Source organism: Plecotus auritus (genome assembly GCF_963455305.1).
Source record: "Plecotus auritus genome assembly, chromosome: 6".
Classification (NCBI taxonomy): Eukaryota; Metazoa; Chordata; class Mammalia; order Chiroptera; family Vespertilionidae; genus Plecotus; species Plecotus auritus.
Window position 1 is genome coordinate 38271885 of NC_137773.1, and position 72089 is coordinate 38343973.

Here is a 72089-nt window from a genome sequence, read left to right on the forward strand (position 1 = left end):
TAGCAAGTTGCTGTGGGAAGAACAATAAGAACATAAAAATAAACAGCTCTTATATAACCTTATTTATAGTAATATGTAAGAAAATTTAAAAAGTCATTATACATGTGAACTATTCTACACCCACCAATGTGGACCTCATGTTTAATGTGGACATTGTGGCTATGAATCACAGGAAGGAAGGCCCTGTACTGGTAATATATCCTTGAGAAAACTCAGCAAGATGTTTTTTTGTTTGTTTGTTTTTGTTTTTATCAAGGGCCTTCTTCGATCCATGATATCTACAGAGTCCCATAAACAGCTGAAGTGCTCCAGTGTTGTTCTGGAAATATGAATTTCTCTATTAAAAGACTCTATGTCCTATGCACACTTCCCAGAGATATAGCAGGAATGACCCACTTCTCAAAGCACTCTGGCACCTTCGAGTGTTTCTCCCAGGCTCCTTCATGGTCTCAAGTACAAATTTTATCTAATTACACCATCACTTACAAAAATCTTTAGGTCCAACATCCCTGTGCTTCAACCCATGACATAGAACTTTGCTTTAGAACAACACTATAAAATTGATCCCATTGAGATAATTCTGAAGGGAAGCTGTCTTACTCTCCTCAGCCAGATGTAACTGGCAATACCCAATCCCCCCACACAACACTGAAAACTGTCACTTCTCACTTCATGTATAGGGTGTCCTGAACTCAGGGTATGCTGTAACTAATACTACTTCTTTCACTCCATTCAGAATAACCCACATTTACCAGGTACATGTAACGTTTTTGAAATACCAGTATAATCTGGTTTCTTAATTCACAGACTAATGAAAAGTGATACTCTGAAGAACGTTGTGAGAAATTTCATGGCATTACAATTCTCTGCAGTGCTTCTTTGCACAGCCTATGTCCCATTTATGGAGGGAGGAGGCCGTTCCTCCACTTTTCTGAACTTAGTTTTTAACACCCACTTTTCATTTCCCACTTTTGGTTTGGGCATGGGAGCAGCTGCCTCCTTTTCCTCTTTCTTCTGTCTGTAGCTTCGTTCTAGTATACAGCTAAATACAGTAATGAGAAAGTAACTGCATGCTACTCCTCAGTCTACTGATGACAAAATTGGTTGGTTTCCTAGGAGAGTGCCTATTCTGACCCGTATGTGCAGATTTTGAGCACACCATCTCAGAAGTGTACTTAATTATCTCACTCCAACAATTTTATTTGGAAATTCTAGTCCACAATATGCCCAAATACAGGTGGATTTTTAATAATAATAATAAAATAAAGATAGTGACTGGAACTCACTGCCCAATTTTGCTTAGCACAGCCATACTTAGACTAGCACCACTGGTCTTTTGAGAAATATCCTAAAATTTCTGGGCCATAAATCTAAGCAAATGGCCTAAATAGTTTTGCAAGATTTAATCTAACAGTGCAGAGCCCTGAAAATATTGCCGTTAGGACCAAGACCACTTTCCAAATGCCCCTAACTCTTCTGCAACTTTTTCAACATTAAACTATGATTCCCCAGGTATATTTAGTACTACATTAAATGTGCATCCCTCTTACTCTATTTGCAGAAATGGGCTCTTATTGCTAAGGAAAGCCCTGTGAACTTGTGTAGGAACATCTCTCTCCAGCTCCAACAAACAAGCAAGCAAGCAAACAAACATCTAGGAGGTACTCAATCACCATTTTAAAAAATCACAGGATGCTAATGTTTCAACCTAACTTCTACATTGACTACTCAATCTTTAGCTTTTCTATCCAATTCATGTTTTTGTTTTTTTTTTTTCAAATTCTCAGTATTTTTAGCCTTTTCTGCTTCCACTTAATCTAATTGTAATATCAGGAAGACTCTGGAAGGCTCTCCTATCTGCAATCTGCTGACAGAGCTTGGCTGTATTTGGCTTTCGATAACACTGAAAGATCTTTATTCACTTCTCTGTATAAGTTCCATAGGCCATTTCTTACTTTGAGTAAAACTTTTTGCTAATTTCAAAAAAACTAGAAGTCTTTTATCTAATTTTGCTGGATAGTGTAGATATTGGCGTGAATTCTCTTAAATCCTAAGAATTTTTTTTTTTCATGATTTGGACTGAGAACAAGCATAATTTCATATGTTTACTGGCCATTATGTTTTTCTCTAAACAATTATTCAGAGGCTTGGCCTATAATTCTCATGAGCTGTCATATTTCTTATTTTGAATGAGTATTCAATTGTTGGCAAAAGTGTAGAACAGACATACACGGACTGTTAGAGTAAAATTGTCACAGGCACTTTAGAAAGCAATTTGGTCTTACCTTCTAAACTTAAAACACAAGAGTATTCTATGAGCCAGCAATTCTAGTCTTAGAATTTATCTTAAGGAAGAATCTATCCTCATGTTCTTAAGGCAATATATAAAGGATATTCATTGCAGTGGTCTTTGGATAAGACCACTGCAAAAATTTGGAAATTAACTAATTGCCCTTAATGGAAAGTATAGCTAAATAATTTATTTGCTCTACATATAAAGACAAAGATATAATACCTAGAATATATAAAGAACAAGTAATTTATAAATAAATTATTCTCATAAAAAATATCAAAATTCTATACACAAAACTAAATCTCTTTTATTATCACTCCAAATACCAGGTCCTTCCTAAAAGGCAACCACTATTGTCAACTCCCTATATACCATGCTCTAGCCACTTCCCCACTTTTCTACCTTTTGGTCTCCTTTCTTCTTGATGTCTAAAATTTTTATATATAACTAGAGGCCCAGTGCACAAAACACGTGCACGGGTAGGGTCCTTAGGCCTGGCCTGTGATCACAGCCAATCAGGGCCTCTGGCTGCCGGCCAGGACCTTCTTTCACTGGCTGCCAGCTGCTGGCAGGGGCCTTTCTTCCCTGGCTGCCGGCTGCCGGCTGCTGGCTGGGGCCTTCCTTTGTTCCGCGCCACCCCCTGGTTGTCAGCGCACATCATAGCGAGTGATCGAACTCCCAGTCTTCCAGTAAAACTCCCAAGGGGACACTTTGCATATTAGCCTTTTATATATCTAGATTGATACAAATCCAATTTGTGACACATATATTACAATACTTTATCTCAATCTGTTGTTTATTATAACTTTTTATCATAATGAAGTCTCTAATTTTGATATCAGATTTATCAGTTTTTTCTTTATAGTTTTTGGGATTTGTCTAATACAAGTTATGCTAGCCCAAGTCATAAACATAGTCATATATTTTCTACTATAATTTTATAGTTTAGGTTTTTGATAAAAAGTCTTTAACATATTTAGGATTTTTTTGTGTGTGAATAGTATGAATAGGAATATTACTTTATTTCTTCTTCAATGGATAACAAATTTCCTCAAAACTATTTATTGAAGACTTTATATTTTATGCACTGATTTGAAATGCCTACTTTATACTATATTCTCTAAATGTGCTTGGGACATTTCTGATGTTTTATCCTATCACCCTAATCTACTGAATTCACAGAAAAGAAATCAAGATCAAAATAAGCAGCAAATCATTAGCTAGAATCTAAAAATTATTCATGTAGAAAACAATCTTAAATTTTTTGCTAGAATAGTCTCTTAATCCATATCATTCATAGTGGTTCCATCCTCCTGATTGAACCCCAACTGATACATAGTTTTATTTATGGTCTACTTTGTGAGATTAGCCAATTATACAAACAATATATACTGAACTTTATCATGAGATACATATGGAGACGAAACAAGAGAGCATTATTATAAAGAGCAATAGAATAAGGGAGACAAATTAATAAGAGGTGGTTGTTTCTGTTCTACAGATGAGAAAACCGAGGTAAACAGAAGTTATGGAATTTCCCCAAAGTCATATAACAACAAAGTGGCAGAGCATAAATTTGAACATAAGCAGTTATTCCAGATCCCATGTACTTAACCACTACCCAAAGTGACTTCCAGTTGGAATGAGATTAAACATTCGTAGTCCAGAACAGCACTTTAAGTGCTCCTGTAGTGGTTACTCCAAGCATGTCTGTTCACCTACATTTCCCTACTTAGCCTGACAAGAACAATTGCAATTTCTGCATGACTACAATTTTAAATGTCAAAGAACCTTGTTGCCAGGCAGTTAACTATAGCCAGACAAAGATCTTAAGAAAAACTGTTTTGAACTATAACATAATAGTCCTTTCTCATTAATGCATTATTATGTACCACAAATTATTCCAAGACCTAGATAATAGGATACCATATAAAATTATTTTATTTCCAATATCAAGTCAATTCTCTCCTTACAATGATGGCACAATTTATATATAATGATCAGCACCTACCTAATACCTATAGAATAATAACCTTATTCTGGAGTTTTGTTCTGTTCTTTCATATGGGACATGTTTCTTTTCCTCCTAATTTTGGCAGTCTCCTTGTGTTTTTTTCTGTATATTAGGTAGAGCGGCTAAGTCTCCCAGGCTTGGTATAGTAGCCTTATGCAGTGGCACAACCTCCTTTATCACCCAAGCTGGGCACCTTCCTGCTGTAGCTGAGCCTTGATTGCTTGTGACACATACGTGGGAGGGATTTACATTTAGGCTGCAAAGACTGGCTGACCCCTGACCACTGGGGAGGGTTAGCAGTGCAGGGGCCCACACCACAGAGCAGGAATTATTTCAGGGGGGCTTTGGTGCCTGCCGAGTCTGCCATTTGGACGTGTTGCTTGTGGAGTGGCTAGGTGGTGCTTTGACATGGTCTCAAGCTATCCACTGGGTATGCTGGCTTGCTTATGTTCTGCCCAGGGCTCACTGGCATGAGCTACAAAGAGCTCTGCAGATGGTTGCTACTTGTGCTGGGTTCCTTTTTAATAAATTAATTGACCATACATGCGTGGATTTATTTCTGGGCTCTCCATTCTGTTCCATTGATCTGTCTGCTGCATTAAACTTCCTTTAATCATACCTAGCACTGAAATGTCCTCAAGGTTCTAGAACAATTATAGCAAAGAAGAACAGCAGCACCCTAGCTGGTCTGGCTCAGTGGATAGAGCATTGGCCTGCAGACTGAAGAGTTCCGGGTTTGATTCCAGCCAAGGGCACATGCCTGGGTTGTGGGTTCAATCCCCACTAGGGGGCATGCAGAAGGCAGCTGATCAATGATTCCCTCTCATCATTGATGTTTCTAATTCTCTCTCCCTCTCCTTTCCTCTCTGAAACCAATAAAAATACATATAAAAAAAGTAGAACAGCAGCAATAGTATATACAATTAGATTCTATGTGATCTAATTGTAAAAAAAAGATACAAATCTCAGTCAACTATAAACTCCCAAAGGACAAAAAAATGCCACTGAAGGAAGTTCAAAGGATATATAGTTTTAGTATCAGATTGCCTTCTGTAGTCTTTGTTTTAATTTCTATTTATTGTACAGAATTATGGAAGCACTTAAAATATTGCCACTATAATGAGGTTAAATTTGGCTCTTGAAAAAGTAAATAGTTTTCATAGTATTAAAAAACCATTTAATACCCCAAATAAATCTCTCGATTTGCACAAACCAAAATTAGCCTACAATCTCTAGCGAGGTAGGCAATGTTGACTCCACAATGAAGGAATCTGAAGGATAAAATGGCAATTGCTTTATGCACAGTCCTTGAGTACTATAATGACTTGGACACAAAGGCCATCAGAATTGTCTCTTCAGCACAAGAAAAACTTGTAAAATACGGAATAATGTCGAATAATTTAAAAATCTAACTGAAATTGAAACATTTTAGGTGGTGGGAGCAACCAAAAACTTTTCCACCATGTCAGTGATGCTTCACATGTAAATTCTGTTGATTTCCATGAAGAAGACAAATAGTAATATTCCCATTTTATTAATGGAGTGCTCAAAAGCTCAAATGACCTACTTAAGATTATGCAATGAGTCAGAAATAGAAATAGCTACTATGTCTTCTCAGCAGTATTCCTTAAATGAAAAAACAAAATCATCATCTTGAGTCAATTAAAATTGGAATGCTATAAAAATGAAATTATCAAGAAGCATGATTTTGAAAAAGAAAAAATATATGTTATAGCATATGTATAAGTAATATTGACCTCGTATATATGTATATCTTTTGGCATTTTAACTTGAAGGGATATGGCCTTAATTTAGGTTGGAAAATTTTCTGAAAGCAGCAGCAACAGTTTTCCACCTGGGCAAGTAAATATGCCAGGGAGCCACCATTCATCTCAGTAATTCTTTTCCACAATAAATGGACATGAAAGAAGTGAATAAACATTGAAACAAATCTTGCCATATTCAGCCAACCTCTCCAGGGTCTTATGACTGGATTGAAATAAAGCACTGTCCAGATTCGTGCCATGCTTTAACCAACATAATATAATCAAATGGTAAAAACTCTAGAAATCTAATTATGAAGAGACCTGTAGAAATTAAAGGGGAAATATTTAATAGTAAAGACAGGAATTAACTACAGAGTAAATTACTTCTGAGAACCAGATGAATCTTTCAGATAGCCAGGTGAGTCCATCCTGCCCCAGAAGCACAGACGGAAGTAGACATTTTGTCCTTTGAGGCAGTAGCATTTGTAACTGCAGCACTGCACAATCTGAACGAGAACAAATGCAATTAGAAATAAGTAGATGTGTGAAAATAAAGGACGGAGATTTCGTGCTCAAACCTTGAACTCTGAGGGATTACTGGTATCAGGAAAAGAAATTCTTCCAAATATCTTACCAGCCCTGATGACATGCCTGATTGTGACAAACCAAATGACTTGGCTCACAACAATCCCAGCATTACCACATTTGTGCCATTCCACTACCTTCTTGCCATCTCTGATGGATCTAGAGTTTGACTAGAAAGACCTGGGGTCCCATGAGGACTGGGCTGAGTCACAACAAGGGCAGCAGTCCAAAAGAAGCTCCACGAACGCATTACTGAGGTCCCAGACCCACTTCTCAGCCCTGCCTCCCAGAAGCATGATTGCTTAGCTTTTTTGGATTGTGTGTGGCTCCATCCAGTAACTCCACTTTCTGTTTGAGTTACCCAGAGTAAAAAATGACCTTGCTTAATATTGTAACATGTCACAGAACAGTGTGAGATGTGAATGGGCGTGAGTGTCAGGAAAGGAATAAACAAATGAAGCTATACAAACACCACCAAAAAACATACATCAGTCTTATCCACTCCTAATTAAGATATAGTTAGTAATGGACCAATAGACATTTAGAAGATATACCTATATTTGGTCTTTGTTTGTATTTGCACTTAAATTAATGGTTTACATATCACACATGTTATTTTACAGTGTATGTCTAGTTCTTTTCAAATGGTTAACCAGATTAATCCTTCAGTGCTTAGAGAGGCGAGACCTAACAAAATAATGCCCAAACAAGACTTATTGGTATCTGGAGTTTTTAAAGTTATGCAGATAATGTATATGTACAGTAAACCAAGTAAGTTCTAATAAAGATCATAGGGAAAAAACACAATGAAATGAGTTGTTCCTTTATGATGCTTATCTTAAAGACAAGTGATTTGGGGAAGCCACAAGGGCAGTGATTTAGTTGATATATATCTGAAAGGCAGTTTTCTTGGACGTTTGTGCCCCTTCAATGTATATCATGCTAGCAAAATACATTTTATAGGACAACTAAGTTTTTAAAGTAAGTTACAAAGATATTAACCATCCTGGGAATTTGTGTGTTCCCATAACTTTTAAGGAAAGCTGACTGTTTTATTGTACTGCTCAGGATAAAAGTATAATCAGATACTTGAAATCCATTGAAAAAATAGTCTCAGCCCTGTGAAACTGAAACACATCCACATTCATCTTTAAGGAACTACTGGGCTTATTCTTTAATTGGATCCTCCTTGTATTTGTTTTCAAGTGATCTTTAGAATATAATTGCTGGTGAACTATAGAGGCTTGCCACTTCTCTATGGTTTATATTTTGTAACCTAATTACAGTAAAAGTAAATGTCTTGAGTCCAAATTTCATTTAACATATATGCATTCTGAATTTTTGACACTGTGAAGTGCAATATTATTCAATTGCTAGAACTTAATTATGTTTTATTATGATAAAGCTTTAGTAATGATTCTTCATATTCTTGATAAGACCAGAAAAGAATAGAAGACATCTGTCATTGTTTAATTCTACCAAAATGGAGATATAATATTGTTTATTGCTCAAATGTGACTTCTTTCAAAATGAGAAATTAAAAATTATTTTTACTTTGCAAATTGTTTAGTGAAATTAACTAATTTTAAAGTTTATTTAAAAACCCACATAACACTATAGGACAACATTACAAAGCCATACTTCTAAAAGTCCAAATAGTTAAATACTCTTTGAAATGTTGGATATAAGTATATATTCTATTTTATGAATGCATCAATGAAAATAACAGGCATAGCTATTGTTCAAAGATAAATGGAGAAAGTTAAAAATTAAGCCCCACCCATTTCTTCTGAGACTTTAATGTAAAAAGAGCAAAGCCTGGCCAGTGATGCTTTGTGGTTGAGCATTGACCTATGAAATGGGAAGTCACAGCTTGATTCCCAGTCAGGGCAAATGCCTGGGTTGTGGGGGGCGTGCAGGAGGCAGCCCATCAGTGATTCTTCTCATCATTAATGTTTCTATCTCTCTCTCCCTCTTCTTTCCTCTCTGAAATCAATAAAAATATATTTAATAGCAGAAACACAATTGAGGCACTAATGTACCATCCTACACTCAAAGATATTATGGTTATAATTTATGACATTTTAACCAATAAATTGGAAATTTAATAGTTTACATAATAATATTGAAATTTTTTTCTCAAAGAAGTTTCACATATGTCATCTCCTATTTAATAACAAATAAACCATGAATTCCTGCAAGTATTATTCTCAATTTAAAATGAGACATTTGAAGTTTAAATTGTTTGATGTTCTTACTTAAGACTGTTCACAGCTGGGATTCATACCCTAGTTTTTTGGTTCTAAATTCTGGGTCTCCCCCACCCCCCACACTTGTCATAATAGAACACCTAATGTTGCCTCTCCTTAAACCATTAAACACACACACACAACTATCCTTCTGAAATTTCCTTCATAATCAATTTATGAGCCATGAAAGAAAATTAACTCATGACAATATACCAAAGATCTCTAAGATTTTTCTGAGAAGTAACTATTCCCCCTTACCCCCCAAAGCCTTGAGATTATAGAAATGGGTAAATTATTGATGACAGAAAAATTCCACGGTCACAGAGAAAGGTAGCTCTTTTTTTTTTTTTCATCCAGTCATCTAGTAAGTAATTTAATGAGTATTTATTGTTTTGCCTACTTTGTACAAAACGCTGCATATAGTGATGACAATTAGTAGAGAACAGACAAACATTATTTCACTGAGCTTACAACGAGTGCAATGGCAAATAAGAACAAAAATAAGCAATTAAAATAAAATGTGATAAGTAATCTGATAGACATGATACTGTTTCTAGAATATTGGAAGGTCTTTCAAACTATGGAAAGAATAAGTGTGCTATAATTCCCACCATATATAGTGCAAAAAGAGAGTAGAGAGTCTAAGCATATAGATTTTGAAGTTACATTCCTTGGACTTCAAAATCTTTATTCTTAGCTCAGTGACTTTGGAGTTTGAAGTTGATTCATTTTATAAAAACTCAGTGTCTTCTCATAAAAACAGAAATACCTCAAAAGTGTAACCAGGGAGAGAATGCTTTGGGAGGAGATTAACGCATTCAGAAAATTCCACAAGATTCTCTCTGTGGGAAGTCAGGAAGAACCCAGAGCATAGAGTTGACTAGTCCTCCAGCCATCCTAGAGTGTCACTGCTTAGCCTACAACAGGTGGGAGTGGAAGTTTTGTTCTTTCTACAGGAAGATGATGCAGTTACAGAGGAATGAGAAAAAGGGAAAACAAGAAAGGCGGGGGGTGGGGGGGAGAGGAGGGACCCACAACATACTGGCTTCACATATGACTGTTTATTATTATCTTTCCTTTTGAAAACTGATTACATAATGGGTTTCTGCAAAGGTAATTATACGGAAATGTAACTTTCTGGTGATTTACCTTATCACTGAGATACAGTTTGGGAATAATTTGGCCAATGAGCCTAAACCAGTCCTACGGAATCAGAATTCCATGGGTGAAGTCCCAGGATTACGTATTTTAAAAGTTCTCAAAGTGACTCTAACAATCAGACATTATCAGTGAGATTGCTAGTTGCTTTCCCGCCCCCCACTTCTCCCCCCTGCCCCCCCGCCCCCCCCCCCCCATGTATTCCCTCCTTTGCCCTTTTAGGACAAAAAAAAACCTTGATTTCCACTGCCTCCTGGCTACCCAGAATAAGAACCACACTCTCCAGCCTCTTGTTCTGTTGAGTGTCACCATGGACTACTTTTTATGCAATAGACTTGATAGAAACTGACCCCTCTGGATTTGTCCTTTCAGAAGAGGCCATGTCACTTCTTTATCCTCCCCTTCCCCGATGCTTGACTGATGGTATAAAGCCTGGAGTTCTGTCATTTACCATGAGGACAGGAACCACAACCAGGGAAATCAGAGAGAAATAAAGGGCAGAGGTTGGTCTCTGGATAATCTCATGGAAACAAGTATCCCTACCAGCCCTGGACTGTCTGCCTCCTGACTATTACTGCGAGAGACAAATAAGCTTCTACCATGTTTAACTGACAATTATTTGGCTAGTCACTAATTAATAAAGACAACTCTCAGAGTTATTTTTTAAATCAATAATATAAAGTACAAATTGAATTCTTGTTTTTGCTTTAATAGTTTATATGCAAATTTTAACATGCATCAATCTTGCTCTTTTAAATTTAATTTATATATTTTATTTTTTCCTCACTGGAGGATATAATTTTCATTGATTTTAGAGAGAGAGAGAGAGAGAAAAGGAGAGAGAGAGACATCGATGTGAGAGAGAAACATTTATCAATGGCCTCCTGTATGCACCCTGACTGGGAATCAAACGTACAACCTATGTATGTGCCCTGACCAGGATTCGAACCCACAACCTTTCAGTGCACGGGACAATGCCCAACCAACTGAGCCACACTGGCCAGGGCTCAATCTTGCTTTGTAAGGGCATTCTTCGAATGTGAAAGTATTTCCACATTATCTACGTATAGAAGATGCTTCTCTTTTGGTCTGCCAGAGCAGCTAGTAGGTATTTTTCTCTGAAATCTATACCAAACCTTAGAAAAAGGAATGCTTGGAATCATCATTGACAGTCTCTTAAATAAAAGAATATCCTCTATCAGAAGGTTCTTACTGTCCTTTTGAATCCTTGTAGCATATTTTTCTGAAGGTTGTGAAAGTATATTAAAAGGTTCAGATTAAGGCCAAAATGAGGTGATTTGATTTCAGATTATTTTTATTGAACCAAATTGTGTCAAAATAAAAAAAGGCAACAACTGTCAAGAGGAATTTTAAATCATATTTGAGTAGTTTACTATTCAATGAAGAGTAGTTTAAAACTAAAAATCTCTCTCAGTGTACTAGACTAAGTAAGCATCATTCCTACAATTCATAAAGAAGAAAGCCAACACTTATGGAACATGTATAAAAGGGAATTTGGAAAATCCTGCCTCACCAGCCTAGGAGACTTTTTGATTATTTTCCACAGAATATCAGGAAAATGAATGGATTGAAAAGAACACGGTGCCTCAAAACATGGTCATTCCATTTCCAAGAGGTAATTTATATTAGTTATATGTGAAGGGGGAAAATTGGGGTTATTTTTCAAAGTTCTTTAAGTGCTGAGAAATTTGATACACTTGCTACTTTCTAGTACTTCTGTGGAAAAAGAGATATCTAATATTAGAAATTAAAATGTTGTTGGATGTCACTACTGTCAATTATTTTAGGTATAAATGAGAGAGGCCAGATAGCAGTGACAAATGAGGGGTTTTATGTAGATGACCTCAAGCTGTTCCTTTCTAGCTCTAACTTTCATGATTCTATGACTCATGTGTGTATAATGAATGTATAAATTTTGCATGTTTCTTTTAAACCCCAAACAAAGTAGCCTTGTGACACCACACCAGACATTACCAAGTGAAATCTTGCATGTGGGAAGCCCAGGGAGTTGTTGAGCGTACAGGCCTGTCTCCACAAAAGTAGGTGACCATTTTTAACTTTTTGAGGAAATGCCGTACTGTTTTCCACAGTGGCTGCACCAGTCTGCATTCCTACCAGCAGTGCACAAGGATTCCTTTTTCTCCACATCCTCCCCAGCACCTGTTGTTTGTTGATGTGTTGATGATAGCCATTCTGCCAGGTGTAAGATGGTAGGTACCTCATTGTTGTTTTGGAACTCCCATTTGACCCAGTGATCCCACTTCTAGGACTATATCCCAAGAAATCAGAAACACCAATCAGAAAGGATATATGCACCTCTATGTTCATAGCAGCACAATTTATAATAGCTAAGATTTGGAAACAGCCTAAGTGCCCATCAGCAGATTAGTGGATTAAAAAATGGTGGTACATCTACACAATGGAATACTATGCTGCTATAAAAAAGAAGGAACATTTACCATTTGCAACAGCATGGATGGACTTGGAAAGCATTATTGCTTAGTGAAATAAGCCAGTCAGTGAAAGAAAAATATCATATGATCTCACTTATATGTGGGATATAATGAACAACATAAAATGATGAACAAAAATAGATCCAGAGACATAGAAACACTAAACAGACCCTCCTACCTCAGAGGAAAGGCAGGGGAGAGTGCGGAAGTGGGGGGTGGGAGTGACTGGGGAGGGGTCAATCGGGGATAAAGGAGACATATGTAATACTTTAAACAATTAAAAAAGGTAGGTGAACACGTGGGCAGAATTCTGTGCAGTTCCTTCATAGGACAAAAATTGGGCCTCTCCAGCTTGAAGGAGGCCAGGTACACAGCACACACATAGTGCCTAGGAAGACTTTTGCATTCACAATGAAAACCAACTTAATTTTCAAGCTTCATGGCAGTGCCCACTTATATTATCTTTAGTCTGATGCCATCTAATCTAGGAACCTGAAAAATTTTATGAATTGCTTTTTAAAATAAATTTACAAGGACATTATTTCATCCCAAATATCAAAGATGTGTATGTGATATAGTTCACGTACCTAAGAAAAGCATAGTCAATAACCCTCGCAAGGGACTTTCCTTTTTCTTTTATACTAAAACTAGAGGCCTGGTGCATGAAAATTCATGCACTGGAGGGGGGGGTCCCTCAGCCCGACCTGCCCCCTCTCACAGTCTGGGAGCCTTCAGGGGCAGGAGGCCATACAGCAATCAGGGGAAGGTGACACCTTTGCTGCTGCCATTACTGGCAGTGCAAGCCTCGGCCAGCCCTGGTTACCTGAGCCTTGGGCAGCCCTGGGCGGCTGGGCAGCTGCCATCTGAGGATTGCCTGTGCCTCAGGCATTGGCTGGGCAGCCACCATCTGAGGCTTGCCTGTGCCTCCGGTTGGCCCTGGGCGGCTGGGGGGCTGAGGGGACTGGGGGACTCTGCAGGCAGGTGTGCAGAGCGGCCGCGTGCCTGCCACCCTGGTGGGGCTGAGGCAACTGGGTGCCATCATCTTGTGGCTGTGGGTGCTGCCATCTTTGAGGGCGTGGCAGTCAATTAGCATATTCTATCCTTATTGGCTGTAGGTGCCGTAATCTTTGTGAGGGTGTGACAGTCAATTAGCATATTCCCTCTTTATTAGATAGAATTCTAACTTTATGGATGCCCCAAAGCCTCATTTAATAGTTTTGGTTTAATTTCTTTTTGGCAGTTCAAGGCATTTTGGAAGTTAGAAACGAAAGAATCTATGTTTAGAGTGGCTATTAAATACTTAAATAGCTAACAAATTGGAAGGGGGAGCGGGGAGGGAGGTGAAATGAAAAAGAGAGCCTAGTTCCAGGGAATCTGCTACGTAAGTTCTCCACATCCAGAATAAGGACAAAATAGCAAATGTGTTTGAAATTGCCTCTCAAGTTTCAGAAAATGTGCAAATTTAGCATAACTCTAGTACTTACTCAGAACAAGTCAAATAATGGTTTTCTGATTCATTTGTAATTTGAAAAATCATTACAAATCATTTACCACTAATCCCACTATAGAGAACATTTATTCTTTCCCTGAAACACTGTCAATAACTCAGGCATTGGTGGCATACATTGTGCAAAACCCCCACTAAAAGACAAAACAAAACAGTTTTGCAACAGAACACATGTAAAGCTGAACCCAGGGCTACTGGAACAACTGGGGTTCACAGGAAAGACCCCATACTCGACTCCAACAACTCATTATAGAGCAGTTGCCCAGCTGATTATTTGACCCACTTCTCTAAAACCTGTTCATTATTTCTCAGATTCACTTTCCATCCCTATTTTCTCACAGTGTCCAGCTTCAGCATTTCCAGGCTTGAAGTAGATTATTAACTACTAGTGACCCGGTGCACAAAATTTGTGCACATTAAAAGGGGATTAATTAGAGGAAATAATTTAATATTGCTATTTGCCCTTTCTCTATAATAGAAGTGTCAGAGATGAAAGAAAATTAGTAAAATGTATCTGAAAACCTTCCTCCTGTCAGAGTCTGGGGTTCACCATGGGACCCAGAGCCAAGTCCCTGCCCACCCACATGCACCTCAAAATTGCGTGAGACCCAGCCAAAACCGGTTTGGCTCAGTGGATAGAGCGTCAGCCTGCGGACTGAGGGGTCCCGGGTTCGATTCCGGTCAAGGGCACGTAACTTGGTTGCGGGCACAATCCCCAGTAGGAGGTGTGCAGGAGGCAGCTGATCGATGTTTCTCTCTCATCGATGTTTCTGACTATCTATCACTCTTCCTTCCTCTCTGTAAAAAATCAATAAAACATATTAAAAAAAAAAATCACGTGAGACCCAGACCCAGCCGCCCCCCCACATTGGGCTAGATCCAGACCTGGCCAGTCCCACCCTTGTCAAGCCCTGCCAGGCAGGGGGCATAGCCTTAGGTCCCCTGGCCTGGCGCCAGGATGGGGGGTGTGGCCTGAAGTCCGCCAGCCCAGACTGGGGCCAGGGGCATGCCTTTAGGTCCTCCGTCAAGCCCTGCCAGGTGGGGGACATGGCCTGAGATCCCCTATCAAGCCCCGCTGGGTGGGGGGCGCGGCCTGAAGTCCACTGTCAAGCCCCACCTGGTGGGGGGTGTGGCCTGCAGTCCCCTGGCCTGGCACTGGGGCGGGGGGAGCAGCCTGAGGTCCCCTAGCCCAGCACCAGGATGGGAAGGGAACCTTGAGGTCCCCTGTCAAGCCCTGCCGGGTAGGGGAGGGCGTAGCCTCAGGTCCCTGCTGATTGCTTGTTAAGGCTCCTTATGGGAACTTGGCCTCAGCTGTGGGTGCAGCCATCTTTGTGATGGAGTGATGGTCAATTAGCATATTCCCTCTTTCTTAGATAGGATTCATTGTGACCTCTTGTTAAAAGAGTCAAGTTAGTTCAGGTGGTTTTGACAAACTTAATTCCTATGAACAACTAGAAGCAAACTGAATTACTTTACTGTGCTGGATCTATAATGCCTAGACAAGATAGCTAAGCCAGAACTTGATGTTTTGTTAGTGAAATGTTACTTCAGGCACAATTAGACACAGAGTTTGGAGCACTGACACAAGATTCAAGAAAAAGGGATTCTAGGCTGATCCAACCACTCCTTCATTATTCATTGAGAAAAGCATTTAATCTTTTTGAGTTTAAGCATCTTTCATTGTCCATAGAGGAACACTCTGAATTTTTCTTGTCAGAAAACTTGGTTTAAAGATACATTCATGGTGCACAGAAAACACACACACACACACACACACACACACACACACACATACACATACACACACACTCAAAAAAAGAAAGAATGCAGGAAATCTGAAGTCACATGGTTCAAAGCCCCAGGGAACCTTCAATAAACCAATGCATTCCATGACCAGATTTCATGGTCTAAAGAGGGGAAAATGCACAGGATCTAAAACCTCTTGAAATCAACGTTTCCATTTCAAGGTCACTTGTATAATGGAGAAACATCTCTCTGAAATAGTGAAAGAGAAAAGTTGGGATTTAGCATGTAGGGTGTGTGGAATAGCAGTAGCTAGAGACACTGCCTTCCAAAAATTAAAAAGAGGAGCATAAAACATGCATGAAAGTTTCAGCCTCATAAAACTGCAACGACGCAGCTGGTCTGTGATGCAGATGTAGCTACTAGGTTCTTCATTACAATTGAATGATGACTCCTCTGTATTTTTTAGTTCCCTTTAGAAAAAACTGTCTTTAACTTTGGACTCCGAAGAGCTGCTACTATTCCTTAATTTTTTAACCCATGACCAATAGCGACAACTGCACTTATCTATAGTGCTAGGCAGCCAGTCACTGACAGAGGTGTATAAAGGTTCAGACACACAGAAAAACAGATCTAAACCAAAGAAGCCTTCAAATAAAAACCAGGAGAGGGACACTCTCACAAGCATTCTTTCTACCATGAATGGATTTCACGTTTATTGATGACTACAGTCAGTATGGCTCTCATTTGTGGAGAGCTCTAGATCTGCTGTCCTGGCTTATCTATTGATAGTGTCCCCTATTACTCTCAAAAGAGCCTCTGTATAATGTCTTAACTATAATGTTACCTTAGAAATTATCTTAATTACATATAATTGCCTTAATATATATGTATATATATAATATAATATCCAGAGAGGAATATGAATGTATTAACCCAATGTTCCCATGTACAAACCTTCTCTAAAAACAAATTCAAAACCAGGTAGAACCTGTCCTACAAAGCCCTGGTAAGTCAATGGCATTTTAACTTATTTCAGTGAGAACTTCAGCAAGAACTGACCCTGTTAAAGCCTGCCAAGAGCTTCTGGTTCAATATTACAATTTATTTGTCTTATGAATTTTGTTAGTTTAGTTCCTCCTGGATTATGGTAGCTGTAGAGCACAGGAAGTAGGTCATGCTGTTCAGAAGCTTTCATAAAGTGCCATTTATAACGTTTATTTATTGCCCAGGAATGCTTCTCAAGCCAGTCTCATAAAGGCCAACAATTACATTGACTTGTTAGTGTGTTAGTGACTCAGAGGAAACAAACATGATTTATTTTTATTTTTTTTTGTTTTCTCTTTTGAAGTTGGATTCGACATGTCAGAATTTATTGTTTTGAATATTATCATTATAATTCTTGTTACTGTTTGTTATTTTCTTAAGATTTGAAGGAAAATAAATATTAGAGAGTATAAAAAAAAAAGAACAGAAGCCTCCTTATGGCAGAATAATAAAAATGGCTAATATTGTTGAGATCTTATTAAATGCCAGGAACTTTTCTAAGCCATTTATGCATTAAAATTTACCCTCAGAAGAATCTTAGGAGGTAAAAGCAATATAAATTTCCCCACTTTACAGATGGGTAGGCTGAAGCATGAGGAGTTCAAATTACTTGTCCAAGTTCTGTCATATAGCTACTGAGTGGCACAATCAGGATTTTATTCCAAATTTGAATCCAAAGCCTGCATCTTAGCACCTTCATACACTGCCTATCTAGACTGTGACCACATACCCAATTCAGCAAACACATGGGCACTAGGCTCTCCCAGACATGGTGAAATAGATTAGAGAGTCAGAGAATGCTGCATTGAACTTCAAGTTGGCCTAGAAGGCTAGATGAGGTTTGACTAGGTGGAAGAGAGCACAAAACAGGAAAAAGAATGAAGGCAGGGATTAGCTTGATCATAGGTGGAGGCAAGAATAGGATAAAGCATATGTGTTCTGGAGTACAGACGCTCCGGGGAATAGACTCCAGCAAGCACTGCCAGTCTCATCTGGCTCACAGCTGCTTTTGGTAATCAGACAGGATTATCTCCTGCCAGAGCAAATGAGTAGTTGAGCTCAATGGCTCAAACTCTGAATCTGGGATCTACCACTAAATGGCACCTCAATCCGAGAGAACCCTCAAACTTACTTAGTGTCCACCATCCTCCCTCCATATAATCCACATCATACCTCCTAGAAAAGTTCTGGAAGAAATTGATTTGTATTAAAAAAAACCAGAACAGATTTCTTAGTATATTCCAATTACTTCTCATCCCCTGTACTAAGCATCTCTGTTCCCTTGGCAGTTCCAATACCTGGTCGAACCCAAGACCCAAAAGTCATTCCCAAGAAGCTTTAGGTATTGTGAAACAGGTTGGTCCTGGTTTTTCAACCACACACCATAAGTTAAAACTTTATTTTATTCCCTGTCACAAAGTGAAATGAAGCAATGCATACAGTATTTCTAAATTTTTAAATGGTAGGTCATAAAAACTATTGGAAATAGTTTACAAAAAAGGGTTAGATTCACACCCTATTTACTAAGTAATAAATTCTCCCACCTACCACTACTTCCCACATTACTAAATTCATATGAATACAGCATCTTCCCAGAGGACACAGAGGCTTATTCATAATAAAATAAAACATAGGAAAGAACATTGAAAAAGTCCTGAGTACTATTTGTGGTTCTGCCACAAACTGCTTGTATTAATTACCGTGAGCACGTCTTTCTAACGTCTCTGGGCCCCACGTTTCTTGTCTATAACATGTGAGGAAGAGATAAAAACATCTAGGGTCACTTTCAGCTCTGAAATGCCTAGATTCCTGGATCTAGATTAATTCCCTGAAAACATGCATGAGTCAACTTGCAACACAAAATAGTTTCAAGGACCATAGGAAGTCATTAGGTAAGTTGTTACTAGGCTGATAATATGCTATTAATTTAAGGCTTGTTTTTCACTAAATCTCCATTTTAATTTTTCATTAATTTTAGGCCCTACCTGTCATAAAATAGTGAAAAAGCCATATTCTTGGTAGCTAATCTCCAAACATGGCCCCTAATGAACCACACCTCCCATTGTTCACATCTGTATAGAGTCCCTTCCCCTCTCTTCCTATTTAACCAATAGAATGCAGCTGAAGTGATGCTGAGGGACTTCCAAGGCCAGGACAAAGAAGCCTTGCAACCTACTTCTTGGAACAATTGCTGGGGGGATGGGGAGGAAGCCAGCCATCAAGTATAAAAGTTTGACTACCCTGAGACCACCATACTGTAAGGAAGCTCAAGCTAGCCATGTAGAGAGGCTGTTAGACCATATAAACCAAGTCAGTAAAATTGCAGAATATAAAATCAGCAAAGAAAGTCAGGTATGTTTCTATACACTAATAGTGATCTATGTAAAAGAGAAAGAAAACAATCCCATTTACAATAGCATAAAAACAATAAAATACTTAGGAATAAATTTAACCAAGGAGGTGAATGAGCTATACACTGAAACCTGTACAACATTGATGAGAGAAACTGAAGAAGATACAAATAAATTGAAAGATGTACAGATTAGCTATATGAAATTTATAATAATATGTGTATACATCCTTTATATCTTTAAACTTTATAATGAATGTATACAGATATATGTATGCATACATACATTTATTTTGCAAAGTATTAATTATAGCTTATTTAATTGGTAACTATTTTCATAGATATCTGAAAATATTTAGAATGTTATGCTTATCTCTTTTTTTGAGATAAGAAATCAGATCTGGCAAATAACTATAAATCAAATTCTATGCTGGCAAAATAACTGTAGAATTCCACTGTACTTTAACCTTATTTTAGGTTTTTCTATTGTCTGTGAAATTAATGTGACCTGCAACAAAAATAAGCAAATTAAACTAAAGTTATTAGAGAGTAATTTAAACTCAAAAGGAAAAAGGAAAGTATTGTATTTGGGAAAGTGCATAAAGAAATAAAGGTTAGTTGTTGCATTGTGTTTCTATTTAACCAAGGAAGAGCTGAGGAAAAAGAGAGCCAAAGATTCTGCCAGCATGTCAAAGGAAGAAATTGCTGGGTGGATCAGAAAACTGGAGCACAGAAATGAAATTGAACTGAAAGTTATGAAAGGACTGTAAAGGTTCTCAAGTTATGAAGAAGAGACTAGAAAGAGAGGCATCCCATAAATTCCCTTAAGAGCATTTGGCCCCTGAAGCAATAATGTGCTGAGGTTTAGGGCTGAGCAAACCATGAAGGTAGTGTCAGAATGCAGTCAGTGCCCATAAATCGGTGATGATGCATGCTCTGATGACGTGCTACTTAAGAGCCCATGCCTCAACTAGAACCTTACATATACTATTCCCACGGAGAGCCAACTTGCAACACTGTCACCCTACATCTGCATTTCAAAATATCCAGCTAAAACAAGTTCTCACTAGAGCTTAAATTAAATAGCCCAAGCATGATAAAAAAAAAAAAAAAGAAGCAGGCCTTCAATTTTTCCTTGCACAAGAGGGATTTAATTTTCCTTTTAAATGAGAGAGTTATGATCAGTGTAATGGGCTCTTGTGGTGCTCCACCCAGATCCCCTGGGATCCCTTCTGCCATTTCTGCACAGCCTTTCTCAGGTCTGGTCTGCTTTTGCCTCAAACAGCCTATACTGTACGCAGAAATATCTTCCTCTGGGGGCTCTTGAGTTCTGGCACAGCTGGGCAGCAGGAGCAGAGAGCAAGTGTGCCTGCAAGTTCACATCTGCACGCCCCTCTCCCTTCCCCAGCCAGTGACTGGCAGGGAAATATAAAAGCCCAGCCCTTCTCCTCAGGACAAAGTGACTCTGAGGTGTGGCCTACACTTAACAATTCCCCTGCAGGACTTAAAACCCTCCCCAGTACTTGATCTGAGGCTAGCCCTTGGCTTGGTTTCTGCCTCTCCCAAACCCTTACCAATTTCTCCTGAAAACACTTTCCAGTGAGTCACTTGCACAGACAATCCTTGTCCCAGACAATCAGTGAAAGATGAATCTACAGTTTTATTCATTTGGCCTTTAGGGTTCTGTCCAAACAATAGATGTAAAACAAGCTAAAACAAACAAATCCGAGCTGTTATAATGAGCCCCTGATTCCTCTTCAAAGTCATAAACAGTGAGTTAGAGGCATATCAACTCCATTAAGCCATCAGCCACAGTGATATCATAGATGTTATCACCAGTGATCAGAGTTTAAGGTGGAAAGCACTATGGTGTTCCAGGTAGAGAACAGACTTCAGAGCCAAATAGACTTAGATGTAATGATGGCATAACAAATTTCAAGTCCTATACTCATTGAGCCCTTAGATTCTGAATCTATAAAATGGCAATACTGATTTTAAAGAGTGTAAAAATTGTTTAAATTGATGAGAGAGAGAGAGAGAGAGAGAGAGAGAGAGAGAGAGAGAGAGAGAGATTTGTATCATAAATTTGTTCTGCCCATTTATGGATTCTTGTATATGCCCTGATCAGAGATCAAATCCATAACCTTTGTGTATTGGGATGATGCTCCAATCAACTGAGCTACACAGCTAGCCTGACTTTAAAAAGTAAATGAGTACATGTTTAAAGCACCTGATATATAAATATAAATTACTGTATTTTGCTTTCTAAAGGGAATGATTTTGCCAAAAGAAAAAGAGCTGATTGAAGCATCTGTTTCTCTACAGTGAAAGGCCTTGGGACAGAGCCCTAATTAATTTCTGTCTTTAGCCACCAGTTTACACTTGGGAGAGAGGGACATGGCAATTATTACTGTTTACTAGTAACCTTAAGGTTCTCTTGAATTATTGAGGCTAATTTCACCATTCATTAACACATGTTTGAGTAGTTATATCCCAGGCACTGAGATATTCAGAAATAGAATAAACTGATTCAATGCCAATACACAAGTAAAGTAATTAGAGCCCTGGCCAGTGTGGCTAAATGGATAGAGTGGCAACCACACACTTGATGGTCACAGGTTCAATGCCTGATCAAGGGAGTGTGCCTGTGTTGCGGGTTCCATCCACAGCCCTGGTCAGGGGTGGAGGCATGCGGGAGGCAACCCATAGATATGTCTCTCTCTACATCAATGTTTCTCTCTCCACCTCTCTCTCTCCCTTCCACTCTCTCTAAAAATCAATGGAAAAAATATCCTCTGGTGAGGATTAACAGATTTAAAAAAAATAGAGATGGTGATAAATGCCATGAGAGAAATTAACAGGATGATGGCACAAAGTAACTCCATCAGGGGAGAGGAGCAACATTAGGACAGCAAAGAAACACCTCTCTGAGGGACGGGTATTTGAGCTGAGTCCTGGGGAAAGACAGGAGCCACTCTTGTGAAAGGCCAGGAAAGAACATTTCAGGCATAAGGAACAGCAAGTCTTAGGGTGAGAGAGACTTTGTGCCCAGTGGAACATAAAGTGATCAGAATTCAGGAGGAAATGAAGCCAGAGAAGTGGTCAGGAGTAAGAGCATGCAGTTCCTCGTGGGTGTCTGAATGATCTGACACAAGGGAGTACAAGCATGAAGAGTTTTTTGTTTTAATCTCCAATTTTAAATATATTTTATCAAATGCCCCTTTCCTTCCCCTTAATGATATTTCAGGCAGAACTTATAGCTTTACAGCCAACTTCAGGCATAAAACAAGCCAGTCAGTAAAATTAAAAACAATCTAAAACTTAACTCACAAATGCAGTTTAACACTCCGTGCCTCCCTGGCTGAGAATGATTGGCACTTGTGAGCTTTTCACTTCTCCACCTCCTTCCCCTTCTTCTATGGGTCTCTCCTTCTCTCCTAGGGTTGTGGACTCTTGGAGAAGATAGGAGGAAAGGGGCAAATGTCTCTGACTTCATTGACGCTGCTGCTATCATTGACTATCAAAGTTCTTGGTTCAGGCCTATTCAAGGACTCACTCTCTCATATGGGTAGTATATGTGGGTTCTTCAAAAAGCTCTGAAGAGGACAGCCAGTTCCTTGATGTAGACAAGCTATTCACTGTGACCTCATCCAATCCACCTTTACTTGAAGATACATTCTGCAACCTCTGGCTGAAGCCTGGTTCCCTTTCCTGTGCCTATCTGGTCCATGGAAGGATCATTATCCTTTATCTACTACACAGTGGAGATGTGGTTTCCCTAAAGCCCAACCTTCTCCCCCCTATTCTTGCTCTTTCCACATCTGTTTTCAAATAGGCACATGGGGAGATTAATAAGCCCACTACATTAATAAACTTCCAGCCTATACTTCAGATGAAACTCACACCTTTTTCAGATACTCCCAATCTTTGTGAGTGGATCTCTTGAAGTGCCCATCCTCCAATAAACCCCTCTCTTCCCTCAAGATATGGAAAAGGAAAATCTACAGCACTCTCCCACAGGCTGATAACTCAGTCATTATCTTTTAGCCTAGATTTAGGTAGACAGATGAGGGACATGCACAGACGTCTGAGAGCTGTGATAATGAATTGATGCCACCTTTTTATATCAAGTCCTAGGGGGATAAATCTGATGCCTTTCTTTACAATGCAGAACTGCTTAGCAGCCCTTTCACTTTGAACACAATCTTTTGTACTGAATACAAAACAAAACTTTTGGCTTTGGATACAATATATATGATGTTCCTATCATTAATAAATGCTTGGTGACTATATAGTAAAGCATAAATGTGTTCATTTATTCATCACAACATATTTATTTATTCATTAGTGTGATTTTTCTTCACTGGAATATGACCACATTCTTAGATTTTCTCCTAATTAATCTTTTAATTACTTGGGCCAACCACTACTGAACAGTTGTGATCTCTAATATGCTCTCTAGCAAGAGATAATCACACTTTTGCTAAGCCCCCCACCTAATCATCTGAAAAATCATCACACTGAAATGTGCATTTTCATATCTCTCTCTCCCAGTTCTCTTTCAGGCGATCTCTTCTAATAAATGCAGACACCTGGGAAGAGGCATGATGGGTTCCTTTCCTTTTCTAATTGAACTTCTAGTTTTTGTGTATAATGAAGGAGAAAATTAGGTAAGCTGGACACCTTCATTTCATACTGCGAAAGGAAAGAAATGAGTAGAGCTGAAAAGCCCTTATTAATTAAGCACAACTAAAGCATACAAGGTTATAATAAGAAAAATTAAATGAAAAATAAAGAATTTTTTATCCTAAAAGTAAAGACAGACATCAGGAATTCATAGAACCATATTAAACCTTTATCTCTGACAGTTAGTGATGACAGATGGTGAAATAAAATCATAAACCCATAAATTGGCACATTGCTCTATAGCTAATGTGCTATATATCATGTACTCAGTACATGAAGCAAACCAGCTCTGAGAAATTTGAGGCTTTCAATGAGTTCTAAAGAGAGCTCAGAAATGGTCTGCATGGCATTATCAGCCTCAGGATATTGGTGCCCAAGTACCCATCCCAGATGCCTGTTTAAGCACAGATCTAAGTAGTAACGCACAGTAGCCTAAGTCAGACAACTATGAGGGCATTCCCTTTCCTCCAGCATGCAAGTCCAGTGTGTTATACGTCTCTTATTCTCAGGGGCTCAACCCTTTGTTTCATTAAAAGTGTGTGATGATTAGCCCTAGCTCAAGCATGTCAAACTCGTGGCCCGCAGGCCGCATGCGGCCCACAACGAACATTTTTGCAGCCCAGCCAATGTAAATGGTATGTAAGAAATGGTTTAATAAAAATTTCATGACTTAATTTTTACAATACTAGTATCCTGTTATACATAATTATTAATAACAAACTACAACGTTCGCTAATGACTGATTACTATATTCGTGTTGCATTCATTTCCCTTACGCGTCTTACGCGCCTTATGCGCAGGCGCACCCTTTCTCTCCACTAATACTAGCAGCGAATATTTTAGCAGCCGATTGCCACGTCATTAGTCTTCTACTGACTTATTTGGTGTGCACAACAGGAAATATTTCGCTTTCGAAGAACAAGAAAAATAGGTTTATTTGCATTACGCTTATTAATTTGTGTAGTTATTCAGTGTTTGGAAAGTTAATGTTCAAGAAAAATATTAACTTTTATCAAAATGTTCTATTATTTTACGTTAATGATTACTCATTTATTTCAGCCCTTCGTATTCAGCTGGTCTCTATCGAAATAAACCAAGGTTTCTATGAAAATTGAAGCTTTTGTTTTTATGCAGCCCACATAAACTTAAACCTTGTTTCTTTGGCCCGTGTTAACCTTTTAGTTTGACATACTTGCTCTAGCTGCTTTGGCTCAGTGGATAGAGTATCGGCCTGCAGACTGAAGGGTCCTGGGTTGGATCCTGGTCAAGGGCATGTACCTCAATTGCAGGCTTGGGTGTGTGGGGGAGGCAACCAATCTATGTGTCTCTCTCACATCAATGTGTCTCTCTTTCTGTCTCTCCCCATCCCTTCCACTCTCTCCAAAAATCAATGGAAAAATATCCTTGGGTGAGGATTGACAACAACAACAACAGCAAAAGTGTGTAATGATTAAAGTCCTTTGAAAACACTGGGCTGTAATCACATAACCTAAAAATCACACTGTGTCATGTAAGTGAATAAGTTCCTCTTCTTACCAGGAAAGAAAAGAAATAGAGAAAAACTTTTGAAATATAAGGTATATTACTATTCCTAGAATATTTTCTATGGAAAATAAGACCTCTAAAACAAAAAAGGAAAGCTATATAAACCTATATTTTATTGATTTGCTTTAATGTTTCTTATTCCTAAATAAAAAAATATGTATAAAGAAAAATAGAGACAGAATAAGAATAGAAGGCAAAGGACAAGTCTCTTCAATAAGCCATCCCCATTGCCACCATCCCCACGACCACCATGGCTGCCACTAAAGCCACTTCAACCGCTGAAGTTTTCTCCATGATCAAAATTGTCATTCCTACCCAAACCACCTCTACAATCACCTCTGAAGTTTCCAGAACCACTTTGACCTTTTTGGCTGGATGAAGTACTGGCCATCTCTTGCTTAGATAGGGCTTCCCTTCATAGTTGTGGCAATTCACACTGTGATATTTCTGAATGACAGTCTTGTCTACAGAGGCATGGTCATCAGTGGTTACAAAAGCAAAACCTCTCTTTTTTTGCCTCAGCCTCAGTCAGTCGTGATTTCAGCCACTTCGCTTTTCCCATACTGTTCAAAATAATCTTTTGGGTGATGTTCTTCAGTGTCTTCTTTAATACCACTGACAAAAGTCTTTTTCACAGTTAAGTGGGCACCATGTCTTTGAGAATCTTCTTTTAAGACAGCCCTCTCTGGTTTCACAGATCTTCCATCCACTTCGTGTGGCCTTGCATTCATGGCTGCATCCACCTCCTCCACAGTGGCACATGTGACAAACCCAGAGCCTCTGGAGTGCTTGGTGTTTGGATAACCCATCACCACATAGTGAGTGTTCTCCCTTGCTCAAAATGGCTCCTCAGACTCTCATCTGTTGTTTCAAAGCTCAAACCTCCAGTAAAGAGCTTCCCCAGCTGTTCCAGCTCTTTGGAAGATTGACTTAGACATGATGACTTTGGGAGGAGAGACTTCAATGTTGCTTACTCGGCGGTATCCACCGGCCTGATGAATGTTAACTAGATTTATTTTGGTGATCATTTTTCAATACATACAAATATCAAATTATTATGTTTTCCACCTGAAACTAACATTATATGTCAATTATACCTCAAAAAAATACTAGTTGGAAAAAAAGGACAAAGATACAACTACAAATGTTAGCCAAATTGTTTTGAAGCTACTTGAGTTAAATTTGGGAAATGTAAAAGGTCTTGTCTATATCAGAGAATAAACTATACACATACACTATTATGGATACTTGGTCAGAAAAAGTGATAAAAAAAATCCACCATCAGAGTATTGGGAATCTATCGTACCTAGGCTATAGTAGAATCAGACAAGGGAACTCACTTTACAGAAAACAATACAAGATTAGGCTAAAGAACAGGGCATAATGTGGGACCTCTATAATCCAATTGCTTCTGAGTCAATTAAAAGGTATACTGGCTTGCTCAAGCAAAAGCTTAGGTTGCTTACTAACAATCTAGATATGAAAGCTTGGACTAAAGCAATCTGTGAAGTGGTAAGATCTGTAAATCATGTATATAGACAGAATGAAAAAAACTATTGAATCAATATTGTAGGCACCTACAGAGATAAAATCAGCACTAAAGAACTTCAGAAATCTAAATTAAAAGGAAAGTAAAAACCACAATCTCTCTCTCTCTCTCTCTCTCTCTCTCTCTCTCTCTCTCTCTCACACACACACACACACACACAAACACACACACTGGGGAAATTATAGCCCCTTCCACTAATAAACCTATTGGGTGACTGAAGGAAAAGGCATAGTGTACCAAATTAAAGAAAATAAGGGAAATTATTTATTTGCCATTGTCTCTTCTTCTTGTCTTGTCATTTCCCCTGACTCCAATATTTTCCTCTCCTCTTGGCCTAAATCCCCATCATTTATGGCGATAACTTAAAAAGTACTGCTTCTATAACGCCATTGTTGAATGCCTGCGTGACAGTTATGTATCTACTAGAGGCCCAGTGCACAAATTCATGCACAGGTGGGATCTGGCCAGCCCAGTCCCAATCAGTGGATTGGGGCCGGGCCTGTAGGGAGGAGGAGATGGTGGGAGGTTGGCTGGCAGACCCACCCCAATCGGGGCTCTGACCAGGGCTGAGCTGGCTGGGGGGAGGGTCCATGGGCAATTGGCCTGGGGGACCCCCAGTTGGGGTGGGGGGGTCAATCAGGGGTGGGGCTGGCCATGGGGAGGGGCTGTGGGCAGTGGGCCAGCTGGTCCCACCCCTGAATGGGGCTGGGGGAGGGGCCATGGGAGGTTGACTGGCAAGCCCCATCCCTGATTGGTGTAAGGGGGTTCGATCAGGGATGGAGCTGGCTGGGGGGAGGGGCCATGACCAATGGGATGGTGGGGGCCCATTTGGGGCGGGGCTGGCTGGGGAAAGGGCTGCATGAGGTTGGCTGGCTGGCTCTACCCCCTATTGGGGTAAGGGGGGGGGCAAACCAGGGAAGGGGCTGGCCAAGGGGAGGGGCGGCAGCCTGATTGGGGTGGTGGGGGCACATCTGGGGTGGGGCCAGCTGGGGGGGAGGAGCTGCAGGAGGTTGGCTGGCTGGCCCCACCCCCTATTGGGGTAGGGGGTGTGATCAGGGGTGGGGTTGGCCCTCCGGCCCTGCCCTTTATTGGGGTGGGACAGGCCAATCAAGGGTGGGGCCAGCTGGGGGGAGGGGCCACAGGAGGTTGGCCCGCTGGCCCCATCCCCCAATCAGGCCAGTTAGCTGGCCCCAGTGGACGTCATAGCGACTGGTTGTTCAGGCATTCCGGTCGCTGGCTTTTTATATTATTTTTATAGATTGTAGCTCAGCTCTAAACCCACTCTTCAATTTTTTTTATAACATGCTTGAGCTGGGACTGCAAATTACACTTTCCAGACTTCTTCACCAGCTGGCTCATATTATATTCTGTCAATAGGAGGTGAAATAGGGAGGTTGGAAGGCAGAAGGAGTGGAGAGGAGCCTTTATTCTGTTTGTTTGCTGTTCCTGTCTGTGTTGCCACAGTAGTGGCAATTCATTTCAGCAGCAGCAATTGGCTTTAGATACCAACAACCTGTGCAAGTTTTATATTTTACCAATGGAATGGAGAGTTGCTCCTCCAACCTGGCAAGTCCTCTAATATTTTGCATTCTCCCTACTTGTTTTAACCTCTTGTATAAACCATCCAATCAAAGTTTGTCTGTTTCTATGGTATCTTGACTAATGTAGCCAATAGCAGCTAATGCAAGGTACAAACATTTGGATTTCTAACCCTTGCCTCTACTACCAGTTTATTAGATCCATTATCTGTGCCTATCCGTTTTACCAGTTGTTTCACCACTGTATAACATTGACATCCTACTTCCATTTTCTTCACAGCCCACCACCAGGCCCCCAAGCTAATCCTGTTTCTTAGTTTTATTGTTCAGCAGCACCCTACTCCCTGAAAACCAATTTACATCTCAATCAGGGTAGGATAAGTTGTGCTATGATAACAAACAAACCAAATGTCTCAGTGTCTTAAAACAACAGAGGTATATTTCTTACTCACACTATATGTAGATCATGAATCACCAATAATAGTCATCACTTAAGGTTCTAATGATCAAGGGCCACCATTTCAAATATGACAGGTTACAGTAATGGCTGTAAGAGCCCTGGAAGGTCTTCTATCAGCGCTTAAATGCTTTAGTTAAAAGTGACAGAGTTCATTGCAGATTGTGAATCCCTCAAAGATTTCATATAAAACTTTCTACACTTACAGAATCAACCTCAGAAATACTAGTAGCAGCCAGATGTGCCTGCTCCTCAAAGATCTGATACCCAATTCTGTAGGGGCCCCTCATCCAATTCTTTTTCTACTAGACTATGAACTCCAGTGGAAACTATGTCTGTCTTCCACACTGTGTCAACAGGCTAAATTAGCACAATGCCTGGCACATGACAGGTAGCAATTAAATGTTTGCTGCATAAATGAATGTATGAATAAATGAATAAAAATAAATGAAGGAGGAAATATAGCTGCTATGGAAACACATGGTTAACAAGGCAATTCGGAGACAATGTCCCAGGAACAAAGAGGAGAAGTGTTCTGGCCTAGGGAATTTCCTGTGAGGAAGAAAGGAAGAGGTATAAAAACTCGTATTCCACCACACACTCCATGCACCAGATATTTTTCTCTTCCACAAAATACATCATGCTTGTTAATAATTCTGCATTCTTTGGGGGCGTAAAAAATGCTATTTTTCCATGTCTCCATTTGTAAAAATTCAACTTCTCAGCCAGTCCAAGATCACTCTATCATAAAATACTTCCTAATACTCCTCATGTCAAATGAATTGCTTCTTCATCTGTTTTCTATTATATTTGCTACTATGCCCGCTCACTATTGGGCTTGCTGTGCTTAAGTGCACCTGCCACCCCACCTAGATTTGGGTGCCCTTGGAGGCAGAACTCACTTATTTAGCTTTGTACTACACCAAACACTGGCAGAAAAAAATATTTTTTCTGTCTATCAAATTGAATTGAAACAAAACCCAAGAACTGCCACAGCAGGAGTTATAAATTAAAGTACCTTTTATTTGGTCTTCACACCAAGCTCACTTCCAAAGTTCTGTTTATTTTTCTGGGTTGCTTTTTTTCAATTGCAATCATAATTCCTACCAACTATTTTACTAATATTTCAATAATCAGTAAAGTAATATTATCCCACAATTTTAAGATAAGTTGTAGAAATTGTACTATCTTCCTCTTTACTGGTATATTGTTAGCTTCAGTAGGAGACTGGTTAATACAGTATCTGGTTCTTTCATCTGCCTCTCCATCTGCCTCCCCTGTTTCCTTTCCAATTCCCAATCTCTCTCCCCCAAATAGAGATACTCTTTTGTGATATTCTTTGTACATCAAAGTGAAAATCTATATTGTTGTTAAATAATATACTAATTAAGCATCCTGAATATAATTAATTTAACAAAACTAGGAATATACTCTCTATCACTAGATTTTCTGATGTTTTTAAAAATATTTCTTTAAGATATTATATATGTGTTCTCATCCCCCCATTACCCCCCCTCAAACCCTCCCACTCATGCCCTCACCCCCCTGTTGTCTGTGTCCATTGGTTAGGCTTATACGCATGCATATAAGTCCTTTGGTTGATATCTCCCCCTTACCCCACCCTCCCCTACCTTCCCTCTGAGGTTTGACAGTCTGATCAATGCTTCTCTGTCTCTGGATCTGTTTTTGTTCATCAGTGTATGTTGTTCATTATATTCCGTAAATGAGTGAGATCATGTGATATTTATCTTTCTCTGACTGGCTTATTTCACTTAGCATAATGCTTTCCAGTTCCATCCATGCTGTTGCAAATGGTAAGAATTCCTTCTTTTTTACCGCAGCATAGTATTCCATTGTGTAGCTGTACCACAGTTTTTTAATCCACTCATCTGCTGATGGGCACTTAGGCTGTTTCCAAATCTTAGCTATGGTGAATTGTGCTGCTATGAACATAGGGGTGCAAATATCCTTTCTGATTGATGTTTCTAGCTTCTTGGGATATATTCCTAGAAGTGGGATCACTGGGTCAAATGGGAGTTCCATTTTCAGTTTTTTGAGGAAACTCCATATTGTTCTCCACAGTGGCTGCACCAGTCTGCATTCCCACCAGCAGTGCATAAGGGTTCCTTAGAGTACTTTTTTAAATCACCTTTTAACTTTAGGAAAATAGTATTAGCAATAAAGTGCTTGCACTAAAAAACTGAGAGACCTGACTGAAAGTAAAGTTACCCAAGGAACCAAGTGGGAGTGCAGTGTTCTAAGCAGATAGAGCTATGCACGTGAAGGTCCTGATTCAGGGAAAAACTTAGTGTCCTCAAGAAACCTTAAGAAAGGCAGGTGGCTGGAACTGCGTAACAGGATATGAGTGAAGCAAGATGAATTCTGCAAGGTAAGCTGGGGTCAGATAATTCAGTGCTTTGTGGGCCTGGTTAAAGCTTTCATTTTAATTCCAAGTTATCAGGGAAATCTTTGAGTTTGAATTTTAAAATATCGTTGTGGCTGTTAGGTGGGGAATGAATTGCTAGAGAATTTGACCTAGGAATAATATAAATAAAAATAGATTAATTCTTTCATCCAACATATATTTATAAAGCAATCAAAAACCATCTCTTCACAGAATATTCTCAAGAATAGGTAATAATATGCTGATTCTTAACAAAAGAAGACAGAAATCACATCTAGTATCTTTTCCAACCACAATGGTATAAAATGAGAAATCAACAACAGGAGGAAACTGAAAAATTCACCAACATGTGAAATTAAACAACACATTCCTGAACAATCATTGGATCAAAGAAGAAATAAAAAAGGAAATCAGAGAGTATCTTGAGACAAATGAAAACACACACACACACACACACACACACACACACTATATAAATATATATATATATATATATATATATATATATATATATACCAAAACTTATGAGGTACAGCAAAAACAGTGTTAAGAGGGAAGTCTATAGTGATAAATGACTACACTAAGAACAAAAGAAAGAGTTAAAAAAACAACCTAACCTTATACCTCAGAAAATTAGAAGAAGAAACTAGACACAAAGTTACCAGAAGGAAGAATATAATAAAGATCTGATCAGAAATAAAATAAAATAATGGTGAGAAAAACAATAGGAAAAAAAGAAAAGAAACCAAAGGTTAGTTTTGTGAAAAGATAAACAAAAATTGATAAACCGTTAGCTAGATTAACCAAGAAAGAAAAGAGAGGCCAGTAAGAAACAAAATTATAAATAAGAGAGAATACATTACAACTGACACCACAGAAATACAAAGAATTGTAAGAGGCTGCTCTAAAAAATAATATACCAACCAATTGGATAACCTGGAAGACACAGATACTTCCTAGAAACATACAGCCTGCCAAGATTAAATCATGAAGAAATAAAAAGTCTGAATAGACCAATAGCAAGTAAGGAGATTGAAGCAGTAATGAAAAGCCTCCCAACAAAGAAAACCTCTAGATCAGATGGTTTTACTGGTAATTCTACCAAACTTTTAAAGAAGAACTAATGTTAATCCTTCTCAAACTTCAAAAAAAAAAAAAATGAAGAGGAGGGAATACTCCCAAACTCATTTTATGAAGCCAGCATTATCCTAATACCAAAGCCAGATAAGGACACTACAAGAAAAGAAAACTCTAGGTCAACATCCCTGATGTGTATAGATACAAAAATTTTCAACAAAATTCTAGCAAACAAAATTCAATAACACATTGACAGGCTCATACATGATGACCAAGTGAGATTCATCTCTGGAATGCAAGGATGATTCAATATACACAAATCAATAAATGTGATATACCACATTAACAGAATAAAGGATAAAAAGCAATACCGAGAAAGGCAACAGAGCTGGAGGAATCACATTCCCTGATGTCAAACTATTATACTACAAAGCTATAGTCATCAAAACAGCATGGTACTGGCATAAAAACAGACACAGAGACACAGAGACCAATGTAACAGACTTGAGTGTCCAGAAATCAACCCATACGATTAAGGCCAACTAATATTTAACAGGGAGCCAAGAATACTCAGTGGAATAAAAAACAGTCTCTTAAAAATGGTGCCATGAAAACCTATTTTCACATGCAAAAATGAAATTGCATCCCTATCTTATACCACTAACAAAAATTAACTCAAAATGGATTGAAGACAAATGTAAAAGACCTGAAACTGTAACATTGCTAGAAGAAAACAGGAAAAAAGCACCTGGATATTGTCCTTGCGATAATTTCTTACATATGACACCAAAAATGCAGACAACAAAAGCCAAAATAAACAAGTAGGACTATATCAAATTTAAAAAGCTCTGCATAGCAAAATAAACAATCAACAAAATGAAGAGGCAATATCAGATAAAGAATTAATATACAAAACATATAAATAACTCATATAACTCAATAGGAAAATCATACTAAAAATTTGACTTAAAAATAGGCACAGAACCTGAATAGGTGTTTTTCCAAAGAAGATATGCAGAAGGCCAACTGACACATGAAAAGATGCTCAACATGACTAATCATCAGAAAAATGTAAATCGATTCAGAAGCAGACCTGCAGTAATATGAACACAATAGACTTTTAACAAAGGTGCTAATAGAATTCAATAGAAAAATTGCAGTCCTTTCAACAAACGATGCTGGAACTTTTAAGAAAGGTGCTAATAGAATTCAATAGAAAAATTACAGTCCTTTCAACAAACCATGCTGGAACAACTGTACATCCATATAAAGAAAAAATTAAACCTTAACCTAGAACTCACATATGTTCAATAAATAACCAAAAACGAATTGTAGATGCCAAATGTAAAACACAAAACTATAAAACATTTAGAAAATAATATAGAAGAAAAGTTTCTTGACCTTGGATTAAGCAAACAGTTCTTAGATTTGACATCAAAAGCATGATTCATTAAAAAAAAAAAAAGACAAATTGGACTTATTCAAAATTAAAAACATTTTTTTCTATGCAAAAGACAATGTTTATAGAATGAAAGAACAAGCTAAAGATTAGGAGAAAGACAAACATCCAGATATAGCCTTACATAAATGTTTAAAAACACAGAACTCACCATGACCAGTTTTTTCCAGTGGTTAGAGCATCAGCATGCAGACTGAAGGGTCATGGATTTGATTCCTGATCAAGGGCGTGTACCTAGGTTGCATGTTGCCTAGTCTCAGTAGGGTCATGTGCGGGAGGCAACCAATCGATGTGCCTCTCTCTCTCTGTCTCTCCCCCTCCTCCCTCCCTTCCACTCTCTCTAGAAATGAATGGAAAAAATATCCTCAGATGAGGATTAAAAACAAACCAACAAAACAAAAAAAACCCCACAGAACTCATATAACCAGAAATATCAACACCCCAAATGCACCTCAATTGACTACTTTATTACTGAAATGGAAACCAGTTAATCATGGTACATAAAACAAGACAAAGGCTTGGAAAAGAAAATAGGGGGTGGGCAAAAGTAGGTGTACAATTGTGAATACCAAAACAGTTTATTCTTGTATTGTTATTTATTAATTATTGTATTATTTTCCATAGGAACAACAGTGAACCCACTTTTACCCACCCCTGTATATTAAAGACAAAGCAATGATTTGGAGTGTCCTACTTAAAATCTAACTACATTCACAGTCAAACTTTACCATGTCTATAATTTAGCTCTTTTAATTTTAGAGGTGAGAAAAACTTAAGGATATGCAGAGATAATTAATACAGGTGTATCTTGTACATGCATCTAGAAATAATATAATTGAAAATCACCAGGAATATCCTGGATAAGGTAAGAAAGAGAGTCATACACCATTCCTATTTCAAGGACATTCCACTTAGAGTTCACAGAAAAAGAAAATTAACTGCCAAGCAGCATGCAGTCTCTAACAACCACCTTCAGAAGCAAACTATTGTGACTCTATCCAAAAACCAAGCCCAATGCAAAAGATTTAGAGGAAGGATTTGAAAAGTAACTGAATGAGGCTCATCATATGGTTAGGGTAAGATAGCTAAACTGTCTTAGGGAAGACAGATCCAAGCGTATCGTTGCCAAATTGTCCTTATCTATAATAATAAAAGCATAATATGCTAATTAGACTGGACATCCTTTCGGACGGACGACCTTCTAGACAAAGCCATGGCGGCAGGGCTGAGGCCAAGGCCGAGGTGGCAACCGTGGTGGCGGGGGCTGAGCCCCTTGCACGAATTTCGTGCATCAGGCCTTTAGTAAATTATAAACTCGCATAAGGAAATCTAGCTTATCTACTCCCATAAGCATTGCTACTAAATGAGTAAGTGATCTATGGAAGCTCTGCTCTGAAAGTCACATCAGAATAATTTAGAAAATGACAGCAGATGATTACTTTCCCCAAGCTAGTTGCCTTCTCCTATCTACAGAAAAGCCATCTGATAAATATAAGAAAAACATGCTACCCCCCAATAAAATCTTTTGCCTCAACTTTTGTGCTAATCAGTTACTTCAGAGACAAAGTGATGTATGTGTAATTTTTAATATGTTATCACCACAGAATATTATAGAATTTTATGATCTTTTAAAAATGAAATCATTAATGAAATCAAATAGTGTGCCAATCAATTCATTACAAATACTTCTTATGTAGTTCATAATTTATTTTGCTTCCCATGGCAATGTATTATATGGGTTTCATCTTGGCAGGCAGTGTAGTCCAACCATTTCACACAGAGGGGACATTGCTATAACTCTCTAAGTAATGTAACATAAACTGTACACTGACTTATTTGGCACTGCACTGTGTGACTAAAAGCCAAGAATTTAATGGCAACAAACAAGGAAGAATGTCAGACACGGACATAAAGTGATAAAGGCATTCCACACTAAATAATAGAAAACATCCTGCAATTGTTTCTTTGATTTTGCTGATGAATAAAACTGATGTTAATGTTCTTGTACTGAATGAGATGCAACTGAGATTCCTTTATCTATGGTCCTCGATTTGAGGGAAGCAGTGAATTAGACTCTATAATTAAGAAAAACAATAGCTCTCTTTAAAATTATTTTCCCCCAATTTCAGAGCATTCTGTTTTAATTGATGTTCACTGGATATCGCCTAAGCAATTAACAGAGTGTGTTTATCTATTTTTTTGCTTATTTGACTTAAAATGCTTTACTGGCAACTCAAAGCCTACCACTGAGACACACACACACACACACACACACACACACACACACACACACACACACACACACACACCTCAGCTACCTAAAAGCATGGCCAAACAGTCAGAGAATATTTATTAATTGAGCCAATTTAACTTAAACACAAGATTTTCTATCCTTTTTTCCTTTCACTTTATAGTCTTAAAACTTTATGGCAAGTAAGACCTTAGGATTAGGGGATTTCTTCTTTTGTGAGAAGTAGATGCTGCAAACGTCTTTTCTTCAGCACTGTGCTATTTATTCACATGACAGAGTTTTAACTGCTACTGAATTATTCCTTCAAAAGCTATGACTGAAGCTGTCAGTAGGCTTGTTGAGATAGACTGATAGCCAAGAGAGAATTTTTGACAGTCGACAATAGCTAAGGATGGCCTTCTAGGACAGAGCATGGGACCTATCCCTAACTAAGGATACTAAGTAAGGGGAGATAAAGATATATGTGCTCTCAAAAGTGTAATTGATAAAAACATGGTTAGTTGATACAAACTTATTGATAAAAACAGCAATCCCAAATTTAGAATTTAGGTTTTACTCCAGTTATTTATTTATTTGGACACACATTTCCACATAGAAACAATGTTATAGGTGATGTTTGAGATTCAAATTTTAGATCATAAAATTATTTTCAACACATAAAATAAAAATTCAAACAGTTCATTTTATTTAAACATATGGTATTAGCTAGGACCATTCAGTTGTCAGTAGCAGAAATGAACTTAAGCACCGAGGAAAGTTTATTATAAGGATATATGGCTGTTATGAAACCCCAAGACATGGGAATACAGCTGAGTCCTGTGAAGAACTGGAGAGCCAACTTTGCTCTCTCTCCAAGTCCAGTCCCTACTTATCCCATTGAATCTATTTTATTCTTTTCTCTTTTGCTGCAAATGTTTTTTTGTAAATAACATTCAAGCTACTGCATGGAGCACAGAAAATAGTGGTGCAAAAATGGAAACCAAGCAGACTAGAGCTCTGGCCTTTAATCCTCTTGTTCTCTGAGAGGACAACATTCACAGATGATAACAGATTCAGAGGAGGCAGGACTGACAGCAGGTATGGGAATAATACAAGGAAGTAAGAGAAAACTGTAAGAAGTAAAAACAGATAAGGGGAAGGAAATTGGGAATGATAGAAATAATGGAGGTAATAGTAGAAAAGGAAAGAAGAGTATGATACATAGGGACTCTCCTAATTCATCTAAACAAAGGAGTTACCTACATTTAGACATTATTTACCAAGCAGAAGCATGCAGTGAGAAAATTCCTGGTTAGGATCCAGGAGTCCAGGTTTCTTGGGCAATCTATACCCTAGATACTTGAGCTCCATTTGGGTAGGAACTAAAGATCCCACTTTCATCCTGGAAGTCAATCCAATTACCATTACTGATGCTCTGAAGACTTCAGAATGAAGTCCATGACTAGAAAATCTCCCTACCTCATCAGGAAATATAGAGAGCCAAACAGAAAACAAAATTCTATCCTGATGGAAACTCATAAAGAATTCACACCAGAAGTGCCGTGTGACTCTCTGATTAGTGAGCCTCAAAACAAACATAATGGAGCTGGAGAAGGTCTAAAGACACAAAATTAAAAAGATAAAAGATACCAGTTTGAAACCAGACTAAAATAATTAAGGGTCTCCCTTATAAACAGATTAAGGAGCTAGGGAGATAAATATAACAAAGATTGAAAGTGATTATCTCTGAAATGTGGGAACCACAGGTGGGGAGAGCTCAGCAGGACAGTTCTTTTTCCTCTTAAGCTCTTTTAGAGTTATTTGACTTTTAAACTTTTTATATATGTAACTTGATAAAAATAAAATGGAAAAATGGAGAATAGGATAAACTTCAGAGAGAAAAGGGAATTGGAAATTGCTTTTCTACATTTATCTGGGGTTGAAATAGGAGAATGCTTCACTTAGATTTTTATTGGCTTTGGAAGGATTTCACTTTCTCCCTAAAACTTTCTGATACATTTGAAAACATGTATTTCTAATCCTACATAATACAAGGCTAATATGCAAATTGACTGAATGGCAGAATGACCAGTCGCTATGACGTGCACTGACCACCAGGGGGCAGACGCTCAATGCAGGAGCTGCCCCCTGGTGGTCAGTGCACCAGAAGCCGGGCTCACGGCTGGCGAGTGCAGTGGCAGTGGCGGCAGCGCTAAGGATGTCCAACTGATGGCTTAGGCCCACTCTCCACACTGCCTAAGCCGTCAGCTGGACATCCCCCGAGGGCTCCTGGACTGCTAAAGGACGCAAGCCAGACTGAAGAACCCCCCTCCCCCCAGAGCACTAATGTCGTGCACCAGGCCTCTAGTCTATATATATAAAAGCCGAAGCTACCAGTCAACCAATTGACCAGTTGCTATGATGCGCACTGACCACCAGGGGGCAGACGCTCAATGCAGGAGCTGCCCTCTGGTGGTCAGTGAGCTCCCACAGCAGGAGCACCCGTCAGCAAGCTTACCAAGCGGCAGCGGCAGGTGCAGCAGGGCCAGGATGAGTAGGAGCAGTGGGCGCCCGGCCTGGACTTGGGCTCCTCCTCGGCCACCTGCCGCTTCATGTACTACCACATCCCTCCGGGAATGTTGGACTGCCAGTTTCGGCCTGATCCCCGGCAGTCCGACATCCCCCGAGGGGTCCCAGATTGCGAGAGGGTGCAGGCCAGGCTGAGGGACCCCACCGGTGCACAAATCTGTACACCAGGCCTCTAGTTTCTAATAATAATGAATAAAATATCGACTATTCACTTCTCAGCTCCAATGTCACCTCCTCTCAAAGGTCTTCCCAGGCCTCCATCTAAGGACGCTTCACTCCATTGTTACCATCAAATCTCCTTCCTTTATTTCCCTCATAGCTCTGACCATTATATAACACTTCGTTTCCTACTTGTTTACTTGTCTGCTAACATCGGCCTCCTTTCTCTGAATGTAACAAGGCTTGTCTGCCTTGTCCACTGATCTATCCCCAGCATCTGTAAGAGTGCTAACGCTTAGTAGGACCCTATTAATATTTAATTAGATATCCATATATTATTATGCGTAGTTCCTTTCCCACCTCCTTTCCCAATTATTTGTAAAACAACATCATTGGAAAATGTATTCATTTAAAACATACCTCAGAGATCAAACCACATTTAATAGGTAAAACTTGGGATTAGAAATTCCATTACCTGGCTTGGAATTCCAGTTCCTTCGATTTTTAGCTGTGTAGAATGATGGTTAATCTCTTTTCTAGAACTTGGTTACCTCAGCTGTAAAAGGATTTCCTGAGGATTTTTCACTTCTTTATTAATGTAAGAGAAAAGATGAGTTACTCCTTCCCTCTCATCCTTCACACCATTCTGAGGAATGGTCAAGTTCACACAGTTAAGAATGCTAAGCTATTTCAAGGGAACAGAAATAGCCACAGCATATCTTTTAAAAATTGTTTGAAGATCAGAAAAAACTTTTTTCTAGTCAACCACATAATCTAGGTAAAATATGGTCCAGGAAGAATTTCTCAATCAAATGGATCTTAAAAAAGAGCTCAGGTGAGAAGTGGGTCAACTTGACCTGAGAGTTTATGCAAAGTATAACTCTTAAAAGGAAAAATCCAAAGGGAAAAAAGAAAAACAAAAGAGCCTAAAAAAGGGAATACCATATCAGAATAGAAATAGTGAGCCTAAAAGATAATCAACACAAGACATGTAAACAAGAAATACCAGCATTGCCCTAGCCCAGTGGTCGGCAAACTGTGGCTTGTGAGCCACATGCAGCTTTTTGGCCCCTTGAGTGTGGCTCTTCCACAAAATACCACGTGTGGGCGCGCATGTACAGTGCGATTGAAACTTCGTGGCCCATGCACAGAAGTCGGTTTTCGGCTCTCAAAAGAAATTTCAATCGTTGTACTGTTGATATTTGGCTCTGTTGACTAATGAGTTTGCCAACCACTGCCCTAACCGGTTTGGCTCAGTGTACAGAGCATCAGCCTGTGGACTCAAGGCTCCCAGGTTTGAATCTGGTCAAGGACACATGCCTGGGTTGTGGGCTCGGTCCCCAGTAGGGGGCGTGCAGGATGCAGCCAATCAATGATTCCCTCTCACCATTGATGTTTTTCTCTTTTCCTCTCCCTTCCTCTCTGAAATCAATAAATATATATTAAAAAAAGAAATACCAGCAAAGAAATAATAATAGAGACTTACAAAAAGGCAAGATGACTATTAATAATCTGATCTGAAAGATATTATAAAGACCAAAGAAGACAAATGGTCTAAGTTGTTCTAAATAAAGCCATGATAAGTTGTAGCATGTCACTGTCAGGCAAAGAGCGTAACATAAGAACAAGGGAAGGTTTACCTGGCTCTTAACTGCCACCCCCATGGCATGACTTGCTGTTGAGGATAAAATACAGAGAGGGTTGACTCTGATTTAAAAAAATGCCCTGGGAATTTCCATAATATCCCATGGCAGATGCAAAAGAATGCTTTGAAGTAGGAAACAAATAGCTAGAGCCAATGAATTTTCTCTGAAGTAAAGTATCTAATTTCCTGCAAATATCTCCAGAGTCTGAGGCAAGGGAAGGACAGCATTCTGTGCTCTTCCTATGATACATTGTCACAAATAACTGAATAATTCCCACCACCACAGCGCAAGCTACAGATGTGTTTTTAAATTTATATTGTTGTTTTATTATTAAGTTTTCCGAGTTCTTTATATATTATAAATACAAATCCTTTACCAGAAATGTGGTTTTTATCGAAGTACAATTGATATACAATATTATATTAGTTTCAGGTGTACATCATAATGATTTGGTATTTGTATACACTGTAAAATGATCACCACAACAAGTCTTGTTATCATCTGTCCTCATACGAAGTTACAATTTTTTTCTTGTGTTGAGAACATTTAAGATTTATTTACTTAGTAACTTTCAAATTTGCAGTATTTTAGTATTGACTATAGTCACCATGCTGTACATTACATCCCCCTGATTTATTTATTTTATATCTGTAAGTCTGTACCTCTTGGTTCCCTTCACCCATTTTGACCACCTCAATTCTCTTCCCCCCGGCAACCACCATACAGATGTGTGTTTTAAGAAGACAACAGGGTTGAGATATTTTCAGCAATGTAATATACCATAGGCTCTGGGATTCCCTGAAGGTGATTGTTTAGCTAGTATGAAATTACTTTTCATTTGTTTGTAGCTCACAGGCCAAAGTACATGAAAAAAAATACTGAGTGTTACTTGAGTTGGTTCTGTTTCACCAGAAAAAAATTACATTTGTTCTGCCATCAATAGAGTGACTGGGACTTTAATGAGTTTTTAAACGTTAGGCTCTTATTCAGCGTCTACCGGGGTTTGCTGCTATTAAAATAAGACTACTGTGATGAACACTTTATTAGAGCAGCTATCTTCACAAATAAGTATGAAGCAGGAGGACACGAGATGTTTTCGGGAGCTCAGCATTCACTCATGATGTACACACCTTTGGAACATTTGCCTTTTGTAGGGTGCTATGTAATATCCTGGGGGATTAACAGTAAGAAACAAAAAAACTTTCCTTCATGGCACATCCAATTCAGTGGGGAAAACAGACAAGTAAGCAGACAGAGTTAGAAAGTCCTAAAGGGAGGTTAGTGCCAGGTTCTAATGAGGTATCTGTTTATATGACCTTTGCCGAAGAGGCCCGATGACTCCTTCTAGGTCACACCAGCTGAGCACACAACACAGGGGCAAAAGAGCTCAGCAACTCCGATGAGACAGTAGCCCAGTAGAAAAATAACTCAAAATATATCTCCTACAGATATTGGCTCAAGACTATCAGCATTGAATATTAAATAAATACATTATGACAGTATTAGAAATTAGTAAGACAGTACCATGGATTGAGTCCTTTTCAGATACAAAGGGACAGCCAATAACAAACAGTGAGTACTGCACAGAAGGGAGGACAGCAGGCTGATGACGGCCTCTTCCTCCCAGCACCTCCCCCAGTCTCCTATACCAATAATTTCTATGGTGTCACAGAAGATCAAAGGGAAATCCTTACTCTAAAGAAGGGATGTTTACATGCTATAACTCTCTCCTTGACACATTGCAAGATGTAGACTGGGTTAACTAGAAGTAAATTGTACTGCCATGTTGTTTTTATTTGAAAATTTCTTGTTTGGTTATTACTTATGTCCTTTGTTCTATATAGCATTTCATTTCTCTGTGTTTTGCAGACATACATGACTGTACAATGTGACAAATTTTAAAGGTTTGAGATGATGGAAAAGGAGATTTCTAGGCCTAGGTCTATGGACAATTCTGATAAGGCTAGTCATAAATAAATATAATCTACAGAGTCATTTTACTCCTCTGGAGCAATAAAAGGCATGCACCAAAAAAAAAAAAAAAAATCCATCGTTGTAACAAAAGCTAGTTAGCATTGGCTTTGACATGGGCTAATAATCTAAGTTGCTCTTCTGTTGCATGTGATCTGGGGCAAAGAGCTTTCAACTGCTGTTATAGCTCCAGCAAAATTGAAAAAAACACTGAACCACAAATTACAGCCATTTAACAAGATGCTAATTATTTTAAATGGCAATTAGGATCCCCAAACAGAGTAAAGCTTTTAGTAAAAAGGCTCAGGAAGCAACTTATTTCATAACAGAACTTATTTTCTTAAAAAGGAAAAGTCACACAGATAATAAGACCAACATGCAAAATTATAGTAAGTAAAATGTTACAGCAAGATACAGTATGAAAAATTGGAAAGGTTCCACTCTCAAACAGTACAAGCTGATCACTATTGGTGATATACCACATGAGGCAAGAGGTTTCATGTAACACATTAAAAAGCAACTGCATCTCTGTCCAGGTTGATGAATCAATATATTTCACTAATAAATTCATGCTGCAACATTTGTAATATTTGTATAAAATTCAAGAAAACATTACTTGCTGCAAAATGCTGTCCTGGGGGTGAAAAAATGTTCTGGTACTAGATAATGGTGTTGTTGTATAACCATATGAATATTCTGAAAATCACTGAAGTATACAATTAAAATGGCAGGTCTTATGGCATGTTAATTATACCTCAATTAAAATAGAAGCTTCCTCAAAAAAGCAAAGTCCAAGATAAATGATGAAAAAATTTAAGACACAACTAAAATGTCTTCCTCCATCCCTCACCCTGAACTCTCCTAGCACTCCTTTTCTCTATTATGACCCTTTCAAAGTGGTCCTGTGTTATAGTGTGTTTGACATTCTCCAGCTAGATTTTAATGTACTCAAGGAGGAGGTAGAAAAGGATAGGGGGTCAAATATATGGTGACGAAAGGAACTTGACTTTGGGTGGTAACACACAATGCAATATACAGATGATGGATTATAGAATTGTACACTTAAACTCTGTATGATTTTATTAACTAATGTCACCCCAATAAATTCAATAAAAAATTAAAAAGCTTAAAAAAAAAGACATGTGAGATTCCTTACTATCTCTTTCTGTAGAATTTTTTTGGTTTCCTCTTTTACTAGGGGTCACTTTTTAGGAATCTTCATTTTTCCGAGAGTTTTTGATAAATCCTCAGCTCTCTCTGTCCATATCCCTGATCTAGTAAAATTAAAGCTTCAGGACACCAGAAATCTGCAGATGTGCTCAGGGCAGCTGCTGGCTTCAGTGCTGACCGACTGTGCGAACTTATATTTATCATTTTGAACTGGAAATTTTTTTACACCCTTGTCAACCCACCTATGCACGTGAAGAGATGAATGTGCATGTATGAGAGTTTGTGTGTTATACACATACGAAGCATTTTGGTGTTTATAAACTGTCCAGTCTATACTATTGCTGGAAATGGAAGTTCCCCCTCACTGGACTTTATCTTGTAGGCCGAGACAGAACCCTTTGATAAACATAGCCATGGAAAGTACTTTTCTCCTCCTCCATTCCTGACCATGCCTTACTGTGAGCCCTAGAAAAAATTACCAGAATATTCATCTCTGGTACCATTTTCTCTTCCATTTTTCCCAACTCCTGGTATCTTCCTTTCTTGCCCCTCTGCTCTCTCCTCTCTCTAAGCCCATAGGTCCCTATGCTTTTCTTCCTTACAGCGTACCCTGCCTTAATCCAGAAGTAATTTTTACTCCCCCTTTTCTCATCAAAACTCTGCTTCTCCTCAAGTCTTCTTGCTATTGTCCAACTTCATTAATCATTGGGTTGTTAGCCACAACAGTGCTCCAAAAGCACTTTCTATATAAAGAGTCTATTTTCTACTTATATCCTGCCTCCCAGTTGACAGAATTCCTAGTAGTTTTTAAAAGGGAAGATAATGCTGAAGGGGATGCCATTGTGGGCCAGGGATTTCTCTCCTGTGTTCCCTAAGTCACCCAGATAGGAATCCGTCTCCCACATCAGGCCAGCCACAGGCTTACAGTTGGAAGGAGTCTTTAAGACTCAATGTTGAAACTAGAAAAATGTCAAGAAGAGTTTAAAAAAAACGGAAAGTTACAGAAAAGTTGTAACATATGGTGTATTTGCTTAATGTCTTTGTTAATGAACCAAAAATGTAAGCAGCAAAATAATTTCATGTGCCAGTGATACAAAATTAAGATGAGGCACCAGTGGCATGAATACAGAAAAAGAATCAAAGGTTCTAAACTGAAAACACAAACACAAAGAAAAAAATGGGCTTTGCAAACAGTGTAAATGAGCTTCCATATCGTGTCAAACATAGTGATGCTGTCAAAAGGAAATCTGGGAAACCCTGGTAGGGAGAGGCAGATGCTGAGGGGAGAGAGGAGAGACAGTACAGCAGCCGTTTGCAATGTGAATGAAATAGCAACAAAGTGGAGGGGACCAAAAGCCTCTAGCAGTGACATTGCAACATCTATAAACACCAAATCACAAAGGCTGTTATTTTGCACTTTGGAATATTTGAGCAGCAGCAGCAGCAAACTAATTTAGCCGAGAGAGGTCAGAGAAAACCCCGACTTTAGATTTTGATGAAGGTTTATTACTACAAGCACAACTTTTTGTGTGGTTTTATTTTGCTTTATCCTTATCTTAGGAAACACCCAACAAAGAAAGCAGACACCTTTGAGAACTAAGCATTTTGCCTAGAGCTCATGTAGAGAAATTGAAGCCTCCGCTCACCCCAGGAGTACATTCCTGAGCCTACTCAGGCTTTCCCAGGCTAGTGATGACAGATGAGGCAGTGGGAAGAGCAAGTGAAAGCCCTGGCCGCCGCCGCTGCCACCACCACCACCACCACCACCACCACCACCACCACCACGTGGGTCTAAAGGTTTCTCCTCTAACTCACAGAACTGTGTCCTTCTATCTGGTCCACCTGGCCACATCAGAGTCCAGCACAGAGTCTGAGGGACAAGTATGCAGCCCAACTACAATGTTCAAGCACCTTAAAACTGCCTTATGAAACAGATATTTAAATATTTCTTATTTAAATGTTAAGAAGTCCTTGAAAACTGTTGGGGGTTCTAAAGTGTAAGACACAGTGTCTACCTTTGGTAGCATGCCAGTGGGCTGTGGAAAGCACAGTGATACAGAGCAGCGATTTTCAACCTCTGTTATCTCATGGCACACACAAACTAATTACAAAATTTATCTTTTTTGCTGAATTGACAAAAAAGAAAAGATATAATTTTGATTTATTCACATCAGACAGCTATTGTTGTGCTGGGTGTTACCATTTTTTTTTTTTTTATTCAACAACCTAAGAGAAAAGAGATCAGTGCCTTGACTAAATAGTCAGGCATTGCATGTTTTAAAAATTCTTGTGGCACACCATTTGAAAAGGCTGGTGTAGAGGAAAGACCATGGACTTGGGATTCAGCCAGACCTATTCTTATTTTTTATTTTCATTTGAAGATATGTTTTTATTGATATGCATGTACCCTAACTGGGAATCAAACCTGCAGCCTTTTGGTGTACAGGAGGATGCACCGAACAACTGAGCCACCTGGCCAAGGCAGCCACGCCTATTCTAAACCCACAGCTTTGTCTCTGAACACTTCCTGTAATTTTACAAGATTTTGTTTCCTCATTCAAATAAAGAGAGAAAATATTAATGCTATCTTACTGGCTTGTTTTGAATAAGAGATGAAATAGCATGTATACACAGAAGAAACTGTGTTGTACATAACAATAAATACTGGTTCCATTCTACTTAGAGAAACAAGATGTGCCCAACTGAGAGAGGTAAGCCACAGTGCAAAAGCAATTACTGATAAGTGCCCAGTGACAAATGATGTGGGCAGCAAATACTGTTATTCTAAGTACTATTATTGATCTAGGAAGTGAGTTCTATTATTGATAAGAACCGAATGATAAATGATGTACTCAGTAATACCTTTCAGAGGAATCAAAGGGTAACTCAGTGTGGACTGAACTGAACTTGAAAAGTAGACGTGGGAAAGACAGTAGAATTTAAAGGCTGGGCATTATTATTTTATTCTGATTTTGTTTTACTTTTATTTTTAACTAAAACACAATAAAATTGACTTGTTTGATACATTGTTTTATACATTTTAACTCATGTATAGATTTGTATAACCACCACTACAATCAGGATATGTTCTAAATTTAATAATTTATAACATAAATCATTGATGAAGTTAAGTAAATAAAACACTTAATGGCTTCACAATACTTTATATGTATATGGAGATATCCTGGGGGTATCACCAAACCTGGCTTATGAGTTACTGGAATATATAAAGGAAATAATTAGGAAATGATTTTCTTTAATGATTTGCTATTTTCCATAGGTAGCTTTTGAATAACACTCCTTTTTTAATTCTGTCATTTCTTTGGTAAAGAGAGATTGCATAAAATCAGAATAGAATATTTGTTTTCTGGTGCCACTGGCAAGTCTCATTAAGGTTATACCCAAGGTTTGTAATTTCAAAGGACCAGAAAGGCTTCTGTCTTCTCTCTCCAGGCCTCCCTTCCACATTTTCTGCCTTGGCCCATCATCTGTGATAATGACAGAGCCTTTAATTTCCTTGGGGGTGCAGGTAGGGTTGGCTTGGGTTGTGTTGCTAAGATTTCCAAAAAGTGGTACTTGCCAGCCTCTCTGGACTATTCACTTCAAACAGCCTGGCCATTCATCCACAGCTTTATGAGAGTTGCTTCTGGAAACTGAAATCAGTTCGTTTACAGGACCTTACTTAACCTCAGTAAAGTGTTATAGATTCCAAAACACAAGATGCAGTGAAAAAGGAAGTCATAAAACAATTAACTCATGCAATCTCATTTTCACTCTCAGTGCAAACATTGCAAATGGCAATTCCAGTTGGAATAATGCATCCGTAGAGGAGCTGTTTAAGAGCATGATAGCATTCCAGTCTCCCATGCAGGATGGAGCCTTGGGCCATGGAAGAGCCATTTAGGATGAGCTCAAAGTTTTCAAGTGGATTAAATTGGCATGTAAATATTTATATAAATATTTGCTTAATAAAAACATTTGCTTCTTGGGCAGTGACCCAGTCTTTGGGAAACTGTAAGTGGCAGAGGCCAGCAAATGGGACGAGACAGTTGAGAGTATTGAAGTCAGGGCCTCGTGCTGGGACCTGAGAGCCAGCACTCACTCTAAGAGCACATGGGCAGGCAATATCTGAGAGGTGAGGGGACCGTGTTTTCCTTTAAGGAGCTTTCAATTGTCTAGCGGTTTTCCAAATAAATTTCTGAAGTTTCTATTGCCATTCCCAGAAATGAGAGAGAAGTTGATGATGAGGCATAGAGAGAAACTGAACTCTAATTGCTATTGTCAATTCCATGAAACAATAAAAATTGTCCCCCTAATGGTTTGAAAAAATGAGTACTTGCACAGGGAGAGCATGAAATGTTAGAAAGAACTTGTAGCTTTAGAGTCCAGAAATATGTGGATTCAAATTGTGCCTCCATCCCTCCTAAGACATGTGCTTTTTAGCAAGTTGTTAATTTCTCAGAGGCTAGAATAATATCTCCCTGGCAAGACTCAGATGTATGCTGCCTATCACATAATAGGTACTGAACAAATGGGAATGACCTTGAGTGGTCCTGAATGACTTTTTGTGAATTTCTTTCCCTGTCTGTGCTTAAATTTTCTTATCTTTAGCAAGGGTATATTTATATCCCCATCACTGTATTGTTATGGATAGTGAATTAGACCATCTGAATACAATGGCTAATATGATGATGAGTATATAAAAGTATTACATAAGTATCAATTTCTTTCCCCTGTTAATTCAGTGTTTTCAAAATCGTATTTCTATTAAGTGTAATGAGAATTGGATAAAGAAACTGGAGCTAAAGATAGACCAAAAATAGTCTAGTAGGCAGGCAATTAATCCTTTGACAACTCTGGCAAACCAAGAGAAAGGACCTTAACGTAGCAGATAGTTGATGCTTGGGAGACTAAAGGTTATTCTTCTCCCCACAAAAGTTCTACTTAATGGAAAAGTTACACAAAGAACGGGTAGGCAAACAGGAATCACATATGTATTAATGGCTAAGGCAGCACCTAATATCTACCAATATGCAGGGTGAATTGTCAACTGTGAGGAAGAATAAAGTTTAAGCTTCAGAACAAATGATGTTCCTGACCCTTCCCAAATCTTGATCCAGACTGTGGTGGGAGCAGTCTGTAGGACATACCCACTTAGCCAGCTGCAAGAAAGACAGCAATCGGCCGCATAGGTGACCACCTGCAGAACATAATGGTTAATGAGTTAAACTAAGAGATCAGAAATAAAGAGAAGCCAGAAGCTGAAAGGGCCTACAGAGAGAGTGCCAGTTTCCCTACCATAAGGCATACTTATCCTACTCACCAAAACTGGTTGACCAATTAGTTCCTCCCCTGGTCCTCCCTGGGGAGAAATGAGTACAGAGATAAAGAAGAGCAGAAGTCTCCTCTTTAACACTCCCCACTCCTGGGAAGGGAAAGCATAAGTAGAAGATTCCTAGTACCATATGCAAGAGGAAAAGGGTCCCCTTCTCACCTTTCACCAAGCCAAGCAAAGCAATGCTTTGGGAATTAGGCAGATTGAAGAGGGATTGCAAATAACAGCAGAGCTAGAGGTTGTTGGGAATCCAGTGAGATGTTTAGGCAAGTTGTTGTGCATAATCCAAGGCCAAGAGATTGTAAACAGGCTTTGATAGAAGAGCAGATCAGGGCAGGTTTTCTGCAAAGCCAGGAATCAGCTCCTTGATGGGAGAAAACCAGTGTCTGAGATAGAGCAAATAAAAGTGTGCCAACCAGACTTATGGATACAGAACTGAACAGGGTTGGGGATCTGGGTGACAGCTCCTCCTCCCTACCCTCCCAGCCTTGACCCTCTGAATTAGTCATATCACTCTCTTCTCTGGACATCAGCTCCCTGGCATATAAAAGAAAGTCCTTTCTCTCCAACACTGAGCGGTTTGAGAAAAGGAGATCCAATGTGCTGTGGTTTTGATTGCTGTGATGCTACGAGTCTGCTCTGTGTCATCCAGGTCTGGAAAACATGGGAATTAGTCTTCCCAACAATGACAGTGGAGCATACCTGGACCTGGATATCTGTTTGAATACCACCCAGAAATGCTGGGTGTGTCTCCAAAGGACATAAAAAGTGAATTACAAAATTCCATTTAAACTCCATAAGCAGGCTCACCCTTCTTTCCATACTTTTCTAGGAATTGGTAAAACAAGAGAATGACTCCAAGAACAGGGTCTGTCTTTCAAAATAATGATAGATGACACATTCTGAACAATTATTTATTATTTTCCTTGTGTGCCTGCTTTTTCTCTCTTCCAAGTCCACCCTTACAAATTTCTGCAGAAAAAAAAAAAAGGTTTCTGCTAAAAAAAACTGCTTCAGGAAAGAGAAGACCTGGTTATTATTTTTTCTCAGGCCCTAAACATATGTATTCTAGGAATTGAACCTTGGAAAGGTGGAACAGACTCTCACTTATCCACAAACCTGAAATCTCTGAAAGAGAGCGCATCTGGCAGGATCAAACCATTTCAATGGCCAAACCACTTTTCCTCTCTCTAGGGGAGGAATCAAGGCCTCACCTTTGAGTCTCTAAATTGTACCATTCTGAAAACCCACAAATAGAGAAATGCTTGGGGAAAAAAGTGAACTCCTGTCAATCAACCCTGTAACTTCAAAATTCACTTCCAGCAACCAAAAAAGGTTGACTTCTCAAGAATGGCCCCAACTTGTAGTCAGGGTTGAGCTCTCCTTAAGGGGAGTGTGGCTGGTCTGTGGGAGCCACCCGGTGGCGGTGGTGCAGCTGAGTCCCAGACAAACTCTCCTGTGATAACAAGGATTTCCTTGGGCTCTCAGAAGACTATGACAATGTTTCATGGAGCTACTTACTGTTAAAAGGAACTTTTTTCTCTCTTTATCTAACTATAAAAGGAGGAAATAATGAAAAAGATGGCATGCCTAGGAATCTGTAATTGCTGCGGGCAGCTCTTGTTTTTCCCAGTTGTTTATGTTTTATAATGAGGATTTGAATGACATCCTAAAAGTAGCCCTATCCAAATACATTCTCATTGCTAAAGGATTCTGGAATTGATTACCCGACTTCTTTTCAGATACTTGTAGAACTTTCCAAAAATTAAGAATTTAGCTTGCTGCATTGTGGTTAGGTGAACTGTAAATTTTATTTACAGCTTTTTAATATATACATTTTTAACCTGATCACAAAAACCGATAGGTTTCTGAAGCTTCCCAAAATGTGTCTAGAATGTGCCTTAGCACATGTAATGCTGCCTAAACTTTTAAGAAAACCAGAAATCCTGCCTTCCTTAGAGCCTGTTTGTTGGACAGCATAAATCAGATTCAGCCCTCCCTTCCTTCAGAGGAATCAGAAAAGCCTCAGGCCACCAACGCATGACATCTGGGAATAATTGTTGCAGACCTGGTTTGCCAGTTTGAGGCCTGAGCCCACTATTGTGGTCTCCTCTGCAGAGCTGATCCTGACCACGGGACCCTACCGCAGCCTCGACTTCCTCACCTGGTCCTTCCCTGGGAGAGGTGGGCCATGGGGAGTGCTTCTTCCATTTTCATTCCCCTTGTGTCCTCTGGGTCCTGCTGTACCAGTAAATGGGCTAAACCCCGGAACCCCTTGCCTTTGCCTCTCAGATGCCTGGGGTGCCACAAAACATTGCACTATGGTCATCCTGGCTAACAGAAATAAACTCTCATGGACAAAATTTTCCACTTTGGGCAAGAGGTAAAGCTTTCAGAAATTAGTGCCTTTTGGAAGTTTCATTACTAGGTTTTCCAGATATTTTCACAGGAATTGTAAAGAGTGGCAAAATATGTTGTTTTGAATTAAATTCCTCATCTTGACAAAGTTGTTTCTTGATGAATGAGTGACTGTGAATGTAAAAGCCCAGAGGGAAGCAAGAGGAAAGAAGAATAAGGGAATCTGTGAAACTGACTGCTGAATAATTAAGAAAAGATAGTACAGGCTGATAAAATGGGAAGTCTGAGCACTTCATTTGTTTTTCCTTTGATGAAATTAAGCTTGTGGTCTAATGACAACTCAACAAAAGTGTTGTGAAAATTGAGAATCATATTTTTAATTCCATAGGCTTAAAACTTTTAAACATATAAATAAAAGAATAAAGTTAGCCATTTATTCAGATTTATCAAAGACATCATGCCTACATAATGAACCCCCAAAGAAATTTTGCACGTGATTATATAATAAATTAATCATTGAAATTAAAACGGACATCTTAGCTAGAAAACTAAATATTACATTTCTGTTCCTGTGTCATTAATTTTTTTAACTTTATTTTTATTGTTGACACTACTACAGATGTCCCCACTTTCTTGGGCTGAGTGGAGGTGGGCAAAGCGGGGCAAAATGGGCATAAGTTTTTCATTTAGAATATGTATTTTTGCAGCATAAAAAGGTGAGACTGAGTGTAGTTATTTCAACTGTTATGGATTCCTTTTCCCAGGGCAATGACTACATGGAGATTCATTAATTTATTCTCTCTCTACTTTGTGTATGTTTGAAAATTTATACCATAATTTTTTTTTTTAAAAAAGACACATACTTCTTGTATGACAGATGAATGAGACCTCTTCACTTTCATTTTTTTTTTATTATTGACAGTAATAAAAATATCCCAATTTTTCTCCTTTATGCCCCCCTCCACCCAATTCCCTTTCATTCTTAATAGATACAGCCTTCAATCTCTAAAGACATTCACTTTCCTGGAACATTTGAGCATCATCTTTAAAGAATGCCAAGAGTTCTGAGCTGGTCTCCTCATGTTCTATCTCCTCATCCCCAGCAACAACTCTGCTATCAACTACTGATAGTCGGGGATGGCAAACTCAGCAATCATCAGGACTGTGGTCTAACCTCAACTTTTTACCAGCTCATGATGTGAAATGGATGCTTGCCATATCCAGATGTTAGGAAAGGCCCATCCTGTGCAGCTAGAGCAGAACAAGAGCCAGAGATGATGCTTGCTGGCTCCCAGGAGTTTGAATGGAAGCTCTTTTATCAGCTGAGCTAAACTCTGATCCCACAAAATGAGTCAGGGTTTGCATTAAGGAACTGTCAACCACTTCTTATCTTCTGTGACCTAGAGACTTGCACAAGAGTGTGTTCCAGCCCCAGACCCCTCAGACCCTCAGAATGAATGAGCCCTTTCTTCCCTCTGAGTTCCCATAGCATTTTATCTTACTTTTCATGAATTCATTCCTTTCTACTTCTGTCTAATAAAACATGACATGTATCTATCCAATGTTCAGAGAATTTGAAAGACAGCATCTCAAGTCATTACATAGATACAGCAAATGCCCTCTACACCAAGTAACTCCAACAGCTACTGTCAGATTATCAACTGGCCCAAAGAAGGCCCAAATGAATTTAATGAAGCAAAAAGTCAATATGTAAATTCCTCTGATATACATAAGGCTAGTGAAGATGCTGCCATTACAGAAATCCAATGAAGCACCAGATCTCTGATTGAGAAATATTGGTGTATAACTGGAGTTCAGGTCCATCAAACCTAGTTGATCAAAAATCAACTAGGATCTGCTGAACAAATTTACTCTTCAAAATAAGAGTGTTTTGTGTGTGAAAAGAAACCCAGTTAATTATCAGAGAGACCACTTGGGCTGATGAACTGCTTTGAGTCCTGTTTTATTTGCTGCTGAAAACAGGGATCACTAAGTAGATGGAAAATTTGACTTACCTCAAAAACTACAGCTGCTCAGCAAAAAATGAATTACAGTGTTGCTAATCTCAATTGAGAAAGCCTTTCTGTAAAACCTTCTATAAGATCTTACTTCTGTTGATATTGCCTTTCTGATTTAGTTCTGGGGTTTGGGGAATAGAAAGGGTAACTCTTAAATGTCCCCCAAGAATAGTGTCACATAGCTATTTAAGGAGCTGTGAACCTTTAATGCTATATAAAAACTAAATAAAAAGTACCCAATTATTTTTAAAATTGGAGGGTTGTCAGTGGGATCAGCCCTCTAAAGTGCTCAACATCACTAATTTTTGTCATCTCCTCAAGGACTCAGTTTTAGATCAGGCAGGCAGAAAGAACTAACTGGATTTCTTGACCATGGTAGTGGTTCTCTCTATATATGAAACCATTAATATGCAGAATCATAGGAATGTGTGCTGTTATATTTAGTAGGCTATTATTTGCCTTGTAGGTTAGTGTGGATTTTTAAGTAATAAACTAAATTCCGAACAATGTGAGATTTAATTAGGGAAAGTGAATGCGTTGCAACTCCCACAAATATTACACTGGAATGGTGGTGCTGAACTATTTCTCTGCAAATTGCCTTGCTAGAAGTAACCGCATGCAGAGAATTTACAGAATTGACATTAGCAAATTTAAGAGACTTGTATTTCACTTCCAGCCAAGAGCCCTAAGGACTGAAGCATCATCTGATATTATTTTCTTTTACTAGTTTCAGAACTTCCCATAGAAATGATAGATTAAAACATTTAGAAAGAACATAAGCTAGTCCAATTAGGCTCAATATTTAGGCTCCACCTCATTTATTTGATATAAATACATTAATGAATTTTTTTGGGTTTCTTCTTTTTTATGCAAGTATAATTTATAAAGTTAGAAATATGCTGAACAAAAATAATAGATTTAAGTATGTACTGAAATTTAATATCTGACACCAAAATGGCATTTCAAACTAATGAAGAAAACGAATTTGCTTTTTAAATAGTTATTTCAACCAGCCAGCCAATTAAAAAAACTAGAAAAAAAGTAAAGTTGGAACTACCACTCAACAAATTCCAGTTGAATCAATGAAATATTAAACAATATTTCAAACAATAAACAAAGTACTAGATTAAATATGAAACAATGAAATTTAAAAGGACTAGAAGAAAATATGGAAGGCTTTTCTGAATTTATTTTCACATTAGGGAAGGTGTATCTAAGCAAAGCACAAAAATGAGAAGGAAAAGATTAATAAACTTCACTATTCAATAACTAAGCCCAGAGTGAGTAGAAGGAATGAAATAATAAAGATCAGAGCAGAAATAAATAAAATTGAGTTTTGCAACAGCATGGCTGGAACTGGAAAGCATTATGAAAAGAGAAATAAGCCAGTCAGAGAAAGATAAATATCACATGATCTTACTCATTTGTGGAATATAATGAACAACATAAACTGATGAACAAAAACAGATCCAGAGACAGAGAAGCATCGATCAGACCATCAAACCTCAGAGGTAAGGTAGGGGAGGATGGGGATAAGGGGGAGAGATCAACCAAAGGACTTGTATGCATACATATAAGCCTAACCAATGGACACAGACACCAGGGGGTGGGGGGCAATGAGGGGATAAGGACACACATGTAATACCTTAATCAATAAAGGAAAAAAAAGAAAAAACAATACAAAAGGTAAATGAAATAAAGAACTGATTTGTTGAAAATATAAACAAGATTGATAAACCTTTAACCAGACCCATCAAGAAAAGAGGACCCAAATAAATACAATTAGAAAATAAAGAGAAGTTACAACGGACACCAAAGAAATACAAAGGATTGTAAGAAAATATTACGAATAACTATAAACCAAAAAATTTGGACAATCTAGAAGAAGTGGATAAATTCTTAGAAACATACAACCTTCCAAAACTAAATCAGGAAGAATCAGAGAATCTGAATAGACTTACTACAACTAATGAAATTGAAGCAGTAATCAAAACAATTCAAACAAACAAAATCTGGGACATGATAGCTTTACAGGTGAATTTTACCAAACATTCAAAAAAGAATTAACACCTATTTTTCTCAAATTATCTTGAAAAATTCAAGAGGACAGAAGACTCCCAAGCTTATTTTATGAGGCCACATTATCCTAATTCCAAAACCAGATAAATACACAGCAATAAAAGAAAAGTATAGGCCAATATTTTTGATGAACATAGATGCTAAAATCTTAAACAAAATATTAGCAAACTGAATCCAATAATGCATTAAAAGATCATACACCATGAACAAGTGGGATTTATTCTGGGGATGCAAGGTTGGTACAACATCCACAAAACAATAAACGAAAGCAAATTGAAGGATAAAAATCACATACTCATATCAATAGATGCAGAAAAAGCATTTGACAAAATCTAGCACCCATCCTATCTAATAAAAGAGTAATATGCAAATTAACCATCACTCTGCTACACCCATAAGCCACACCCACAAGCCAATCAGGAGCGAGTATGCAAATTAACCCAACCAAGATGGCTGCGGCCACGGAATGAGCAGGAGGCTTGGGTTTCTCCGGCAATGGAGGAAGCCAAGCTTTCTGCACACCCTGGCCAGCCCAGGCCTCTGCTTAAGGCTACAAAGTTTCAATTATAGAAGATAAATAAATCCCAACCAAAATGGCTGCAGCCACTGAGCAAGCAGGAGGCTTGGCTCCGCTCAAGGCTACAAAGTTTCAATTATAGAAGATAAATAAATCCCAGATACCAGGGCCTCCGCTTGGGTCACTGGGGGGCATGGCCAGCCTGCAAACCACCACAGGCCTCTAGCCCAGGCCACCCCACACCCCAAGGGAAACCCCACCCTGATCTGGGACACCCTCAGGGAAAACCAGCTGGCCCCCACCCATGCACCAGGCCTCTATCCTATCTAATTAAAGAGTAATATGCAAATTGACCATCACTCCAACATACAAGATGGCTGCCCCCATGTGGTTAAAGATGGCTGCCCCTATGTGGACACAAGATGGCCACCACAAGAAAATTGCTGGCTAATAGGGGAGAAACCAAGATGGCGGCATAGGTAAACACGTAAACTGCTGCCTCGCACAACAATTTCAAAACTACAACTAAAAGACAGAACGGACACCATCCAGAACCACAGGAAAGCAGGCTGAGTGAAAATTCTACAACTAGAAGGAAGGAGAAAAGCTCACAGAGAATTGGAGGTACGGCAAAGGGGCTTTGTGCGCGCAGAGAGGAAGGGCGGCTGAGAGCCTGGCTGACTTTCTCTGGCGGAAGGGGGAAGGAAGCCTCCAACCGCACTGAACCCCAGTTCTGACTGCACTGAACCCCAGTTCCGGGTGAACCCCTGGGGACCCACGCTCTTACGGGGGGAGTCTGGACTCTCGGGCGGAGACTCAAGCTGGGAAAGGCAGAAGTCTGAAGGCGCACGCGGGCCAGTGCGCACAAAGGCTGCGGAGGTTGCCATAGGCTTTCCCTAGTGGAAGGGAGTCAGAGGATCCTGACTTCACTGAGCCCCAGTTCTGACTGCAGTGAACCCCGGTTCCAGGCGAGCCCCTGGGGACCCACGCTCTTGTGGGGGGAGTCTGGACTCTCGGGCGGAGACTCGGGAGCCGGGGAAGGCGGAGGACTAAAAGTGCACACGCGCGCGCGCGCGCGCCGGTGCACACAAAGGCTGCGGGGGTTGCCACAGGCTTTCCCTAGTGGAGGGGTGTCAGAGGATTCTGACTGCACTGAGCCCCAGTTCTGACTGCAGTGAACCCCGGTTCCAGGCAAGCCCCTGGGGACCCACGCTCTTGTGGGGGGAGTCTGGACTCTCGGGCAGAGACTCGGGAGCCGGGGAAGGCGGAGGACTGAAAGCGCGCCCGCGCCGGTGCGCACAAGGGCTGCGGAGGTTGCCGCGGGCTTTCCCTGGTGGAGGGGAGTCAGAGGCTCCTGACGGCACTGTGCCCCAGTTCTGACTGCAGTGAACCCCGGTTCCAGGCGAGCCCCTGGGGACCCACGCTCTTGTGGGGGGAGTCTGGACTCTCAGGCAGAGACTCGAGCTGGGGAAGGCGGAGGACTGAAAGCGCACGTGTGCGTAGGGGCGGGGCTGACAGGAAGCCAAGACTGAGGCTCCACCCCATCCAAGCTGAGCACAGAGGCTATTGCAATTTGGCAAGTCTAATCCTATAGGGCTGTCTCCAGCACCGGGCTTCTCCCAGCATAGACACAGCTGATCCTTACAGCCAACTGACCCGGAGGTCAATTCTTCCCAGTGATACCAACAACAATAAAGACTTAATTACAACAAGGCTGTACACACAGTCCACAAAGGGGTGCACCAAGAGTGTCCACCTCAGGTTAACTGGGGAAGCAGACCCACTGGGCCATATTGGAAACCTAGCACAAATATCTACCTTACCAACTCAGGGAATCAGTGAAAATGCGGGGTCAAAGAATCAGATCACAAACGAAAGAAATGGAGGAAAACAAACGACTGGATATAGAATTCAAAACCACGGTTATAAGACTTTTTAAGAATATCCTAGAAAAGGCCGATAAATATAACGAGACCCTCGAAGATATGAAAAAGGACCAACTAGAAATTAAACATACACTGACTGAAATAAAAAATATTATACAGAGACCCAGAAACAGAATAGAGGAACATAAGAATCAAGTCAAAGAATTGAAATACAAAGAAGCAAAAAACACTCAACCGAAAAAGCAAAAAGCAAAAAAAAAAATCCAAAAAGTTGAAGATAATGTAAGAAGACTCTGGGACAACTTCAAGCGTACCAACATCAGAATTATGGGGGTGCCAGAAGAAGAGAGAGAGCAAGATACTGAAAACCTATTTGAAGAAATAATGACCGAAAACTTCCCCCACCTGGTGAAAGAAATAGACTTACAAGTCCAGGAAGCCCACAGAACCCCAAACAAAAGGAATCCAAAGAGGACCACACCAAGACACATCATAATTAAAATGCCAAGAGCAAAAGACAAAGAGAGAATATTAAAAGCAGCAAGAGAAAAACAGTTAATTATTTACAAGGGAGCACCCATACGACTGTCAGCTGACTTCTCAACAGATACTATGCAGGCCAGACGGGAGTGGCAAGAAATTTTCAATGTGATGAATAGCAAGAACCTACAACCAAGATTACTCTACCCAGCAAAGCTATCATTCAGAATTGAAGGGCAGATAAAGAGCTTCACAGATAAGAAAAAGCTGAAGGAGTTCATCACCACCAAACCAGTATTATATGAAATGCTGAAAGGTATTCTTAAAGAAGAGGAAGAAGAAAAAAGTAAAGATAAAAATTATGAACAACAAATACATATCTATCAACAAGTGAACCTAAAAATCAAGTGAATTAAAAACCTGAGGAGCAGAATAATCTGGTGAATATAATAGAATCAGGGGCATAGAAAGGGAGTGGTCTGATAATTCTCAGGGGGGAAAGGGGTATGGGGGGTTCATGAAGAGAATGGACAAAAATCATACACCTATGGATGAGGACAGTGGGGGGGAGGTAAGGGCAGAAGGTGGGGTGGGAAAGGGGTGGAGGGGAGCTATGGGGGGAAAAAGGAGAAATAATTGTAATAATCTGAATAAAGATTTATTTAAAAAAAAAAAAGATGGCCACCACAAGATGTCCAGCAGGGGAGGGCAGTTGGGGGGACCAGGCCTGCAAAGGAGGGCAGTTAGGGGCAGTCAGGCTGGCAGGGGAGCAGTTAGGCATCAATCAAGCTGTCAGGGGAGTGGTTAGGGGGTGATCAGGCTGGCAGGCAGAAGTGGTTAGGGGCAATCAGGAAGGCAGGCAGGAGAGCAGTTGGGAGCCAGCAGTCCTGGATTGTGAGAGGGATGTCCGACTGCCCGTTTAGGCCCGATCCCGTTTGGACACTCCTTGAGGGGTCCAAGATTGGAGAGGATGCAGGCTGGGCTGAGGGACAACCCCCGCCCCCGTGCACAAATTTCGTGCACTGGGCCTCTAGTTTATGATAAAAACTCTCAGCAAAGTGGGAATAGGGAGAACATATTTCAATGTAATAAAGACCATTTATATCAAACCCACAGCCAACTTCATAGTCAATGGGCAAAAACTACAAGCATTCCCCTTAAGATTGGGAAAAAGACAGGGACATGTGCTTTCACTGCTCTTATTCAACATGGTACCAGAAGTCCTAGACACAGCAATCAGACAAAAAGAAGAAAATAAAAGACATCCAAATTGGAAAGGAAGATGTAAAACTGTCATTATTTGCAGTGACATGATATTGTATATAGAGAATCCTAAGATTCCACCAAAACACTACTAGAACTGATAAGTGAATTCAGTAAAATAAAGAAAATGTGGAACATATACACAATGGAACAAACCTCCAGTTTGTTTTCTGTATCTATGCATCAGTTTCTGTTTTGTTTGTTCATTTATTTTGTTTTTTAGATTCCATATATAAGTGAAATCACATGGTATTTGTTTTTCTCTGTCTGACTTATTTTACTTAGCATAATACCCTCTATCTAGGTCCATCTGTGTTGTTGCATGGTTAAGATTTCATTCTTTTTTATGGCCAAGTAATATTGCATTGTATGTATGTTCCATATTTTCTATACAAAATAAATATCCAGAAATAAGTGCATTTTTATACACCAATGTTAGAAAGGGAAACTAGAAAGACAATCCCATTGGCAATTGCTTTAAAAAGACTAAAATACCTACAAACAAATTTAACCAAGGATTTGTAAAAGACCTCAAAAAATTATAAGACACTGAAGAAAAAAACCAAGAAAGATACAAATAAGTGGAAGCATATACTGTGTTCATGGATAAGAAGAATCAACATAATTAAAATGTTCATACTATCCAAAGCAATCTACAGATTCAATAGAAAACAATGCAATTTTTAACATGGGAAAAGGATATGAGCAAATACTTCATACACACATGCCTTGTACACATGCACACACACAAATACAAATATACATATAATTAAAGTCATGAAGTTAAAATAATAGTAAGATACCTTTTTGAACCTATCTAATCAATATTCAAATGTTTCCTTATATACACTGTTGTTGAAGTGTGACTAAATAGCCACTGGTTAGTGTGCAAATTGCTATGACATCCTAGAAGCTTTGTTACTATCAAAATTGTAAATATAAATAATTCTCATTTATTCATGATACTTATAGTCTATGCAGTTACTGCAAACATTGAATTCACAGATACTGATTCATTGCTCCTAGAGGAAATGCAGAATTAGATTTCTGCAAGCCTCAGGCCACAATATTTTCATCTGATCAATACATAATCTTGTTTTATGTGTTTTTCTTCTTAAAGACACCATGTTTAATATAAATTGTTGATTCATTAACATTGAACTCACAGCCAATAGCACCATAACTCATGCCCAAACAAAACTTATTTATCTAATATATTTTATCTGTAAGGCATAGCACAGACTTCATGTGCTTAGCAATACTAGACAGTACTTCAGCACTGGGCTCCCCAACCCCCAATTTGTTCTCTGTATCTATGAGTCTGTTTCTGTTTTGTTTGCTCATTAATTTTGTTTTTTAGATTCTACATATAAGTGAAATCATATGGTATTTGTCTTTCTCTGTCTAACTTATATTGCTTAGCATAATACCCTCTAGGTCCATCCGTGTTGTTGCATAGTTAAGATTTCATTCTTTTTTTTATGGCCGGGTAATATTCCATTGTATAAATGTTCCACATTTTCTTTATCCAATCATCTATCAGTGGATACTTAGTTTGCTTCCATATCTTTACTAAACCACTTTTGATTCCTATTCTGTGAATTGCCTTTTCATATCATGTGCCATTTTCAAATTAGGTTTTGTTTACTTTTTCAATTCATTGTAGAACTTCTTTATCCTGGAAACAGACTTTCTGTTTTCTCGGTCTGTGTCTTGTTGTGACTTCAACACTTTAAAATATAATATAGTCAAAGGTCCAGCTTTCACTTTTGTAACTGTAGTTTGCATACTTATTTTTTAAAATCCTAAAATAACAAAAATATTTTAATTCTGCTTATTTAAGTGTTAAAACTTTGCTTTCTCTCAGTTTGATCTTTAAATAGACTGAATTTATTTTTAACAGATTATTGAGGTATAATTGAAAATATACAATAAATTGTTCACACTTAAGGTGTACAACTCATACTTTTTAATATATGTATAGACCTGGAAAATTATTACTGAATTTAAGATAAAGAACGTATCAGTTCACCCTCAAATATTTCTGCATATTCATTTTAAATCCCACACTCCCTCTCCTCGTTGATGATGACCCCCACGCATCTTTAGGCATCTCCCCAGTGTGGACACAAGAAAGAAGATACCTATTAGAAGGGCTCCTGGTGGCTGAGCTCAAAAAGGAAAAAAAAAAAAAAATAGAACCTAGCAGACATTTCTGTGCAGGGTCCTCTCCTGCAACCCACAGGTCAGGAAGAATCCTGCAATAAGCTGCCTGGCTCCTGCACTAGACTGCCTGCAGCACTGTGTTTCTGTCATCTAAGCTAGCCCTCATAAAGGAGTTCCTGGAATCCTATTTCAACCAACAGGGCAGAGGCTTTCCCTGTCTAATTGGAGCTACACAGCTATACCCCCACCAGCATCTTTACCGACAAATCAAAGGGGCTCTATTTTCATCAATCAGGACAATGCCATTTGGACCAAACTGCATGGATTTGGAGTCCTCATTTGCATGAGTACTAATCAATCAGGGACCAGGGGTGGGACTTCTGTCTACATAAGTCAGCTCCCCTCTGGTTCAAAGAGTGTGCTTTCCCTCTCAATCAAAAGCTGCTGTTTCCCCAGGTGGAGCTGAAACACCTTGGGTGTCTCTTGCAGGAATCTAGTGGAGCAGATCCCCAGTGGACGTCTCTTGCAGGAATCTAGCGGAGCAGACCCCGAGTGCACGTCTCTTGCAGGAATCTAGTGGAGCAGACCCCGAGTGGACTGGAGCAGGTGGAGCAGACTGGCCTAGTGGAAGAGGGGTTTGCCCCAGGGCCTCCTCACAGCTGTGCTGTTTCACAGGTGCTGCTTCATAATTGAGCTATAATGCTATTGAGCTGTTCCACAACCGGGCTGTATCCCAACTGAGCTGCTTGCACTGAATAAAGTTTCCTTCTTCACCAATGTCCCCAAAAAGGAATTCCTGCTGGCACTGAATTGGTGCCAATGACCATTGGTTGGTAGCAGGCATCAGCTCTTTGTCGCTAAAGATTAATTTGCAATTTCTGTAGTTTTACATAAATGAAAGTGCACAATATATATTGTTTTTATCTGTTTTCTTGCAGCATAATTATTTTGAGATGCATCTATGCTGTTACACACATCAACAATTCATTCTTCTTTATTTTAAGGTATTTTTTCATTATATGGATATATCACAATTTGTTTAACCATTCATCTGGTGATGGTATTTTGGGTTGCTTTAGTTCTTAATTATTAAATTAAAGTTCTTATAAACATTCAGGTATAAGTTTTTATATGGACATCTTCCATTTCTCTAGGAGTGAATGACTGAGTCATGTGATAGATGTACATATAACTTTGTAAAAACCTATCGAATCATGCCCTGGCCAGTGTGACTCAGAGGTCAGAGCATCGGCCTGGGCACCAAAGGGTTGTGGATTTTATCCCTGGTCAAGGACATTTACCTGGATTCCATCCCAGTCAGAGCACATGGGCTAGATTCCTGCAAAAGAACCCGAGGTGTTTATTTTTCTAATTTTCTGACATGTATGATAAAAATTCCTTTTTATATTTGGGCATATGTGTTGCATCCTCAGGATTAAACTATGTAATATGTTATGTTGATATACATCTATTTAGCTCTTGCAAACCTTTCAACTTTCTCCAATTTCATGTTAAACTGAAAAGATAAACTTAAGTAACATTTATTTTAACATTTGAAGGGGTCAAGTATACAGATGCTCTCACTTAGTGTGAACTAATGGTGAAGTGAAAACTTAAGGAAAGAAGATAGTATTGCAGAAAAAGCATTATACCCTGCTAGGAAATGTGAATTGCATTTCCAAGTTTTTGATTTCCTGTGACATTAGAGAGTTGTCTGACCTCTTTGGACCCTATCTGGAAATTAAATGAGTATTCTTTTAAAATTGTATTGGCATAAAAACATTTTCTTTATACCTTTACATATACCTTGAAATCAACTTTATTTTACATTTGAAGTTCTTATTACACTGGTTTAGTCAATGTAAACTACAGTATCTATCTTATCCAAATTAGTTTCAATCATTAATTAAGGATACAAATTATGAGGCTTCACTGTTCTAATAATTAATCACTATAAGACATTAATATAGTTCAAAAGCCTACTGTGGAGGGTTATAAAAATATTTCAACTTCTTTGAAAGAATAAGTAGACAGATTTTAAAGGTAAGTGGAAAATATTTTCATTAATATTAATTGCTGCACAAGTTTAAATATTAATCGTTTCATTTTCTTTATATTATTTGAAGCAAGATATATCATGAGATATAACCTTGGGAAGTAATAATATTAAGTAGCTAAAAACTAAGCAGGAGCCAAAATGTTGACAGTATTGCAAACTAGAGAGTGAAGGTGCTCTCTGTGCTCTTGTTTGCAAGTACAGTTGTTACATGTTATATTTGTAAATCAAGTACATAGAACTTTGTAAAAAAAACTACCAATGTTTCTCTGAAACATAGGCAAATCGAAAATAATTTTAAAAACTTAAAACCAATATCTATTGAGGAAAACAATGAAACCAATTGTGCTTTTTTATTATAAATAGACTACTATACTTTAGCATTTCATATTAAATCACAAAATTATAGCTACCTTTATAGAACAGTAACTTACATTTTCATTTTTATATTTCAAAACCTAAATCTGACTATGGGAATTGTTTATGCAAATGTACAGAGATAGTAGTTTATAATTAATGCAGAGAACTGTGAAAGTTTTGAGAATCAGATTGCATGCTATTGTTAGCAGCTTCAGAGTATACTATTATGATACAATTACCCAATTTTTCCTTCATTAGACCTTCTTCTCCCAAAATAGATTTAAAGAATGAAGGTGACAGTGATTTCTTTCAGACGTGAAGAAAAAAGGAGTAAAGGAAAAGGGCCTCTTCCAAGCTTAGTTGGCTTTAAAGAACTTTTTTTCTAAATACCTGCTTACTATTCAATATCTCTTCTTCCTCTATTTGTAAGGAATCTGGGAAATATAGGTTTTAAATGCACTCACATAATAAAAAAATACAAAAAGTTTGCCCTACCCGATTTGGCTCAGTGGACAGAGTGTCGGCCTGCAGACTGAAGGGTACCAGGTTCAATTCTGATCAAAGGCAGGTACCTCAGCTGCAGGCTCCTCCCAGCCTGGGCCCTGCTTGGGGCATGCAGGAGGCAAGCAATCAATGTGTTTCTCTTACATCGATATTTCTCTCTGTCTTTCCCTCTCCTTTCCACTCTCTCTAAAAATCAATGGAAAACTATCCTCGGGTGAGGATTAAAAAAACAAAAAACAAATAGTTCTAACACTCAAGAGGAAGCAGAAGAAATATTTGATTAGCAGCTAGTGGTCTCTGATACAATAAAACAGAAGACCATCAGTAGGGATAATTAATGGAAGATATACTGCATGAAATGTAGTATATTACTGTCTCCAAATTGGAGACCGATGCAAATGTTCTAAGATAAACTCATTTTTTTCTTATCAAGTAAATGGTCTATCAAAAGAAAGTTATTTACTGCCATGTTTAACTTGCCCCAGTCGAAATGTGAATAGAAAAATATTGCTAGTAAAATAATTTAGGTTATATTCTCCCAAACTTACTTTTTGAAAGTTAAATCTGATTATTTTGAGAGATGGAGGACTAAACAGTGATGTCTTCTTCTGTTACCTTCTCTTTGAAATTCCTGTTTGGGATCCAAGACTCATCTGTCCTCTAGCTGTCGCTCTCTCCCCCTCTGTCTCTGAGGCATCAGTAAGAGACAATCAGGACAAAGAAAATGCCTACTAACAAAACCCAGCAGCATATTTGAAAGAGGATTATAATCTACCAAAAACGTGCTGTGTAATTTATGATTTTATAAATGGATATGAATTAATCATGTCTAATTTAATAATTTAAAAATTCTCCTTTGATTATGGCAAGCAATGTGGTAGCCTTTAATAATTTAGTAAAAAAAAAAAATCATTTCATTCCCCAAACCCTTAACTCTGTAACTAAAAATCAGGACAGACTTAGGAGGCTGTCACAAAAAGGTTAAAATTACTTCACTCATTCAAAAAGGAAAACAAAATGGTTAGGAAATGACAAACATGATAATACTTTATATAAAATATGGCATGCAGACAAGTTCAAGGAAATATTTACAAGCAAATTAGTCAAATATTCTAATTACTTAAAACACAATTTAAAAGAAAAAAGAAAACAAATACAGTAATGTTTGAGGTATTTTCGACAATCTGGCAGCAGAATATCATTCCTACTAAGAACAACTAAAAAGCCAGATAAAATGCAAAATTATCCTTTAAATGGATTGGAAAACTGCTGCAGTAACAAGGACTAGAAAGGCCAAAAATCAGGAGGCGAAACTTCAGAGAGGTAAGTGCCATGATTATTTTGTTTGTTTTGTTTTGTTAATCCATTTTTCCATTGACTTTTAGAGAGAGTATAAGGGAGGGGGAGAGACAGAGGAAGAGAAACATGGATGTGAGAGAGACACATCGATTGGTTGCCTCCTGCATGCACACAAAGTAGGGCCAGAATCGAGCCTGCAACTGAGGTATGTGCCCTTGACCAGATTCAAACCGAACCCAGGACCCTTCAGTCCACTTGCTAATACTCTATTCGCTGAGCCAAACTGGCTAGGGCATGAGTGCCATGATTTAATAAAGATAACATGACAATAAAATGATATTTTAAAGTAAAAGAGTAATTTGAACTTAGAATTTTATATTTGACCACATTTTTATTCAAATGTTAGTGTATAATAAAAATATGTACAGGCATGCAAACATCCACATCGAAAACCCTTTTGGAAGAAGTTTTATGCAAGAAGAGAAACAGATTCTAGAGCAGCCGTGGGCAAACTACGGCACGCGGGCCGAATCCGGCCCGTTTGGCTGTTCTATCCGGCCCGCGGAGCCGAAAGAGCGGAGGGTTCTCTTGCTCTCCCCTCCGCTCCTTTACTTTGAATTTATATTAGTTCACACAAACACTCCATTCATGCTTTTGTTCTGGCCCTCCGGTCCAGTTTAAGAACCCATTGTGGCCCTTGAGTCAAAAAGTTTGCCCACCCCTGTTCTAGAGCTACTGTAAGAAATTATAAGTGAGAAAATGTCTGTGTGAAGCTTATTATTCTATCACACCGAACAATAAGTGAACAAACAAATAAACAAAACTAAGACCAAATAGGAGAAACCAAGATGGCAGCATAGGTACACACCTGAACTGCTGCCTCGCACAACAATTTCAAAACTACAACTAAAAGACAAAACGGACATCATCCAGAACCACAGGAAGGCTGGCTAAGTGGAAATTCTACAACTAGAAGGAAAGAGAAAAGCACACTGAGACTCAGAGGAGCTGTGGAAGGCAGAGGTATGGAGGTGCGTGTGTGGAGAGGACTGGCAACTGAGTACGCGGCTGGCTTTTTCAATCGGGAGGGAGACACAAGCTCCCAACTGCTCTGAACTCCAGTTCCGGGTGAGACTCTGGGGACCCAGACTCATACGGGGAGAAACTGGAATGTCTGGCAGTGGGCTAAACTCGAGAGCGGCTTTCTCGCAGATGTGCTTGCAGCAAATAATGCAGAACACTGAGACCCAGGGGCCTCTTAGGGCAGGGCTGACGGGAAGCCATTGCTGTCTGCTCTGCCCTGAGATCCCGCCCCACGAAGCCATTGCTGTTTCCTCTGCCCTGAGACTCTGCCCCATCCAAGTTGAGCCCAGAGGCTTTTGCATATGAATGGCCTGGTCCTTTGAATTCTAAACTTACCTAACAAACTGCAGCTGAGTCAGTGAGACCCAGAATATCCAAAAGAAGGCCCAAGGCCCCGCAGCAGCTTGCATTGCTTCACAGCTGGGCCTCATCTGGGCACCTCCAAAACCCAAACAAAGAAGAGGAATCTGTAGATCTCTCTGTAGCTCCTGCTGGGTGGCCTCAGGCAGAGGGTAAATTAGCACCTCCTTGGAGATCAAAGAGCCAGTCAGGGGTCAGAGTGGGACCATCCAGATTACAACTCCTCAGATCCATAAGGGACACACTCAGGGGGCAGACTCAGTGAGCACCAAAGCCCCACTGAAGCAAGTCTTGTCTCATAAGGGTGTCTCCAGCACAGAAGTTCTCCCAGTGTAGACACAGCTGATCCTCACAGCCAATTGGCCTGGAGGTCAGTTCCTCCCAGTGATACCAACAACAATCAAGGCTTAACTACAGCAAGACTATGCACACAGCCACAAAGGGGTGCACCAAGAGTGTCCACCTCAGGTGATTGGGGAGGCTGAGCCACTGGGCCCTTTAGGACACCTAGCAAACAAAGCCACTCTATCAACTCAGGGAAGCAGTCAAAATGTGGAGACAAAGAAACAGGTCACAAATGAAAGAAATGGAGGAAAGCAAACGACTGGATATAGAGTTCAAAACCATGGTTATAAAGTTTTTCAAGAATTTTCTAGAAAAGGCCGATAAATTTAGCGAGACCCTCGAGGATATGAAAAAGGACCAACTAGAAATTAAGCATACACTGACTGAAATAAAGAATAATATACAGAGATCCAACAGCAGACTAGAGGATCCCAAGAATCAAGTCAAAGATTTGAAATACAAAGAAGTAAAAAACACCCAACCAGAAAAGAAAAAAGAAAAAAGAATCTAAAAATATGAAGATAGTGTAAGGAGCCTCTGGGACAACTTCAAGCGTACCAACATCAGAATTATGGGGGTGCCAGAAGAAGAGAGAGAGCAAGATACTGAAAACCTATATGAAGAAATAATGACCGAAAACTTCTCCTACCTGGTGAAAGAAATAGACTTACAAGTCCAGGAAGCGCAGAGAATTCCAAACAAAAGGAATCCAAAGAGGACCACACCAAGACACATCATAATTAAAATGCCAAGAGCAAAAGAAAAAGAGAGAATCTTAAAAGCAGCAAGAGAAAAACAGTTAATTACCTACAAGGGAGCACCCATACGATTGTCAGCTGATTTCTCAACAGAAACTATGCAGGCCAGATGGGAGTGGCATGAAATATTCAAAGTGATGAATAGCAAGAACCTATAACCAAGATTACTCTACCCAGCAAAGCTGTCATTCAGAATTGAAGGTCAGATAAAGAGCTTCACAGGTAAGAAAAAGCTAAAGGAGGTCATCACCGCCAAACCAGTATCATATGAAATGCTGAAAGGTATTCTTTAAAAAGAGGAAGAAGAAGAAAAAGGTAAAGATAAAAATTATGAACAACAAATACACATCTATCAACAAGTGAATCTAAAAATCAAGTGAATAAAAAATCTGATGAACAGAATAAACTGGTGACTATAATAGAATCAGGGGCATAGAAAGGGAGTGGACTGACAATTCTCAGGGGGAAATGGGTGTGGGGGGGCGTGGGAAGAGATTGGACAAAAATCGTACACTTATGTATGAGCACAGTGGGAGGGGGGTAAGGGCAGAGGGTGGGGTGGGAACCAGGTGGAGGGGAGCTATGGGTGGAAAAAAGAGGAACAATTGTAATAATCTGAACAATAAAGATTTATTTAAAAACAAAAACAAAAAACTAAGACCAAATAAAAGAAGTAAAGAGAACACATATTCCAAGGGGTCTAGATATTATAAACTTGAGGCTTTGGAGACTTAAAAGCCTCCAGCCAATCACGAGTATGCAAATTAACCCAACAAAGATGGTGGGTTAATTTGCATACACAGGCGCTGAGCAGTTGGGGGGGGGGTTTCCGCACTGCCCCAGCCACTCAGAGCCCCTGGGCAGTGTGGGAAGGTGGGGCCTGAGTGGAAAGAGGTGGCTCTGGGGCTGGAGCAGAAAGGCGGTTCCAGCAGCCAGGGAAAGGAAGGCCCATTCCTGCATGAATCTTCATGCATCGGGCTTCTAGTATATAAGAAATAACAAAATTAACTATCCAACAGGAACCAGAAAAGAAAGGGGGATAACTGAATAAGAAAATATATAAAATGTAAAAAAGATCATATCTGAAGTATCAATATCATGTCATTAAAATATATGCATAAAGGTTAAACCCACCAATTAAAAGACAGTGATGCCTGAATAGATGAAATCAAGCTCCAACAATATGTTGTTCATATAACACATAAAAAGCTTGAAGATAAAGCAAACTTAGTGCCACAAAATATATTAGAAGCATAAGTAACAAAGAAGAACATATAGACTGTTAGAAGTAGATAAATAAGCTGATAGATAAAAATAGATATAATTAGCAGGGATGAATGAAATAAGTACCTAATGAAAGTAGGACCATAAAACTTCTAGAAGAAAACAATATTTTCATAAACTAAGGATAGGCAAGGATTTCCTAGACAGTTCTAGCAAAAAGCACTAACTTGTAGTTAGGAAAAATTTGATAAATTGGACTTCATCAAATTAAGATATTTTGCTTTTCAAAGGACACCATCCTATCCAATAAAAGAGTAATATGCAAATTAACCATTACTCTGCTACATCCACAAGCCATGCCCACCAGCCAATCAGGAGCGAGTATGCAAATTAACCCTATCAAGATGGCTGCAGCCACGGAACGCGCAGGAGGCTTGGGTTTCCCTGGCAATGGAGGAAGCCAAGCTTTCCGCACACCCTGGCCAGCCCAGGCCTCCACTCAAGGCTACAAAGTTTCAATTATAGAAGATAAATAAATCCCAACAAAAATGGCAGCAGCCATGGAGCTGGAGAGAGCAGGAGGCTTGAGTTGCCCCTGGTGATGGAGGAAGCCAAGCTTTCCACAGCCCTGGCCTGCTTTGGCCTCCGCTTAAGGCTACGAAGTTTCAATTATAGAAGATAAATAAATCCCAGATACCAGGGCCTCCTCTTGGGTCACCAGGGGGCGTGGCCGGCCTGCAAACCACCACAGGCCCCTCGCCCAGGCCACCCCATGCTCTAAGGGAACCCCCACCCTGACCTGGGACACCCTTCAGGGCAAACCAGCTGGCCCCCACCCATGCACCAGGCCTCTATCCTATCTAATAAAAGAGTAATATGCAAATTGACCATCACTGCAACACTCAAGATGGCTGCCCCCATGTGGACACAAGATGGCCACCACAAGATGGCCAGGAGGGGAGGGCAGTTGGGAGGGACCGGGCCTGCAAGGAAGGGCAGTTGCGGGTGATCAAACCTGCAGGGGAGGGCAGTTAGGGGTGACCAGGCTGGCAGAGGAGGGAAGTTGGGGGCGACCAGGCCTGCAGGGAAGGGCAGTTGGGGGGGACCCAGGCCTGCAGGGGAGAGCAGTTGGGGGGGACCAGGCCTGCAGGGGAGGGCAGTTAGCGGTGACCAGGCCTGCAGGGGAGGGCAGTTAGGGGTGACCAGGCCTGTAGGGGAGGGCAGTTAGGGGCAAACAGGCTGGCAGGGGAGCAGTTGGGAGCCAGCAGTCCTGGATTGTGAGAGGGATGTCCGACTGCCCGTTTAGGCCTGATCCCAGTAGGACATCCCTCAAGGGGTCCCAGATTGCAGAGTTTGCAGGCTGGGCTGAGGGATACCCCCGCCCCTGTGCATGAATTTCGTGCAGCGGGCCTCTAGTTAATAAGATAAGAATACAAGTCATAGCCTGGGAAAATGTTTGCAAAACCTTTATCTCTTGAAGAACTTGTACCTAGAATATGTAAACAACTCCTACCACTCATTAATAAAATGAAAACCAACTTCTCAAAATGGGCAAAAGATTTGAATAGACCCTTCATTAAAAAATATATACGTTATCAATAAGCACTGGAAAAGTTACTCAGTGTCAGAAAACAAGTTAAAACCACAGTGGTCACTATCTCCTCCAAACTCTATTCTTGCTTCAATCCACTCCAATCAGGATTCCAGCCCTCCACCCACTGAAAATGCTCTTGTTAGGATGATCAGTGTTTCCAAAGTGCTTAACTGCTCTGTGCCCATGCTTCTCCTTTCCCCAGAATTCCAAGGAGTTATTCATTCCTCCAAACCTGAAACATTTTCTTCTCTTTGTTCTTCTTTTTATAACACTTTCTTCACTGAAATGAGAAATCCTATATCCAACCTCCACTTAGATGTCTCCTAGGCAGCTCACACTGACATGGTCCTGATTCTCTGCTCCCTACCAACTTTACTATCTCTGTTGATAAGCTAACTCTCTACCCAGTTGCTCAGACAGAAAAACAAAAATAACCCTTGATTTTTTTCCCTTTTTATTATTTTTTAAGTCATTACCCATGATGAACTACCAAGTCATCAGCAAATTCAATAGGTTTAGCCTTCCAAAAGAGAAAAAGAAAATACCATATTGAGTCTGATTAGCTTTATTTAACAGCATCTCGGTTCTCTTCACAATTTTCTTTGCTGGGCTATTAAATTATCTTTCAAACTGTCTTTTTGCTGCCCCCTTTTGCTCCCCTAGAGTCCAATCTCCAAGTAACAATGGGGAGAGGTCATTAAAACCTGAATTTTTTCGTCATTCTTTTCCTGCCTCCTA

General features: G+C 39.3%; 1 pseudogene across 1 annotated transcript; it reads right to left on the minus strand.

Annotated features, from left to right (window-relative positions):
• Positions 1–6453: 6453 nt before the first annotated feature.
• On the minus strand, positions 6454–26355 carry LOC308250732 (heterogeneous nuclear ribonucleoprotein A1-like; annotated as a pseudogene). Its single transcript has 2 exons — positions 25620–26355; positions 6454–6579 (listed from the first exon to the last, which is right to left on the minus strand). The product of its transcript is annotated as a heterogeneous nuclear ribonucleoprotein A1-like (transcript).
• Positions 26356–72089: the final 45734 nt, after the last annotated feature.